We start from the raw sequence: 70,124 nt of genomic DNA, 5'->3' as shown, positions 1-70,124 counted from the left end.
GGGGGCTCGTTTCTCAAATCCGAGGCAGCGTGGGCCTCGTGCTTTTCACGGAGTCCCCCACCCATGACTTCTGATTCAGACCGGGAATCACAGGCATCGACATTATTGAGCAACAGCCATCGGGGCGCTTCATTCCGCCCCCTGGTCCAGGTCTTCCGGGGAGGGGGAGATGGGGGCTCCATGCAGGGGTTTTGGGCCCAGCGTCCCAGGGGCCTCCGTCCCTCGTGGGATCCCTCCCAGCCTCTCCTAGGCCCCAGCGGTCCTTCTAACTTCCGCTCACACATCTCCAGGGACAGGCTGCTTCCTGCTGGCAGGACACTTCCATTTCCGCAGAGCAGGCTCACGTGTTTATTTATAAGTCTCGTCATCCTGGCGTGACGCACAGGTCATCAGCCTGAATCCTTCTCCACTTTCACTATCACAGTTTCCATTGGTTCCTCCTCCTCTCCTGCCCCAGAGGCTGACCTGTAAGGTCGCATCCACTGGACTTGGTGACCTGTGCCTTCCGGTTGGCTTTGGCCAAGAGGGCGCCCCAGTGGAGACTAGGGGGAGGGAGCAGAGCAAGGTCAGGGAACTCGATGCTCGAGGTGGCCTTGAGTCCCAGTGGCCTGCAACTGAAGAAAGTCTATCCCCTCTCCTGCTCGCTCCTCTCCCCTCTCCCCCCACCATCTCTCTTGTGCTGTAACAATGGCTCCCTCTAGGTCCCAACAGGACAGAGGTGTTGACAACCAGTGACCCAGGCACTAAACCCTCCCTCTGGCCCTCTGTACCCACACCTTTGTAACAGCCCCCTTTTGTGAGCCTGTTTTCAGTGTTCCATCTCTCTGATTGTGGTGGTCCCTGGATGACACACATCCCCAGATAATGCCATGTTACAGGGGTAAGCAGAGAGTCCCTGAGTGGCCAGCACTGGAGTCCTGGCTCAGCCGCTACCCAGAGGGAGACCGAGCAGCCTCGTTAGACACAGGCCAGTAAGCCTCGGTTAGGCTCTGCACCCACCCTCTTCTTTTTTGCCCATGTGTCCAGTGAACAAATAAAGGAAGGCATGGATGGGACAATTTCCAAGCTGCTCCAGATTATAGCCCAGCAGATTGCAGTGTAAATACTGAGCAGGTAAGGGAGTGTGTTTGGCGGGGAGCTTTCATGCCCTGGAGCAAACAGGCATGGACCAAGGTGTGAATCCTAGCTCCACCCCCACCTGCTGTGTGGCCTTGGACAGGTGGCTGAACTTCTCTGTGCTTCAGCCTCTTTACCGGCACAACAGAACAGAGAAGTCCCACCCAGCCTTCTTTCTGTGCCAGGATGTTGTGCAGGTCAAATGAGGAAATGATTTGCAGATGGTCACATTCTGCCTGGGAAAGTTACCAGCGCCATTCCTCGTCATTGTCAGTGGTTGACCTGAGATTCCAGCTTTTCCTCACCTCAGATGCCATTGTGAGCTCACAGAAGACACAGCCCTTTTTAGTCTGGGACCATTAACAGCCCCAACCTAAGCTTCCCAGGCATCTAACTCAAAATGAACATAGAGCTAAATGCAAGAGCTAAAAGGATACAACTTCCAAGTACACTTGGGATAGGCAAATTCTTAATAGGACACAAAAGCACAAACAATTAAGAAAAAAGATCACTACTTTGAACTCCATAGAATTTTACTTTTAAAGAAAATGAAAAAGACAAGCGACAGACTGGGAGAAAATATTTGCAAAATATATATCTGATAAAGAACTTGTATCCAGAATATCTATTTTTTTTAAAAAGAAAAAACCCACTCTGACAAATGAATTTAAAAATAGGTGAGCGATTTGAACATACAATTAACTAAAGAAGATATATTAATGGCCAACAGGCACATGAAAAGAAGTCCAACATCATTAATTTTTAGGAGAGTGCAAATTAAAACACAATGAGATGCTGTTACACTCCCACAAGAATGGCTAAAATTAAGACTGATAATACCAAGTGTTGACAAGGGTGTGGAGCAATTGGAGCTCATATTCTGCTGGAAGGATTGTAAGGGCTGTGGCCTCTTTAGAACCAGTTTGACAGTTTCTTATAAAGTTAAACAGATATTTTCCATATGATCCAGCAATTCCACTCCTGTTTATTTACACATGAGACATAAAGTCATTTGTCCACACAAAGACTCATCCTCAAATGTTCATAGCACTGTCCTCTGATGGTGGCCAATTGGGTTATGTGTTGTTGTTTTTTTAAATCACTATGAACTCATGAAGTTAAACATATTTAATGCATCTCAGATTGCTGCAGTTAATATCTGTATTATCCTTTGAGAAGCTCAGATTTTCCATGTTTGGCTAGTGGAGATTTCATCTTGTTGTCTTCTGAGTCTCTCTCTTTTTTTCCTTTTTTTTTTTTTATTGTGGTGAAATATACATAATTTGCCATCTTAACCATTTTAAAGCATTGAGATCAGTGGCATTAAGTGTTTCATTGTTGTACAACCATCAGCACCAGGACTCTTCTATCATCTTTTCCAGACTCTGTCCCCATTAAACAACAATCCCCATCACCCCCTCCCCAGCCCCTGGCAACCACCATCCACTTTCTGTGCCTATGAATTTGACTCCTCTAGGGACCTCCTATAAGTGGGATCACACAGTATTTGTCCTTCTGTGACTGGCTTATTTCACTGAGCAGAATGTCCTCCAGGTTCATCCATGTTGTAGGAGGTATCAGTATTTCTTTCCTTCTTAAGGCTGAATTCTGTTGTGTGGGAAGACCACCTTTTGTTAATCTCCCGGGTTCTATCACCTGAGTGTTTCTAATTTTGATTTATGTTGTCCTTTTTTTTCTTCTACCATTGTTCTAGTTTCTTTCAGCTGGTTTGGAAATATTAGGTCTTCATGTTTTTGTTACTTTCATTGTATATAGGGATATTATTCTGTCTCTATTCTCCCTTTTTATAATAACTGTATAGGATTTTATTATCCTTTCAGATGCTCATTTTTAGGTGGAATTAGTGTACCTGAATTTTTAAGACAGAGGGGTGGGTAGAGATATGCTTTCTTGTTTCATGCCTCTAAAGAGCCCTGTTTGCTATTTTCCTGAGTTGGTCACAATATGCCCAGCACTTTCTGAGATGTCCTGGCTTGGTCTCCTCTCTGACTATCTGCCCCTCTCTCCTCTGCCAACGGGGTTCCTTTCCTGTCAGTTTCTCCCCAGGGGATTCTCTGTCCTGGTGGAGTGTCAGCTGTGTTTGAGCATCATGGGTCCTGGCCTCTCCAACACCTCAGACCTTCCTGAAGAAGGTCAATCAGGTGAGCAGAGCCCCACCGTCTCAGCAGCTGTTCTCAAATGGTTCCACCACACTCACCGAGCACCTGTTGACAGTTTGCCCTATCATTCTCTCTGCGGCCTCTTGTACAGATGCTGACATAATAATGGTCTGATAGCTTGTCCCCCACCCACTCACATGCTGGAGCTTATGGGGGGTGGCATCTTGTCACCTTATTTCATTGTAGATGCTGTCCATGGGTTTGGTGTTACTATCTTGTTTCATGAAGAATTTCAGGAGATTCTAAAACTGTACTACCATTTTTATCTTTTCAGAATCTTTCTTTCAATGTGTTTTTTAATTAAAAACTAAACTAGCATTTGTTGAGCCCCTATTAGGTACAAGGTACCTAATAAAATTACTGCATAACCCCCATACACACCTTTCACATCAGCTATTATTATTAATTCAATGTTTGGAAGAAATTAGGCTCGGAGATGTTCAGTAATTTGCCCAAGATCACACAACAGGTAAATGGCAGAGCCAAGACACGGACGCAGGTCTGTATGGTTAAACAGGGAGGTTTAGTTGCCAGTGAATTAATAACTTGATCCACTGAAGGTATTGTTTAGAAAAGTGACTCTCAGGAGAGATCCAAGACGGTGGAGTAAACACAGTGCCTGCTTCCTTCCGTGAACATGTTAAAATTACAAAAATTATAGAACAAGCAACGTGGAGAACCATCTGAGGTCTAGCTGAGCAGAAGTATTATAACTGAGGATATAAAGAAGAAGCCACGTCGAGACTGGTAGGAGGGAGGAGACGCAAAACCGGCCAGCCCCAAACCTTCGTGTGGTGGCTGAGAAACAGGAGGAATATCTTGGCTGCAGAGGTTCCCCTAGAGAAGCGAGGGACCCCAGGCTCACACAGGCTCCCCAGCCCAAAGTACTGGTGCTGGGAAGAGGAGCTCCCACAACATCTGGCTGTGAAAAACAGTGGGAATTATGATCATCCGGGTGGGACAGAAGGCTTCAGGAAACGCAGGCGTCCTCTTAAAGGGCCCACACACAGACTCAGAGGCACTCACCTGGGGCTCCAGCGGAGGGACAGTGATTCAGGGAGGCATCGGGGGCATAAGGAGAACAAACAGATTTGAGGTTTCAGGCGAGGGCTAGAGGACAGTCAACATTTTCTCTGTGTGGGGTCCTCTTCCTATGCAGCCGGCCAGCAGGTGCCATCTATCCTGTGTTGAGCCCTCCCCCTCTGGCCAAACTTGAATCTGATTGGTCTGGTGAGTTTTGCTGGGACCCTGCCCCACCCATCTCCTCCAACGCTGGAGGCACTTTCTCAGGGAGCAGCCGCCCCACTGGCATTGCACTATTTCTTGGAAAACTATCAGAGTCTGCAGGGAGCAGGTGGGCAGTGAGTGGCCTGGCTGTGCTCTGAGACTTTTGCTGAGTAGCTCCAGGCTCAGCAGTGGCACCAAACCAGAATCTACATTAACCTGGTGACCACAACTCTTCCCACTCTACTGACTCCCTGAGACCCTGACTCACCCAATTTACATACTGCACAGTGGCTGAACCTTAAGGGAGCCAGCAGGTGGCAGCAGGCCTTGGGGTGTCCTGGCTTTTTTTGGAGCTACCGCAGGCCTGGTACTGGTGGCAGATGTTCTTGGTTCGCATTGTGGCCCCTCCCATTCACCTCCAGGTTTAGCACAGGCAGCGAACAACTGTGGATTGCTTTGTAATTCCTGCCATGTAGTCCCCGGCTGGTCACGGGCAGTGGGTGACCTGGGCTTGCACCAGAGCCCCTCCCCAGAGGTCCCAGAACCAATATACTTGGAAGTTGGCTTCAGACCAGCACCACCCAATTAGCCCCATGAGTGGCAAACACAAAGGGTGGTCTCAACAGGCACCAGAGCCCACTGGGGTGAATCCCACTCAGTGGGGTAAGCCCCCTGCACAGCAGCCTGTAAGCTGTGGATGCGGCCAAACCCCACAGCCATCAGCCTGAGGGTCAATCCCACAAACTGATGTGCTAATAGCAATCAAGGCTCAAGTATAACGGGAGGGCACACACAACTCACATGAGGGTCACTCCTGGAGCACCCAGCACTGGGGACCAGGGAGACTGTGCCAGGGCCCCACGGGGCACCTACTACATAAGGCCACCCGGCCAAGCCTGGGAGACATAACAGGTCTACCAAATACATAGAAACAAGTAACTGCATCCCAAATGAAAGCACAGGAGAAAACTTCAGAAAAAGAACTAAGCAAAATGCAGGCAAGCAACCTACCAGAGACAGAGTTCAAAACGCTGATTATAAGGGTGTCCACGGAACTTAGTGAGAACTTCAGCAAAGAGACAGCAAGCATAGAAAAGGACATAGACACCATAAAAAGGAACCAGTCAGAAGTGAAGAATACAATAAGTGAAATGAAGAATGCACTAGAAGGAATTAACAGCAGTTTAATGAAGCAGAGGATTGAATCAGCGATTTGGAAGATAAGATAGCAGAAAATACCAAATTGGAACAGCTAAAAGAAAAAAGAATAAAAAAAAATGAGGATGGTTTAAGAGACCTCTGGAATAACATCAAGTATAACAACATTCACATCATACGGGTACCAGAAGGAGATGAGAGAAAGCAAGGGATTGAGAACTTATTTGAAGAAATAATGGTGGAAAACTATCCTAAACTGGCAAAGGAAATAGACATACAAGTCCAGGAAGTGCAGAGAGTCCCAAACAAAATGAACCCAAACAGGCCCACACCAATACACATCATAATTAAAATGGCAAAATTAAAGACAAAGGGAATCCTAAAAGCAGCAAGAGAAAGGCAGCTAGTAACTTATAAGTAAGCCCCCCACACCAAGATTGTCAGCTGATTTCTCAACAGAAACTTTGCAGGACAGAAGGCACTGGCACAAAATATTCAGCACGATGAAAAGCAAGGACCTACAACCCAGGGTACTCTACCAGCAAGGCTATCATTTAGAATCCAAGGACAGATAAAGATCTTCCCAGACAAGAAAAAGCTAAAGGAGTTCATCACCACCAAATCAGTATTATAAGGAACGCTAGAGGGACTTCTTTAAAACAGAAAAACAAACAGATCAGAATTATGAGTAATAAAATGGCAATATCTACATATCTATCAACAATTACTTTCAATGTAAATGGATTAAGGACCCCAATCAAAAGACATAGGAGAGGTGAACTGATAAGAAAACAAAACCCTTACATATGCTGCCTACAAGAGACTCACTTCAGATTGAAAGACACATACAGACAGAAAGTAAAAGAATGGAAAAAGATATTTCATGAAAATGGAAATGAAAAACAAAAGCTGGGGTAGCAATACTTATACCAGACAAAATAGACTTTAAAACAAAGGCCACAAGAGACAAAGAAGGACCCAGTAATCCCACTTCTGGATTATCTAAAGAAACACTAAATATTACTTTGAGGGCACATGTGCATCCATATGGTCATTGCAACATTGTTTACAATGGCCAAGATGTAGAGGTAGCCTGGGTGTCCATCAATGGATGAATGGATAAAGAAGGGGTGGTACATAGATACAATGGAATATTGCTCAGTCATGGAAGGGAATGGGTTCTTACCACCTGCAGTGGTATGGACAGACCTGGCGGGTGTTGTGCTGAATGGAGTATGTCAGACAGAGAAAGACAGGTGCAATATGATTTCACTTATATGTGAAATCTAAAGAACAAAATAAACAAACAAACAAAACAGAAACACATTCATAGATACAGAAAACATTTTGATGGTTGTTAGAAGGGGGGCTGGGGTGTGGGTGAAAAAAGGAAAGGGATTAAAAAGTACAAATTGGTTGTTATAAAGTAGTTATGGGGATGTAGGGTATAACATAAGGAATATAATCAATAATATTGTAATAATTATGTATGGTGTCAGATGGGTACAGATGTGTTGGGGTGATAGATGGGAGGGGGGTTGGGGGACAGGGTGAAAGAGGTGAAGGGACTAAGAAGTACAAACTGGCAGTTACAAAGTAGTCATGGGAATGCAAAGTAAAGCATAGGGAATATAGTCAATGACATGGCAATAACTATGTATAGTGCCGGAGGGTACTAGCCTAGTCAGGGGGATCACTTCTTAAATTACATAAATGTTTAACCACCACAAAAAGAGAGTGAGGCAGGGTAAGTTTCCATAGCTATAAAATGAATACATCACTACAGATCAGAGAAGGAAAACTCAATTAAAATTTAAAAAATAAAAATAAATAAAGAAAGAAAAGTGACTCTCAGCTACATTGTGCTTTAGGATTTTATGAGCGTGAACAAAAGCACGAGTGAGCCTTTCCCCCAATAGCCTCAGTGAGGTCACACTACACACACCAAAGCATTTCATGTCCAAAGTGCATGGTACACAGAGGGGTCCACTGCTCCCTGAACCTTGTTCTCCTGAGCCCAAGACAACTCACAAGTTGGGTGCTCTGACGCTATTTGGTGCCACAATTTTATTTTTCACCTATATTTCCCCTGCACTGTCAGATATCTATATCTATATCTATATCTATATCTATATCTATATCTATATCTATATCTATATCTATATCTATATCTATATCATCTATATCATCTATATCTATCTATCTATCTATCTATCTATCTATCTATCTATCTATCTATCTATATATATAAAGCCAAAAAGAGATTTTTTTTACTGCAATAATATTTACTGTATCAATAAAATATTTTTGTAACAATTAAGCCATTCCACAAATATTGGCTCAGCACTTACAGTGTCCCAGGCTGCTTTTTGGCATTGTGTGCACAATAGAGCTTGCTTCCCAGAGGGGACGACAGACCATAACCACGTGAGCAAATAGAGCAGCTTCTCCGAAGGAAGTTCAAAGGGGGCCTGGTGGGGATGGGAGACAGCAGGGAAGGTAGGAAGACAGGAAGATCTTGGCAAGGACACGGCATTTGGGTTAAGAACTGATTGATGACCTAGAGAAAAAGGGTCCAGATCAAGTCTAGAGGAAGTGCCCGGAAGAAGGGACAAATGACCCTGTGAGTGTAGTCTCCTCAGCCAAGAGGAGAATGACAGCAGATGCTGCCAGGGAGGAGACACTGCCAGAGCACGGGGGCTTGTCGGTTTGCATCTTGCTCTGGGAGGATGGGAACCACGGACTGTTTAGCATCAGGGGTATGACCTGACTGTTGTTGCTGGAGGACTCCTTGGCCACTCGTGGAGAAAGGGTGGTCAGGGAGCCAGGGGAGCAGCCAGGGGGTGAGTGAGCAGGCTGCGGTAATCACCGAGAGGCAAACCCTAGTGTGGTGGTGTGAGGGCAGGTGTTCTTAGAAAGATGCCATCCTTCCCAGTGTGGATCCCACACGCCTCTGTGAGGGTTCCTGGATGGGGGTCTAGGTTTCTGAAGGATGTGATTAGACAGGGAGGACCAGACCGGAGAGCCTGGGCGAGGGGCTGCAAGAACCGCTATACTACAGTACATCATAGGACACGCTCAATGGTGGGGTTAAAGTTACTGTCTATGTAAGATTTTAGTTCTGACTGAAAACGAATATTAATCCTCACACAGGACTTCACAGTTTCCCAAATGCTTCTGATATATGATCATATTTGATTTCCTGCAATCCTCCAAGACCGCCAAGGCAAGTTCTATTATCCTTGCTCCGCAGATAGGGAAACTGAGGCTCCTGGTCACCCCCACAGCTGGAGGTGGAAACAGGCCTTTGGCCTGAGGGTGGATACTGGAATTCAATTTTTTTAAATATACAAGTGACAAATAGTAAAACATTCTACGGCCCTTTAGTAGCCTAGGGTGGAACTAGCCTGGTGCACAGGAGGTACTTGGCCATATTTTTGAGTGAGAGTGGCCAGGGGTCAGGAAACTTGATATGTCACCTCCTTTGTACCCCTCTTAACGCTCCCTAACCTTCTGTGTTATCCATCGATTTACTTACCTGCTTGTCTCCTCCATGCGACTGTGAGCTAGCTCCTTGAAGGCAGGAACAAGTTCAATCTATTTCCTAATTTTCCACACTGTAAGGAAAATTGTGCCTGGCAACAGTGAGTGTTAGTGAGTGAGTGATGGACAGTGAGGAGACGGTAATAAATGGGAGTTGGATGAGGCAAGAGGCCTGGAAAGGCTGCAAGGGCTGGGTGGGAAGAGGTGGGTAGACCTGTGAGAGTGGGGAGCTCGGCTGGCGGAGGAGCAGCCCAGGCCTGAGGTCAGCACCACGGACAGCTCTCCGCGCCGCGCGGGACTCTACCACCAGCCCCACCTCCGCGCGGTTGCTTCCGGGCCTGAAAGAGCTCAGGTGGGGAAGGCCCTTTCTAGTTTGAGTCACGGTCTACTGGGGTCCCAAGCTGTATAAGATAGTGGCACGCCCTGTCCTCGGAGGATGTGGATTCGCTGGCAAGTGCCGACCGTTCGGGCGGGATGGGGAAATGGAGGCAGTAATGACTCTGAGAAGGGCGGTGCAGAGAGGGGATGCCGAGGGCATTTAACTCACGTGGTAACTGGGGACAGGGACAGCCCCAGCCCCAGACAGGGCTCCTGCACCCTGAGAAGAACACTGGTCGTGGGGCAGGAGGCTTGAGGTCGGACCTGAGCTTATGAAAGTTTCATCATGTCTGCGGAGCCAAAGCTTCCTTGGAGAATCTGGGGGGCGGGCTCTCCTGCACCCTCTCAAGCTGTGCATGGCGGGTGTATCCTCTCTCCTCCTGGCCACCCACCTCCAGAGGGGACCTTGACTCTTGACTCTGAGACGGTCACCTTCTGTCTTGGGGAGAGAAGAGAGGCCACAAACGGGCGTGAGCACGGCCGGGGGTTAGTACCTTCTGTTGTCACAGGCAGTCACAGGTCTGAGGCTTGAGGCACAGCCCCACCTCTCTCGTTAGGGCACAATCACGCCCACGTCAGCTAGTCACCGCAGGGGCTCAGTGCTTCCCCAGCACGGGCGTGGGGCCTCTCACCACCGGAAGAGCCCCCAGAGGAAGCAAGACAGCCCCCGCTCGCCCTCCACGCAGGCGCGGTAGGTGTGTGTGTCGGGGGTGGGCCGATTAAGTGGTGGGTCTGGGGTGTGCTCCCTTCATCGTCCCCTGACTGTCACACTGCGTCCTCTCTTCCCAGAAAAGCTTCTAAATTTAGGCAAACATCTTTTACTTCTGGTGAGACAGGCGATGCCGGTAACCAGAAGAGCTCAGGGCAGGGCGGGAATGGCCCAGGTGGGAGCAGAACCCGGAGCCGCTAAGTCCTCTGCGTCGCCCTCAAGATCAATGGAGGTTGTTCCTGGAACGGTGTCCTTTTAAACAAGCAGGGCCTCCCTCTCCTCTGAGAGTATCAGCCGCAGGACAGACGGCAGGTCTCTGCCCCTCCCCTTACAGGAAGCGCCCCTCCCCCTGGGATTCGGTGGGAAGGCGGAGGACGTGGGAGTCAGAGGACCCCTGGTAGCCTATCTGTCCACCGGGGCGTGGACCGGACAATGTCTGATGTCCCTTTCCTGCTCTGGTTTCCAGGATCCCAAGATTCCCCACCTCCCTGGGGAGTCAATCCAGGAACTTGTGTGATTTAAAGGCCAGGTCATTCAGGGTATGCAGCCCCTTATAGACTGTTCTTGAAACAGCAACCAGAATGATCCCTTTATTTCACCTCACTTCTCTGCTCCAGAGTCCCCAGTGCTTCCTCATCTCACTCAGAGTAAAAGCTGAGTCCTCCCAATGCCTTAAAAGATTATCCCCTCTGCCCCCCACATCACCTCCCTGTTGCTCACTCTGAACCAGCCACTCTGACCTCCTGGTGGTCCTGCAGGGCTCACCCCAGGGCCTTTGCACTGTCTGCCCTCTCCACTTGGAACACTCTTCCCAGTTTCCTGCATGGCTCACTCCCTCAAGTCTGCGTTCAAACATCCTTTCTCAGTGAGGCTTGCCCTGCCCATCATGTTTAAAATCACAACTTCCACCTCCATGCCCCTGAACTTCTTTACTCTGGTGTAACCCCTCCCCCATAACACTTAAAACTTTCTGATATGCTATTTAAGTTGCTCTCCCCACTGAATTGTAGGCTCTATTGAGGGCAGGGATTTTTGTCTGTGTTGTTTTTCACGGAGGTGTCCCCAAATCCTACAAGGTAGTAGATGCCAGGTGCTCCAATGTCAAGAGACTGCTCAGAGGAGGAGCAGCTGGCAAAGATGTGTGAGAAGCAGCAGCAGGGAGGTCGGTGGAAGCAAGGAGAAGAGGCTCCTCCCTCCTCCCCTCAAGCCCATGCCCAGCACACAGTTGCTCTGCACCCACGGCTTCTCAGGACACATGTGTCTCTGGTGAACAGGGGCACAGGCTTCTCGGAGGCAGGTGCTGAATTTGAGCATGCAGCAGAATGACCCAAGGGGTTTGTTAGATTAGTCGCTGGGCCCCACCTCCACAGTTTGTTACACAGTAGGGCCGGGGTAGGGCTGAGAGTTTGTATTTCTAACTGCTTCTGGTTGATTCAGATCAAGTATCTATGTAACAGCAGAATTTCTAGGCCATGTGGTCTGTGTGTCTTCAACTGAACTAGAAATTGCTTCACAAAGTGTTTTATGTCCCACCAGCAGTGTCAAGTGGCCACATATGATAGACCTGTGTCTCTTATTCTATTTAATTATCTATTGTGTACCCATGCACCAATATCACGCTGCCGCTGTTGCCACAGCTTTTCCACAACCCTTGAGATGGAGTAAGGTGAACTCCTGTGCTCACCTTCTTCTTCGTAAGTGTCTAACTAATCGTGGCTTTTTGCCCTTCCATTTACATTTTAGAGTTGGCTTGCCAAATTTTGTTAGAAAGACATTTTTGGGGTATTTTACTGGAATTGCATTGAATCTATAGATTAATTTGGGGAATTATTGATCTCTCTTTAATACTGAGTCTTCTTGTCCATAACATAACCCTCCATTAGGTCTTATGTACTACCTTCCAGTAAATATTTTATAATTTTCTACCTAATGATTCTGCACACCTTTTCTCCGATATATTTCTTAATGCTTCATTTTTTGTCACTATTATAATGATAGTTTAATTGCATTTTCTAACTGCTATTGTCATGCAAGCACAATTGACTTTATTGTTGTCCTACCTAGAAACTTTGCCAAATTAATTATAATAGATTCTAATTAATTCTAATAGATTCTGTGTAGATTATTTTGGGTTTTCTACACAGAAAACCATACTATATGGCAATAATGACAGTTCAATTTTTTCATTTGTGCTTGTTATATTTTTTATTTCTCTTTCTTGTCTTATTTCATTGGCTAGCATTGCCAGTACAAAGTGAATAAAAGTGTGATAAAGGGGTTTTATATTGGATTTTAATGGAATTGTTTGTTTTTTGTTTGTTTGTTTCCTCACTGATTATGATGTTTGCAGTAAGATTGTTTTGTTTTTCTTTTTAGATACTCTTCATCAGGTTAGAGAAGTTCCATTACAACCCTAGTTGCTCATACAGTAAGTTTTTAAAGAACACAAATGGATTTTAATCATCAATTTTGTAAAATGTTTTCAATATCTATTAAGATGATTACATAATTTTCTCCCTTTATCTGTTAATGTGATGAATTACATTAGTAAGGTTTCCAATGTTGTAACAATATTGCATTCTTGGAATGAACCTCAATTAATCATGACTTACTATGTTTTTTATGCACATAGAATTTGGTTGGCTAGTACTTTTTTGTTGGATTTTTACATCTGTGTTCATGATTGAGGTATTCCTAGTTGATCTAATTTTTGTATCAAAAATGACCTGGAAAAGATGCTCAATATCACATGTCATTGAAACAACAGTGAGATACCACTACACACCTATCAAAATGGCCAAAATCCAAAACACTGACAACGCCAAACACTGGTGAGGATGTGGAGCAAGAGAAACTCTCACTCCTTGCTGGTGGGAATGTGAAACGGTGCAGCCACTCTGGAAGCCAGCTTGGCAGCTTCTCACATATGATCAAGTAATCACACTCTTTTTGGTATTTACCTAAATTAACTGAAAATTTATTTTCACAGGAAAACCTGTACGCACATGTTTATACCAGCTTTATTCAGAGTTACCAAAATTGGAAGAAACCAAGATGTCCTTCAGTAGGTGAATGGATAAATGTACTGTGGTCCATCCAGACAGTGGAATGTTATTCAGCAGTAAAAAGAAATGAGCTGTCAAACCATGAAAAGACAATGAGGAAACTTAAATGCATATTAATAAGTGAAAGAGAGCAATCTGCAAAGGCTGCATGCTGTGTAATTCCAACTGTATGACATTCTGGAAAAGACAAACCTATGGAGACAGTAAAAAGATCAGTGGTTGCCAGGTACTGGAGGGATAAATGGGTGAAACACAGGATTTTTAGGTCATTGAAACTACTCTGTATGAGAAAAGATGCGCAGGATCATTAGGTAAAAAATTATAAAACATTTACTGGAAGACAGTACATAGTGGAGAGTTATTATGGATAAGAGGACTCGGCATTGATGCCGTTTCTTCAATGTTTATAAAACCTCTTGAATTTTCCATTTCTTCTTGAGCCAGCTTTGGCACTTTATGTCTTTCTAGCAATCTGGTCAGTTCACCTACCTTGTCTTATTTGGGGCTATAAAGTTGCTCATAATATTTTGTTATTTATATTCATATCTTTGTGATTTATTTTCTTTGGATTTACTTAGCATTCTTTATATTACCTCTCATGTTCAGATAATTAATTTTAAGCTTTAGTCTCATATAAAGATTTAAAATTATAGAATTTGAAAAAATATTGTTTCAGCTGCTCCCTACTGTGCTGCTAAGTAGTATTTCTGTTGTCATTCTTTGTAGTATTTTCTCATTTCCATGATGATATCCTGTTGGACTTAAGAGCTAATTATAAGTGCATTTTAAATGTCCCACATGTATGATGTTTTGTTGATATTTACTTATTTTCACTGTGCTCAGAAAACGTGGTCTCTTGAGACCTCTTCTTTTAAATTGGTTGAGGCTTGCTTTATTTATGGCCTAGTTTGGTTTTTTTAAATCCACGTTCCATGAGCATTTGAAAAAGGTGTGATTTCTCCAGTTGTTGGGTACAGTTTTCTATATATGTTTATTAGATTAGACTTATTAACTGTGTCATTAAAACATGCTGTATCATTATGATTTTTGGCCCACTTTCTCTATTAGTTACTACAAAATATCCCTCTCTGGTGGAATTTGTCCATTTTTCCTGGTGTTCTGACAAAATTTGCTTTATGTATTTTGAAGTTGGAATTAGGTGTAAACAAGTTTAGAATTACAGTCAGATTGAAAATGTTATATAAATTCAATGACTCTCTTTATCTGTAGCACTGTTTTTCCCTTAAGTCGATTTAGTTGATTTTTTTTTATAACTATACCTTTTATAGCTATAGCTTTTCTACTCACTGAGACATGCATCTTAAAAGATTTTATATAAAACATAATATATGGGTATAATACATATTTATTTCATCCAGTATTTTAAGTTATTCTGAACTGGGAGGCTTTCTCCAGACATCTGGATTGTGACATTGCCAGAGGGGGTCCTTTAATTTCAGAGAAAGAAAAATCTACTTATTCCTTGGGCAGAAAGCCTTTACTGAACACATACTGTATGCTGGGCAGTATGGCTGGTGCTGTGCCTGCCCCAGAGGGCTCCCTAGTCCAGGGAAGGGACAGGTAGAGCCAAGACACAATCACAGTGGTGGCCGTGTGTCCCTGGGGCCGCAGCTTTCACTGGAACTCAAGGCTATGGAAGCCATGAGAAGGGAGTCATGGGTAAGGCCCGCTTGGCAAGCTGACCCTGTAGGAGGCCCGTAGCTGAACTGCACAGAGAACTGCCAACCTTTGCCTTAGCTCACTGAAAGGAGACGCTGGGTCATAGCCATGCAGTTTACTGCTATATCCTGGAAATTATGTCTATTTCTCATGCGAGGTCTCCCTGTAGGAAAGCATTGATCGGCCATGGGAGCTGACGGGTGGCAGGGCAGTCTGTGGAAGTCTGCGTCGTTTTCTAATTCCAGCCTTGGTCTCTCTTGCCGTCTGAGTACTTACGGTGATTTACGGGCCCTCGTTAAGTGCGGCAGTAATTGGATGGGCCTCAAGTCATTACCAACAATTAAGAAGCACCATTGATTCCACTAAACAGCAAGTGGGCAGTTTAAGGGCACTTGAGATGGGTCCTCCCGGGAGGTCATCGCCCTGCCTCTCTGGGGACAGTCGGGCCTCTGCGTGCGGACCACCGGTACCAAGTCCCCCCTGGCCTTTGGTTGGGTGTGGTGGCATGGCAGGCGGGCAGAGAACAGGCTGTAGGTGAGAGGAATTCGGGCACAAACCCAGCAGTGACCTTGAGTGAAGCCTCTTCCTCCCCTGCCCCACAAAGGTGATGCCACCTGGTGGGTTGTTGGGAAGATCACAGGAGGTGATGGATGGGCCTGGATTGTGGTGGTCACTCAATACATTGTAGCTGTTGTTATATTTAAACAGGTCGTGGTGGGGGCATGGCGTAGCTACAGAGCACAGCTGTGGTTACAGGGCTGCAGCCCATGTCGGTTATGGTATATCGCATATATAATTATTCATACAATGCAACCTGCAGCCTGGATGAGGCGGAAATGAGCCAGAAACATAAGGGCTCCCTCTCCTTGGACAAGCAGCCCTCTCAGCAGCCTGACAGGGAAGAGAAAGCCCCGATGTCCCCGTGCCGGCCGCCCGCCAGGGGCTGGGCTCCAGGCTTTAGTTAAACTGTTTTTATCTCCCATAAATCCTCGTAAGCTACTTTAAGGCGCATCAGACCCCCTCAATTGCCATTTAAGTGTTTTTTTCTGCACTAACTGCTTCTTGTTAAATAGTTTGACATTTATGCGTCTAGACTTTGGTTGTTTTGATATTGATTTGGTCCAGAATGATAATGGAGAAAGAAGGCAGCATTTGTTTTGCTGTCATTGGCAGTGGCCGTATATCTCTGTGAAGTGGATTGCTTTTTTATTTTCTCGTGTTGGTACCTGAAGGGTTTGGAAGGGTTGCACCCTCCTGAGTGTCTCCCCACTCTTCAGGGTGGGGGGATGGTTAAACCCAGGGCTGCACGTATAGCCCCAAGTGAGGTTTCCTGGCAGTTTTGTTCTCACTGGAAGTCACAGGTGCCAGAGTCACAGGTGGGATGGCGGTGGGTCCTTCGAGGGGAGCTGCAACCTCCTGGGCTTGCCTCTGCACCTTTGTCTATGCTATTCCCTCTGACTAGAGTGCCCTTCTTTCCTCCATCTTGTAAACTCCTACACAGCCCTCAAGACCCCAAGCAGATGCTCCCTCTCAGCAGGTTTTCCTTGGCTTCCCAGTGATGCATGTGGTGATGTGGACACCCAGTGCCTCAGAATTGTCCTTCGAGATCAACCAGACCCTCCTTGTCAGCATGTGGGTGAGAAAGGGTGAGTGTGACCTGACTGAGGCCACCCAGTCACTCTGAGCTGCAGCTGGGCATGAGTGGGGTTTTCAGCTCCTGGCCTAAACCCTCTTCTACCGTGTTCTCTGAATGCGCTGCCCGGCTTCCACCAGGCACGGCAGTTCTCATGATCCAAGCTGCTGCTGCAGATACCACCCGAGGAGCTTGTGGCCAGAGAGTGGCTCTCCAATCAATACCAGGAACCGCACGGAGCCACCTGCCGGGCGGAGAGTGGCCAGGCTGAGCCATGGCTCCTGGAGGGCGAGGGAAACCCCGGCGCCTGCGGCCCAGCTTCTCACCCCGTCCTCCCTTCCCCTCTGCTGCTCTCGGCCCTGGTGTCCTTTGTCCTCCTGTATCTCTTTCAAAACAATTTTTTAAACATAAAACAGCACAGAGGAAAAATTCCACCCATGTTCCCAACTCCCAGAATCCACAAATGTTCCCAGTTTATCATTGTTATTTACCCTTATTGAAATAAAGGAAAGAAAACCACAGATAAGGGTGACGTGTCTCCTGCCCATCCTGCTCCCTCCATGCCCCACGGCCGCGACGATTCTGGCTGTTGTCTCTCCTGCAGCTCACCTTTCGAATTTGCCGATACAGGCGTTTGTGAAAACCTGTAGGATTGCATCATGTTTCAAGATCCATCGTACAAACACACCTCCATTTTATTTATCCATTCCATGTGACCAGCGTGTGGGCTGTGCCCAGGATGAGCGAAGCCGCCACAAGCGTCTCTCTGTGCCCCAGCGTGCGTGCCCCAGCCTCTCAGGGTGAAGTCCTAGACGGAGACTGGGACCGAAGGAAGAGCCAGCCCAGATGGTGCCTGGACATCTGTCTGTTTACATGCTTATTGGGCTTTCAGATCTCCTCTTCTTATATCTTTTGTCCCTTTTTTTTACTGAGTTGTTGGCCTTTTTCCTCATTGAGTCCTAACAGTAACTCGGATACTCTGGATGGTAATCTTCTGCTGACGGATATGCTACAGATGTCTTCTTCTGCCTGTCGCTTAGTTGTTGTCTTCGTTTTGGTGTCTTCTGTCCTACTCAGTTTATATTTTGACATAATCAAATCTATCGCTCTTTCCTTTATGAGTTATTCCCTTTGTATCTTGACTCAGAATTTTCCTACCCTGAGGCTCTTTGCTAACCTCCTGTATTTTCTTCCAACAGTTTTTGTTTTCCATGTGAAGATTTTTGATCCATCTAGAATTTTTACATAAGGCATGGATCGAATTTTTGCTGAAACAAATTTACATTTCTATTTCTAGAATAAATATTGCATTTCTTGTAATGGATTTTGTTTTAATTATCTGCTGGACTGAATTTGCTAATTCTTCATGTGAGATTTTATATATGTATGGATAAATTTGGCCTGCGTTTGTGTGTTCTTGTACAAACTGTGGATGTCAGGATGTACCAGCCCCTCAAATGAAGCAGAAGCTTTTATTTTTTCTTCTCTGAAAGTTTGAATGAGGTAGAGATTGTCTGCTACTTGAAGATGTGTTAAAACTCACCTCTAAATGGCCTGGGAAGACTCAAATTTTCATGGCTGTAGGTTTTCTACGTCCCTTTAAATAAAATTTGGTAACATATTTTTCTGGGGGAAAAATGTATTCCTTCTCATTTTTCAAATATATCCATGTAAAGTTGTTCATAATCATTTAACATTAGGTCAATGTGCGTTTTAAAACTCAGTAAGCCAGCAACAAAGTCAGAACATCAAATTTTTGTGACAGCAACTATAGAATATCTAGCAACAAATTTTTAAAAAGGTAGGAAAGGTGTCTGTGGAGAAAGTTATTAAATATTACTGACGAACATTTCAAAAGACCTGAATAAATAGAGAAATATACAAATATTCATGGAGACAAAGACTTGTGAATTTAAAGATGTCAGTTCTCCCCAAGTCAATCTTTAGCTTCACTGCAATTCCAGCCAAGTTAGCGTGTGTGTGTGTGTATGTGTGTGTGTGTGTGAAACTTAATAAACTGATTCTACAATGTTTATGGAAAAGCAAACATCCAAGAATAGCCAAGGCACTCATGAATAACACCAACGGAGAGAGTTTTTCCCTACCAGATACCAGAAAATTTTATGCCAATGGTAACTCAAAACTTGTTCCCAGCATCTTCACGTCTACATATATTCCCCAGAAAACTGAAAACATGTCATGAACAAAAAATGTTCGTAGCAACGTTATCCATACCAGCCAAGGAGTGGACACAACCCAAGTGTCCATCAACAGATGAAAGACAAACAAAATGTGGTCCAGCCACACAGTGGAGTATTATGCAGCCATGAAAAGGAACGAAGCACCGACACACGTTCCAACCTGGATGAACCTGAAAACATGACGCCAGTGAAGAAGCCGGACACCGAAGGCCACAGGGTGTGTGATTCCACTTGTATGAAAGGTCCAGAACAGGCACATCACAGACAGGAAGTAGGTTAGGGCTGGCAGGGGATGGTGCAGGATGGGGAATGACTGCTGATGGGGACGGGGTTTCTTCCAGGGATGACTAAAGTGTCCTAAGGTTGACTGATTGTGGTTGGATTATTCTGAGTACACTAAAAGCCATTGAATTGCACATGTTAAGTGGGTGAATTTTACGGTATGTGAGTTATATCTGCGTATTTTGGAAAAAGACTCTATTGGTGCAAAATTAGGCAAATGGACCAGAGCCATCAGGACAGGTCTACGGCTTGTTCACCAGGCCCAGGGCCCAGCACGAGGTCTGACACGCACAGATGAGCTGTAAATATTTGTTGAATGAATGAAGGAAGGAGTGAGCAAGGCCAGAGTGCTTTAGCATCTGTCCCTGGTCATCTAGCCGTGGGGAAGTGGAGACGCTGGGGTCTGAGCTCTGGTTGTTCTGCCCTCCCAAGTGTGCCTGCCCCTGAGTCCCTGGAGGAGGAAGGATAGCCTGGGCGCTGAGGAGGTTCCAGAGACACACAGAGGGCTCAGGAGGCTGATTTGGGAGGATGGCATGGCCTAAAGCCGGTGCTCAGGGTGGCGATCCTGGCAGGGTTAGATTTTAGACTGGGGAGCAAGGGGACCCCTGGAGATCAGAAGGGTTAATGCCAACCCCAGCAGCCATGTGGGGTGACCCTTGGGAACTCAGGCTGAGACCACATTTCCCGAGAGAAATGCATGCTATGAGAATCCAGGCCAGAACCTTCCGCTCTGTGTCCCCAAACCATCCCGAAGCACCAGAACATAGGGCTCACTGTAGGTCAGGTGGCGTCAGGAAGCAATAACTGACATGTTACACTCTGCTAAGGTGCTCACACGTGATATGCAGTAAGGTGAGAGCCTCGAGGCCCTTTTGATCGTAATCTTTGTAATGAAACTGTCTCCCCTCGCTCCCCTCCCCACCAGGGACCCTCTGGGCCAGGTGTCCTTATTTAGAAAACCCCACATTAAAGATCTATAATGGTCTCCGGTTTTCTCAGCAGCAGGTGGGAGGGAGTCGGGCTGAGGACGGCCCTAGGATGTGGTTGTGGGATCCAGCAGGGTGAAGTGCTTATACGCCTGATGCAGTGAGAAGCCTAAAACTGACTGCTTTTTGGCAGGTGCAGGAAAAGCAGCGGGCAGGCAGACCGAGCGCTGCCTCTTACCCTCAGGGGAACTTGGCTGCATTTCTGACTCCCCGTGCCTCAGTTTCCCCATCTTGGGTCCATGCCACCTGACTCCTGCCCAGGGCTGCCTCCAGCCGGCCAGGTTGCCAAGCAGTGCGAGCATGGCCCCAATGGGCAGGGTTCCTCTCTGGTGTGGATTCACAGACCTCCTACCTGGCTAGCTTCATTTGCTGCGATCCTGCTGTGGCTTCTGTGTGCATGTGTGTGCGTGCATGTGCGAGCGTGTGTGTGTATGAGTGAATCATGGTGGCACATGCAGAGCCCTGCCCTCCCCCACGGGCACAAGGTCCTTCCTGGTGGAGCAGCTGCCAGGGTGGGTGTTCCCAGCCTCTTCTGGAAGCAACTTTCCACCACATTAGAGTCACAGCGTCCGGAGGACATCAGGGCACCCCTGGACCAAGCCCCTCATGTAGAGAAAGGAACCAGGTCTGACCCTGCATCGCACCAGCAAAGAGGCCGTGGGCCCTGCGGCTGCCCCGGCCTCTGCCCGGCGCTCCTCCGCCTCCCTGCACATGGCAGGCTTCCTCCTCGGCCCCGGTCCCCACCCACCCTCCAGTCAGAACTCCTGTTACCAAAGAACCCCCCAGCGCTGTGTGTCCGTGGCAGGTGCAAGTCTGTGCCGATCACTGAATCATCAGTAAATTTCCTCCAAGTCCCCATAAGTCTCCGCTCTATAAACGATTATTACCCAGAGCAAGCCCACGCGGGGAGTGTCCACGTGGGGGGACAGGTTCCTTTGATCAATCGGTCACTTCAGGCAGGGCTTGCCCAGCACTCAGGGAGCAGTGGGCCTGACCCAGGAAGCAAGCAGACACGAGAACACATTTTTTCCACCCTCTAGTCTTGCGTGTGAACTAGTAGGGGGAGCACACCCCACACGTACAAAACTGGCCACAGCACCATGAAACGTGCTACATACGAGCTGTGCCCAATAAGGACATAGCCATCAATTCAACACAGGAAGCCTGGCCAGAGGTGGTGTTATTTAGGTGGGGGCTTTGAAGGATGCATAGGAGCTCATTAGAAACGTGCCCTAGGAAAAAGGAAGCACATGAGGAATGACAGGAAAGTGCACTGCATCTTGTATTAGTTCCCCACGGAAGGGGGAGAGGGAAGGGAGACATTGGTGCTGGCTAGCCCTTGGCTGGGGGAATGAGCTGGCGCAGCCAACGTCCTCTTGGCTGGGATCATGTCCCCCAACAAGGTGGGGAGTCCCTACCACCTGCCCCAGAAACACGGGCTGCATAGCTCCTCATCATCACAGACCAGAAAGCAGGACCCCAAGGCTAAGTGGCTTGACCAAGGCCCTCAGTGGGGGGCCATGTACCCCCAGCCCAGCCCTGCCCAGTCACAGCAGAGGCCTGAGGCTCTGACCACATGTGGGAAAGGGCTTCCTCAAAGGGACAAGTTGGTAAAATGCCAGGGTTGTCACAGAGGGTCTGAGAACAGAGTCCCAGAGAGCAGTTTCCAGGCTCTCGGCCTCACGTGGAAAGGTGCTGGCTCAAGTAATAGATGGCCATCAGCTGTAACCAGTTAGCCATTAGCCACTAATATAACTGCCGTGGCTGAGCTAGGGTGTTGGTTGTTGGTTGGTTGTCAGAGAAGTGGATGGCGGATTGCAGTTAACAAGGGGTTGGTTGGTTGGCAGGGTTGCGGATTGTGTGGCTCCTGCTTCCTGTGTCTCCAACCCAGCCACCAGCGAGACTATAGTGGTGTGACCTCCCTATCTGTGGCTCTGTGGGTGTTCCTTTTTGGCCTCACCATGTCCTGCGTTCTTGTGCGGGGAGCGGGAGCTGAGACCCCACATGACAGAGGGCCCTGTGAGGTAGTGCGCTCCCGGCTCAGAGGTCGGGGGGCAGCCTGTTGGGGACGTGGTGCCTCAGCTCCTACCCCACCGCCCAGCCCCTCCATCTGGCGGTCGGCCCTCCCTCTCCCTGGAACCACGGTGGGGCTGGAGCCGATGGGGTGAGGAGCAGCAGGGCCCGGGGCCAGGTGGGGGGGCTGAAGCTGATCTGCTTGGGCAGCCCAGACGAGGTCCTCAGCCTTTCCAAGTAATGAGTCCACTCTGACTGCTCCCCTCCCCCCAGGTACCGCCAGGGAGCTGGCCGCCTGGAAGAGGCCAGTAGCCAGCCGTGGCCAGCCTGTCTGGCTGCACACATTTGACCCTGCTGCTCCCTAAACCTTTTCTCACACCTGAAGAGCAGCCCTCTGACCCTGGCCTGGAGAATTTGATCTGTGCCCCCAGGCTCTGTTTATCTTATGTATTAATTACGGCAACATGGGCTGACCCTGGATTCTGGGGCACAACTTCTCTGCCGTCACTCACTGGGGACAGCCTCGCTGGCCAAGCCGGACAGGCCACACCTAGCAGTCTGGTTCCTTCCTGCCCTGGGTCACTCACTACGGATCCAAGGGAGCCTGCCCAGGGCCAGACCTGTGCAAGAGCTGGGCTGGAAGAAGGTCTGCATGTGGGTGCACGTGGACTGCCAGGGAGGGCTGTTGTTAGGGTGAGAATCAAGTACATGAGCTGAACGGCACATGGGTCACGAGCCCCTCCCACCCACCAACCCCGATGGAGGGGCTGGGCGCTGCCTCCCCAACACCTGTGCACAGTAGGTCCTCAGGAAACATTTGCTAGATGCAGTAGTCCCCCATTTTCCCTTTTACCAACTTTCTCAGGCCCCAGTACGAGGTTGCCCTGTCGCTCCTCTGAATAATTGGCATTTTTCTGTCTCGTGGACACTGTGGCCATGTGATGAGTGTATTTCCATCTTTGGTTTGAAGTCCAGGCTTGAATTTCCACTGCACCCTGTTCTCGTGTTCAGGGGCTCCAGTATTTTCCCAGATCCCCTCATTTATTAATTCTATCCTGCTTCATGGTGGTACATCTGTAAGCTCTCGGACATTTTGGGATATGGAATAGAATATTTTTAAAAACACCTCATGAATAAATTCTTAGTGGGCAACTGGATCTCAACTATAAACTTGTATTAAAAGAACAGTAAATGTTACCAAGGGCCGCCCGAGGGTGACCTGTTTCTTCCTTGGCTGCACATGGCTTGAGGCGGAACCTGACACACGTTGGCTGCAAAGCTCCTGAGTGCCCAGCACATTAATAGTTTACCACCATTGCCAGTTTCTGAGGACCTACTATGTGCTGTTTGAGTGGAAATGATGCCGATTTGATGGATGAAGAACCTGAGATTCAGAACACCTTCTCCAGGTGACCCCAGAGGGAAGGGGCGCTGGGGTGTGAACCGAAGTCTCGCTCGAGCCTGAACTCTGTCCCAAGTCATGTTGCTTCCGAGAAAGCCTGAGACCAGCCATGGGTCTCCGGCTTTGCTGGAGACAGACACTGTCCCAATGTTTGGCGGGAAGCCACCTCCCACCCAATCCAATGTCACGTGTTTGACAACTGAGCCAGCGGGAGGGAAAGCCTCCCTCAGCTTCCCCCAGCCGTCCTCAGCGCAGGTCCTCTGGCTCAGAAGCAACCTGACATTCCACACATTCACTCTGAGCAGACTTCCTCAATCATCTGCCTTGATCTGAACTAGAAAAAATGTTCACCAGAGAGACTTGGAAAAACACTGGAAGTCGAGAGACACAAAATAAACATCTGATGCCCATTCAGAGACAAGGGCCAGTGACACTTTGGCATGGACGTGTAAGCACCTACCTGCCTTTTCATGTGGCCCAGTCGTGCTCTGTTATCTTCCCACAGAACTGATGAAAAGGCATTTCCCCTGCATTTAGCGTCTCCACATGTGTGCACCCAGCTGCACCCCAGAGACTGCGTTTGGCCAGAGGACGACGTGCAGCCTGGGCTGGGGCGAGCCCGGCACCCCCGCGAGGAGCTGAGCACCGTGCAGCCGTTCACTGCTGCTCACTGAGTGTGGGGTTTTTTAAGTCATTTTTATTTGCTAAACAATGCCCGGACCCTCTCCTGTCGAAGCAGTCATGGCACCTCCTTTTAACACCTCCCCTAGTGTCTGATTTTCAGGAGGCCGCAGCCCAGGAAGGCCACCGTTTCTGTCTTGTCCCTGCAGGTTGAGTGGAGATGCCCAGCAAACATGGGCCCAGCAAGGGCCTCAACAAGGCACAAACCTGAGGGTTTCCAGGCTCATCCTCACACCCCCCACCACCCGGCTGTGCCAGAAACAGCCCTTCCTTAGCCCCAGCGAGATCTTGCCCTCTAACGAGGCAGCCGCCCCCCCAGTGACAGCCCATTTCCACGTACAAATCAATTTGTCTCCACTGAGGGGAGAGAATTGCAAAGCAAACAAATTATGCATGTCCCACTGCACCTGGGGCACGCGGGCGGGCTCAGGGTCCGGAGGGGTTTTCTTCCTCTGCTTCTCTCACAGGATGACCACCGCCGGGGGGAGAAATGCCATGCTCCTTAGCTCCTAGAAATAAGTCCGAAATCTATTTCCCCTCAAACCGTCCAGGTCAGCAGAAGCGTTTGAGGATGGCCGTTATTTGGCAGGGGTCTGTCTGAGTAGTTCCTGTGGTGTCTGTAACAGATAACCACAAACAGAGGGCCTTAAAACAACAGAAATTCATTCTCTCACAGTCCTGGACACCAAGAGTCCGAAATCCAGGTGTGGGCAGGGCCACAGCCCTCTGGTTGTTCCAGGGAAGCGTCCTCCATACGTCCTCCACTTCCGGCCATGTTGGCAACCCTTGGCTTCCGGTGACTTCCTTGGCGTGTAGACTCTGCACAGCTTCAGTCTCTGCTTCTGTCCTCACGTGGCCTTCTCGCTGTGTGCCTGGGTCTTGTCCTTCTAAGGACACCAGTCGTTGGATCAGGGCCCTACTACTTGAGCGAGACCTCCCCTCAACTTGACTACATCTACAAAGACCCTATAGGTCACAATCACAGGCATGTGGGGCTCGGACGTCACTATAGCTTTTAGAGGGACACAATCCAACCCACAGCAGGACCCTGTACCTGCAAAGCATGAACAGGTTAACTCGCTGCTTGCAATGAGGCAGAACCCAAACACGGGGGGATAAGAAGTGAGAGCAGAGCAAAGAGTAAGAAAGTCTCTTTCCACTGAAGCCACTGCCTCCTGGCCCCTGACTATGGTGGGAACAGAGAAGGGGCAGTGACAGAGCTGGCACCGCCCCCACAAGTCATCAAAGACAATGGGTGTCAGCTCCATCCTTTGGAACCAGTGGGGAGGCGGGATTAATTTTGACCAGGGTGATGGTGAAGGCTGCGTGGAGGACTCAGAATCTCCGCTGGGCCTTGAAGGGCGGGTCAGGGTTTCAAAGCACCCCTAATCTAGCAACTGTTCTTCAGGAGTCTGGACCTGGTAGCAAGCACAGCGGCCCACAGACACCCCCTGAGTCCCGGCTTCTGTGGTCTACCTTCCATCTTTCTCCCAGATTCCCTGCCCCCCACCCCAGGAAGGAAGAGGCCATGGTAAGCACCAGCTGTGTGAGCTCCACCCTCCACACCACCATTCTGTGCATCATGAGCCAACCACGTGGCCGGGGGCACAGTTCCCCGTCACCTACTGGGCTGGTTGGAAAGCAGGGCGGTTGTGGAGAGAGGTGGAGCCCAGGCTGGTGCTTGGAGCCTGGCCTCTCATCACACTGGGGCTGGTCGTGTTCCCAGCCCTGGGGGGGCCGTCTGGAGGCACTGCCATCTTGGTAAAACGTCACGGTTTTGTTTCAACTGAGAGAGATGTAAACCGGCTAAAACCGGCTCCGGTTCCCTTTATTGAATTGGGCGATACTGGATTTATGGAACTCAACTTTCTGATGACAAAAAAATTATCTGTGTGGCCAAATAAAGATGAACGAATACAGAGCCCACTCAGAGGGCAATTTGGGCCACTCACCCACCTCACAAGCTGCTTATCACGCCCTGGGATGGTGTCATCTGTAGAGTTGGGATATAAAGTACCCTTTTGGATTTTTCTTAAGCTAGCATTAGAAAATTGTATATAAATTTAATCTCGGCTAAAAGGTAAAGATAGTCCACAGCCAAGGGGCAAGGCCACCATTGCATGGCACATGCTTTATGGCCAATCAGACACAAACTAAGAGGGGAAAACATGGTTCTCTCAGCTAATCAATTACATTTGAGTAATTGATCGTATATTATTATTGATGAAAGCCCATAATATGTGAGTTAGAAGGGAGTAGGTTCTCAAAAGATTAGATTTGTATACGAAAATGGAAGGGAAAAAAATGACTGTCATAAAATCATTTGAAAGTGGTTTCTGGTTTAATGCCTGGTGGAACATGGAGATGGGTCCCAATTGCTTCTCTCCTCTCCTGGGCGCTGTCCACGTGGGAGGAGGGCAGCTGGACATTGAGCAGACAGGAGAGTCGAGAGTCCACGGTAGCTGCCTGGGAGGGTTGTCATGGGGAAGAGACAGGATTTGGCCTGTGTAGCCTCAGAGAGCAACACCAGGTGGACACTTTAATGAGAAATGAGTCCTTTATGGAAGCACTTTCTCACAATGAGAAACATCCAGACAGTGGTGGCTTCCTTGTAAGAGGGTGACGTTCCCGCCCCTGAAGGCATCAAAGCAAAGACGGTAAGACCAGCTACTAGACACTTTGGAGAGGAGAGTCTGCTTAAACAGAAGGTTCTCGAGGTCATTTCCAACAAAGAGCCTAGGATTCTCGATTGTGCCACAAACCAGGCAGAGATGACCACCCCTGACATGGGTGCCATTCCTTCCGCTGCAGCCTCTGAAATACTGGTCTTGTTTAGCCCCTCACCCATTTCTGGGGGTGACTCTCCCTCCCCTCAGCCTCCACCCCTCAATTCTGACACCCATTTTCACCTTCTTTCCTGAAGTTCCCATGCTCAAGGCCAAATCCCCAGCCTTAGCTGGGTGGGGCCAAGAAGCCCCCAGCCCCACACCTGGTCTCTCTCTCTCCCCCCTGTGCCTAGTGCAATAACCAACAGCAGGGAGAGCTCAGGAGACACTTGGTCCAGAATCATGCTGTCCCCTCCCCCAGGAATGAGATCTGCCCTCTGACCCTGCTCCCAGTTCCTTCCCAGGCGGGACACGAGAGTGTGGCCCGCACCCCGGAGCACCCTCAGCCACAGCCGCCACTCCCCAGGCACTGCCTTGATGAGTCTGTGGGACTTCTACACTATCCAGACCAAAGACCCACTCCCAGCTTTCATGGTATTTCTCGTTCATTCATTCATTCATTGTTGGGTGAGCAACAGCGATTCGCAAGCCTCTCCACTAAGGCCTGAGTTCCAGGCACCGTTCCCTTCCCCATGGAGCTCACAAGTCTACTGGGAGCACACGGGCAGATGGATAAGCCCGGAGAAGAGTGACGAAGAACCCCCTCCCTCCTGCCCACCAAGAACGGAGGAGCAGCTCTGGGCGTGCGCCAGATCCACTCCCATAGTCGGTAATGCTCTCAGCCCTAGATGATCCACCAGTACTCCCACCTGGATGGCACTCACTGGCTCTCGCTTCGTCTCTGGGCGCTCCTTCCAATGAGCCTTCTCTCTGCCTTTTTAAAAAAATTGAAATAAAATTCACAACATAAAACTCACCATATTAACCATTTTAAAATATACAATTCACTGGGTTTTAGTATATTCACAGAGTTGTACAATCATCACCACTATCTAATTCCAGAGCATTTCATCAACCCCGAAGGACCCCCACCCCCAGGAGCGGTCACCCCACACTCCACCCCCAAGCCCTTGACAGTCAGGGCCCCATCTGCTCTATGGCACGTGGTCTGTCTGTTCAAATTACCTACTTCTTCTAGGGTAAGTTTTGTAATTTATATATTATATATATTTATATTTTTCCAGGAAGCCATCTCTTTTCTTTCTAGGTCTTTAATTTTACCACCATAGAGTTATATATGAAGTTTTCTTTAAAAATTATTCTACATTATCTTTCAGTGATTTAGTTATGTCTCTCTTCTCATTTCCAATCATGTCTCTTGTATTCTCTTTATTTCTCCATCAGGTTTCTAAGAGATTTATCTCGTTGACCTTCTGAAAGAACCACTCGAGCTTATTAATACTTTCTACGCTTTGGGTTTGTTTGTCCTTTATCATCTCTTTTCTCTAGTACTTTATTCTTATCTTTTTAAGATACTTTCTTAATGTGATAAATTAATTCCTTTATTTTCAGTCTTCACTCTTCAATAATGAATGTACCTGAGGCTTTACATTTTCCCTGGGTACCAGCTTTCGTTGTGTCCCATCGAGGAGTTTTCCTTTTCACTGCTGTCAGGTTAGTTTCTGATTTGTGTTCATTTGTTTTCTGTGCCAAGGAGGTAGTACAGTCTAACTGTCTTCTTTTTCTTTTTTTTAAATTTATTGGGGTGACAATTGTTAGTAAAATTACATAGATTTCAGGTGTATAATTCTGTATTACATCACTAGCTGTCTTCCAAAAGCCATTCTTCTCTTTTTCTACCGTAACAGAGCCCTCCGTTTTTAGTGGGCACAGTCCCACCCAAGATAAAAACTACAACTCCCAGCATTCCTTGAGCTAGGCATGACCATGTGACTGGGTTCTGGCCAATGGAATGTGAGCAGAAATGATGATGGCAATTGAGGGGGACCTTGTGGATGAGGGCACTCCTGGGACTGTGGAGCAGGAAGACCATGGAGCCTGGGCTCTTGGAGAGCATCCTGCTGCCTGACCACCACCCAGCCCAGACCTTTATGTTCGAAATGAACTTCCATTGTGCTAATCCACAATTCTGTTGGTTCTCTGCCATGCAGCTAAATCTATTCTTAAGGACAAAGAATAATTTAAGAGAATGTTTCTTATTTTCCAAGTGGTAATAGGGTGCTATTTTTGGGGGGGGGGGGGCAGAGTGTTACAATTTTATGTATTTTTCTAGAATATGGCTAGAGAAATTCTCAACCTTTTAAATTTTTCTTAACGTTTTCTTTGAAGCTAAGGACAATGTCAATTTTTATAATGTTCAAAGGGTCTTTGAAGGAATGTATAATCTCTCAAGTATGAAATATTTTGTATACATCTGTTAAATTGAGTTTGCTGATTGTGTGATGCCATTTCTCTAAAACCGGGTTTATTTATTTATCATCTACTAGATTAGTCTGATTCTGAAAATGGTACATTGGAATTCTGCATTTATTACATTCTTGTCTTTTTAAATAACTTGGCTTTATATCGTTAGCTGCTAAGTTGGTTAGCGTTTTACACAGATTTATTGTTTTATCTGACTCATAAATTACTCTTTTAATTCTTCAAAATGTCTTTCTGCCCATTTGATGTTTTTAATCTTCAGTTTCGCCTTCTCTGTGCTAAAAGGAACCCTCCTTTCCCGTTTTGTCTGCATTTCCTGGCCTCTCTTCCACGTCCCTTTACTTTCAAGCATTCTTTATCACTTGCATTTAAGCATGCTTCTTAAAACACATACTGCCTTTATTTTTTTTTTAACCCAAATTGGTGGTCTCTGTCTTTTAACGGAGAACCCAGCGCGTGCACGTTCCCGGCGGTCTGCTTTTACTCCTCCCGTGTTCCTTCATGGCCATCATGTCTTCCTTGCTGGGGGCTCCCTTTTCCTCCATTTGGCTGCTATGCACCCACCCCCATTCTCCCCGTTGTGACATCTGAGAGTGGTCCTGGGATCTCTCTCCCCACCAGGGGTCACCTTCCCTCTTCCACCTCTAGACCAGACTCCTGGTTCTGCATTACAACATGAAATCAAAACACCCAGGGCATGCGTGCTCCCTCTGGGATCCCCTTCTCCCACCATGCCTGGTGCCTGGCCCCTCTGGAGGACAGATGAAACCAGCTCCTGCAGCTGTGGCTCCAGAGTCAATCCTGGGACGACTGTCTCCAGTCTCTTTGTTCCCCGGTCCCCATGGCTTGGACTCCTTTAGTCTCACAGCACAGCAGACAGACGCTTACTCCCCATCTCCTCCATGGGGGGCTCTGTCCTAAGTCAGTGGTCTTTTGCTCAGGTGAGTTTCTGGGGTATGCATTTGCTTGACCCTTGCCAATCTGGAAACCTCTTTCTTCCTCTGTGACCCATGAATTCTATCTGAACAGGCAGAAAGGGAGGGGTGAAGAGCACAGACCCATCCTAAGCCAGACTCCAGGTTCCAGCTGTGTGACTGCGGATAAGTTACTTAACCTTTCTAGAGTGGAAATGGTCCTAATGCCGCTCTCGTCACTGAGAGGTGACAAATGAAACAAACTCATATGGTAAAGACTTTGGGCAGTGCCTGGACACCAGCTGTTATTGCCGTAGGTTGTTACTATTCACTGGGTGAAGGCGGCCAGCCAGAGCCCTTTCCTCTGAGCACTTTGTAGACTTCAGTCCATCATCTCCCAGCTCTCACAGCAGCAAATGAAAAGCCCAGGCCAAGCTGACGCTTTTCCCTCTACACTGTTTCTCTCCTTTAAGGAATGTGATCAGACTCTGCCTGGCCGTGTGTATCTCCACACCAGTCCTGTCTAGGACCTCGCGAGCCCTCTCACTCTGCAGGCTTGGAGACATCATTAGTTCAAAGACTTTTTTTCTATTCTCTGTTCTTTTTTCCCCTGGTATTTGCATGGGGGGCTGCTAAGTCTGTCCTCAAGTGTCCTTTTCCTCTGCTCTCCTCTTGGCGGTGCCTTTGCTCTGCCTTTCAAGTTCCTCCCTCACTTGGTCCTCGCTGACGTTAAGGCAGAACCCAGAAACGTCGGTCTCCTGTAACTCAGCTAATAAGTGGATTTGGATTTACAAATCATGGGTTTTAGTTCCAGACATTTCTCAGGCTTCCTTGAATCTCTTTTCATTGTGCAATTCCCGTGGTGGCCCTACCCCTGCAGGCCTGTCCCCTTAGCAGCCCTCCTCTGTCCTGCCCACTCCTCCTCCCTGGCGGCAGGACCAGCTTCTGGACCTCCCTGGGTGTCCTCAGCCTCCAGGATTAGCACAAACTAATGATTTGACCTTATATCCATAATGGGCTGTATCCCAGGAAAAAGAAACTGCAAAAAAAAGAGAAGAAAAATCTTGAACAGTTTTCGGTCAGGACACCGTGGGTGGTGCTGTGGACCGGTCAGTGGTATTGTCCTTTTGAGACTGATGTGTGCGTGTTATAAGTAAACAAGCAATTATAAGAAATACGAATTCTATCATTCCGGTCCTGAAAACCAGGGTCTCAGAGCAGGAAAGGGGGTTAAGTAATTCTGAATTTGATTAGGAACCGTCACTAGGAACTCATCTACACTGGCCCTTTAAGAGGAAGCCTGTTTCTGGTCTGTCCGCTGGTAAGACCTGGAAGCCATGACTTCACCCCCGCCCACCACCCTCACCTCCATCTCTCCCTCACCCCACACCCCCATCCCACCCCTCTAGGAGCCCCAGTGCAGGTTCTGATTTCTAAATATTATTCCCTACAGTAGGAACCAGGAGACTGAGAAAATGAAACGGAGCGAGAGGACCTGAGCTCATCGTAGCTGCCAGATGGCAACGACGTCGCCAAGGTCTCCTCCTATTCTTTCAAAAGGACATAGGAGCCACCAAAGTGTCTCCCCTGGACAGAAATGGGCGCTGTGAGCCCCAGGGAAGGGCTGGTGTGGGGAAGACAGCCACCTGTCCCCACCCTCCCCTCACTGCCATGGCCTCTCTCACCATCTCTCTCCTTGTCCCAATCTTCCCCCTCCACCACCAGGGCCCAGGCCTCAGCTCCTGGCATGAACCAGGCTCTCGGCTGAGCTGTCTCTGCTCCCACACTAGCTCCTCTCCTCCAGACAGCTGTGAACACTGGGTGAGTGAGTGACAGATGCAGGCAAAGCCGTGAGCCTCACGCCCGTGTCCTGGGCAAGGCACAGTGCCTGGTACGCAGTGGGGCCACATACATGCTGACCGTCAGAGCCACTGGCCACACGGTGAATGTAGGGTACCAGGGCTCTGAAAGCGGAGAGGTGTTTGGTAAACGCTCCAGATCACATGTGCCCGGTCTTCTCACTGTGAATCGCCTACCGACACAAGCCTGTTGGAATGAGGGTGCCCCGGCTTCTCCCATACGTCCCCCCGCACAGGAAGTGCGCCTGGTCCTCTGGGCTCTGCTCTGAGCCCTGAAACCTCCTGAGATGCACCGCTGGCCGAAAGCAATGGAACAATGCTGATGCTGCTGGTGGGGTTCAGGACAGTCTTCAGCTGGGGTCAGGCACTGCTCAAACGGGGTACCCATTCCTGTGAGGGGTAAACCTAGCCCAGGCCAGGATGCTAGAATGCAAGGGGCCAAATGGCACAGAAGGAGCAAGCAGAGAACCCACCGCATCGCACATGGTCCTTCTGCTATGGGTCGCGTTGCATCGCCCTGGGTTTATGTGCCAAAGCTCTAACCTCCAGCAGCCGTGACTGTGGCATCAGGGGGAGATCGCGTCTTACAGAAGTGATCAAATTAAAATGAGGTTATTAGGATGGGCCCTAATGCAATATGCCTGGTGTCCTCATAAGAAGAGATTAGGACGGAGATACACACAAATGGAAGACCATGTGAGGACACAGGGAGAAGGCAGCCACCTGCAGGCCAAGGAAAGAGGTCTCAGAAGGAACCAACCTGCCCTCACCTTGCTGTCAGACCTCCAGCCCCCACAACTGTGAGACGACAGATTTCTGTAGTTTAAGCCTCCCAGTCTGTGGTACTTGTTACGCAGCCCTAGCTGACTAGTACACCTTCTTTGCCAGCATTCTCTGACAGGCTGCGTAACTCCCTGCCTGACAGATCCCAGGACTGACAGACCTGCCTATGAGAGTGGTGAACCAGGAGGGGAGCTTGGGGTCTTGGCGTGTCCCTGAACCTGAGAGGAGAGCTTCATAAGGATGAGGAAGGGGAAGAATCAGCCCCACAGAAGCCCGGGAGCCTCCAAGTGTGACCCTTGGGCGATGCTCCCCCACCTTGAGGCCTTGACTCTGAGGGGGTCCCCTGCTGCCCAACCCCCCTTCTCCCAGCCCGGTGCCGTGACCTTTCTCTTTTGCATCCTTCCTCCCTATATTCCCAGACACACACTCTCCAGCTGCAGGACCCAGAGTCTCAGCCCCTTGCTCAGCCCTGCACCACCCTCTCCAGGGGTGGCCCTGGGCATGTCACGTGCCCCCACCCAGCCTCAGTTTCCCTGCTGTAAAGTAGAGGGCTCCTCTCACTTTAAGGACCATGCACAGATGGGTTTGAATGGCAGCGCCATTAGTGGCCGCTAGTAGGACGGCAGGAGCCTTTGACCCAGGGCCATCAGGTGGGTGAGGCCAGGGTGGCCCTCACTGAACAGGGGTTCGAGTCATCTCCCAGCAGACGCCTCCCACACAGAGCCTCTCATCACGACAGGGGAGAATAAAAACACTTTAATTAAACAGAAAGAGCTTTATGGGATGTCTTTGGAAGACAAAATCAAGAGCCAGGAATGCTGGGCCAGAGGTGGGCTGGGCCTGTGTCACACACGGGCGGTGGCACCTAGTACTTGAGCAGCCAGCGTGGCTTGTGCTGGTTCAGTGACGTGAAGTAGGACCACCACCAGGGCTTGCTCCTGCCGGCCCCTGGTTGCCTCCGTGCCCTGAAGGGCTCCTGGCCGGGTTCCTCTGGCTCCCTGTATGGGCCGGCCCCTCTTGGCGTGTCTCGGAGCCCAGGACTGTTTCTCTGTGGCCCCTGAAGGAACCTCTTGGGTCCAGTCCCCAGAGGCTGGAGAATAAAGTCCACGCGGCCAGCCCTCTTCATCCGGGCAGGGATGGTGACTTTCTTGATGACCTTGGAGTAGCCGGGTGCTTGAGCAATGACGATGTGGGACCCTGGGGGCAGTAGTCTCCAATAGTCCCCATCTGGGGCTGTGGACAAACAGAATAAAATGATTCTCAGATCTCGCTTAGAGTCAACCTTGAGACGATGGGTAAAGGGAGACAGAGTGGGTGTTAGCCTGGAGGGCAGATAGACTCCAAATTTACACTTGCCTCTGCACTGGCCTGGAATGTCCATCCCATCTCCTCCCTCTATCAAACTCCTATTCATGCCTCAAAGCCCTGTGCAGGCACCACCTCCTCTCTGAAGCCTTCACAGACGATCCCCATCCTTCATCCCTCTCTCCTCTGGACCAGGTAACCACATCACAAGGTATTGTCATTTTCAGATCAGTTGTGAAATCCCCAAGGAAGGGCAGCCAGAGTCCACACTGGACACACCAACTCATCAGTGGAATATAAACTCTGGGACATGAACACACATGGACTGGAGGCGACTCCCTCCTGTAATCTTTCAGAAGGAGGCTTCTTCCCAGCACAGTTATTTCTTGATGAACATGGAGTAGGCATTGATCATCACTAGAGCCGAGCACACTGTCCCCTGGGCCAGATGCTGCAGGAGACACAGCTTGAGGAGACGCAGCCCCAGGTTCCCGCCCTCCCAACCAGGCTGAAGAGGATGAATGAAGCCACCTCGAGGAGCGTGGGGACACCGCGAGTGCTTGCGGTACTGGCAGCCAGGACACAGGCCCAGGAAGGAGCTCACCTGTGGTGATGTCATGACGGATCCCCTTGACTGAGATCCGGGCGTTTTTGACCGGCTTGCCAAATTTGTCCATCACCACTCCTTTGATGCCCCGGTGCGCCTGGGGGACGAAGCACGAGGGCGCAGATGTGGCACGTGCCCTCCAGAGAGCCCGACGGCTGCCCCAGCCAGTCCCTACATGTCTCTCCTCGGAGCCACGGGTCTCCAGGTGGCTGAGCCTACCATGTGCCTTGCCATCCTGAGTAAGTGATTCCCCTCTCTTGGTCTCAGTTTCCTCATCTGGGAAATGCAGGTGAGCATCTCTGGGGTCCCCCATCCGGCAATCAACCCCGTTACAGGTTTGTAAATGACCGCCAGTACTGCTTGAGGGTCTGGCTAACATCTCCTGGGCCATGAGCGCTGAGCAGAAAACCCCTTCATGCCTACCTTCTAACACACCTGAGTGTCCCCCACCCCCACCTTCATAACCAGAGCAGGTTGCTTCTGAGTCGGGGTCCCAAAGGCAGTGTGGGCCATGGGGAGGGCACAGGCCAGGGGGTGGAGCCCTGGCCGTGGCACCAATGCCCTCTCTGACCTTGGGCAAGCTACCTCGCATCTCAGCATGGTCGCCCCATCTGTAAAGCGGGGTCACAATGCTTGCCAGGGTGCTGCTAGAGAATAGTAATCCATGCATGGACCGCGCCATGGCTGGGCCACTGGGCCTGCCTCCGGCTTATTAATTATGAACTGGTCCTGAACACACGCCTGCAGCTTCTGCACCCATCCCTGGGCTAGACTCGGACACTGTACTTCCCAAAGGAAAGCTCCTCCCAGGACTGCCTGATCCTACTCACATGTCTTATTAAAAACTCAGCAATAGACAAGCCAAACCACCCAACAGCTTGGGTCCACAGGTCACGGCAAACAATGCCAGGATGATTGGGGGGAAGGGGAAACTCAGCCCAGTGAGGCCGGTCTCTCCCTGGAGGCTGCCACGTCCACCTCCAGTGTCGCCCCAACACCTCCTCATCCCCCTCACCTCTCCCACTATGAGACGCACGTCGCAGTCCTCTTCCTCCAGGAAGCCCTCCCTGATGATCGCCACATCAGGGGCCTCCTCGGGGGTCCCACAGTCCTGGGCTTCCACCCTCCCAGCCCTGACCTAACTGTGATGTCACTGACTGCCCTTCCCCCAACCTGAGAGCAGAGGCCGGACACATAGTGGGACCTCATTTAATGCCAGCTTGCACCGGCCAGATTTTGTTTTGTCCTTGCTCTCAGGCTGAGGACATGGAGCTCCACCACAGGAAGGAGAGATGGCACACATCCCCCTCCCGCTCCCGACTCAGGGAGATGGCGACACCCCCCAAGGCCTGGTCCGGATCACCGTGAAAAAGGCCTCAATGGGCCACGACAGGCCTGATCCTTATCAGAACGCCCGGCCGGCTTTCTGGGGGGTCAGCCCTGGGGGCGGCCGTGCCCGGCCGCGCGCTATTAAATCTTCATATCCCGAGACTTCACATACAATATCCTCGGAGTGATCCCAGCTCCATTTAAAGCTCCTTAAAACTCATTTTCACCAGACAGCCGTAAAACGGAATGAATGCGGGGTCTGGCCTGGAGCCATTATTGAATCAGGACTTGCCTCATGCAGCAAGAGGTCGCTGGCACAGCCATAAAAGAGGAACACAAACGCTCATGACATGCAGTTATTATCTTTGCTGTTCCTGTTGCTGTAGCTGCCGACTCGGGAGGCTCTGCCTGGAGGTTGGTTCCTGATCTTTCTAGAAAGGAGGGGGTTCGTGTACAGGAGTGGGGTTTGGGGCAGGCAGATCTGAGTTCCAGCTCTGGGCAGTCGCTGGGTGACAATGGACAGGCCTCGTCACTCTGTCTCCTCCTATGGAGGTGCCACTGTCATGGAGAGGCGGGAACAGGAGCCAGGGCATGGCCTAGTGACCCGGACCAGCACTGTCCTTTCCAGGCACAACTGTCCTTTGGTCTATAAAATGGAGCAGGCTGTCAACCACCCAGGACTAGTGTCAGGATTTGATGCCATATTTGGGGGGTTCCAACTGTAAAGTGCTGTGCACTTACAACCCCCTCATGATTGCCTCTGGGCAAGTCTGTTTCTCTCTTAGAGCCTGCTTCGTACTGGGACATTCTGACAAAATGCAATTTGTGTGACTTGAAAATGCTTGAAATAAAATATAGCAGAGGCTTCTGTAAATCACTGTTATCTTTCATTTTCACTTCCTGTATTCCTCTCATGCACGTGGCCGTACTGAGGACCCATGACATCCCTCGGCTGTGAGCCATGCTGGGGACACTGAGGTGTAGGGCAGGGCTGGGAGAGGTGGCGGGACAGCTGGCATCTACTCCCTGCTCAGTCACCAAACCCCTGGGAGACTTGGGTCTCTAAGTCCAGTGAGGCGTCATTTCAGACACGTTCTCTGAGGCTCCAGCTCACTGCCCACACAACTATTTCTGGGTGTCCTCAGCCCCATGGCAGCAGTTACCCCTCCGCCCAGCTGCCCCACCCCTCCCCCACCAGCCTGTGCCCTGCTGTGCAAGTCCAAGGGGCAGACGTGCCCAAGGCCCTGGACCGCAGGGATACCCTGCAGCTTAGAGACATCACCACCAGGCCGCATCCTGTCTAGTGCCCACCCAATCCCACGGCCACTGGGACCCTCACACCACTCCCTCTGCCCGAGCTCTCCTTGTCCCATCACCTTTCCCTACTCTTTCAAGACACAGCCCAGGTGCTGCCTCTTCCTGGAAGCCCCGTGGCCTCCGAGGCTGGATCAGGTGCTTCCCCAGGGCGGCCCTGAGACCCTTGATATAACCAGGACCCTGACGTATGCCTCATGGGGACCCCAGCATCCCCGCAGGGCACGGCCTGTGGGGGGAGCGGTGGCCAGAGAGGCTTCAGTCATGAATGGATGAGTGGTCAACTAAGAAACAGTTGAAATATAACTAAATGCACGGGGCCCCAGACGACGAGGTCGAGGGGCCACCTCATGCCCGAGGCCGCCCCTCCCTACCCCAGGCGCCAGGGCTCACCATCTCCATGAAGGTCAAGAGCGGCTCCTTGTTGTGCTGCCAGAGCGTGTAGAGCGCCTCCTCCGGCGGGAACTTGACACAGCCCAGCTCCACCGTGATCTCGAAACAGTTGCTGTGCAGGTAGTTGAAGTCTGACATGCCTGCAGCAAGGGGCGCATGTCACGTCCGCCTCCGCCACTGAAGCTGGTGCCAGCGGCTGGCGTTGTCACTATCCCCACTCCAAAGACGGGGCACGGGGTGTTTACAGCTCTCACTCAAGGTCCCCAGGGGAAGGAGCGGAGGTTACTGTGAACCCAGGTGGTTTGGTGCCTGAGGGTTCACCCACCATCCTCTGCAGCCCCTCAGTGGGTCAGCCCCTTCCAGTAGGGAGGCCGGCAACAGCCCGTGGCCATCACACGCCCCCCTGGGGTCCAGGCGGCCGGCCCTCCCCTGGCCTGGTCCCCAGTGATAATAATGTCCTTTATCTGGACGGTCCTGAAAACAGCCTAGAGAGGAAGGTCCTGTCACCTCCATCTCCAGGGAGGACACTGCTTAGCAGGCTGGACAGCCAGCCAGTGGAATGGTAGAGAGAGGCTTAGAAGCAAGTTGGGCTGATGGCTGTCCCACCGGCCTCTTCCCCATCTGCCTTTGGAGTTTCCTGATCAGCAGGTGGAGCAGCCCTGTGTTGGGAACAGCTGGGAGACCCTGTGCCCTTAGGAAGTCAGGTGGTCCTCTGAGCCCCGGTACTCAGCGGCCACTGTTAGTGACTTAACATTCATAGCCCGCAGTGCGGCCATACTCCATCCCTCTGGCCCTTCTGGCCTGGCCACTGGCCCCATGCCTTCCGTAGCTGTGAGAGACCCTTTCCCCTAGGAGTCAGGGAACCCTCGAGCCTGGGTTCGGGGAGGGAGACAAACTGCTTTGCTCCCATCCCCTGCCCTGAAAAGACCGCACATTCCCGGTGGGGTAGCAGGAGTGAGCTGGCTTTGGAACAGGAGCCCAAGGGGCGCCCTCTCTGCCAACGCAGGAGGAGGGAGGACAGGTTTGCATGAGAGTCCCAGCTCTGCCACCTGTGGTGTGGACCTGCGAAACCCAATTCCCTCATCTGCCAAACAACACAAATAGCAAGTGCCATGCAGGCATGCAGGGGTGGCAGGCGGAACCCAGGGTGTGTGGGCCAAGCCCAGTGGGAGCCCCTTAAGGCACAGGGGGCCCGTGCGCTCAGCTCTGCTCTGTGCCCAGTGTGCACCTAGCACAGCTTTAGCAAACAAAACCGCGGGTCACCCCGTTCAAGTTGAATTTCAGAGGAACAAAAGACAAAGTTTTAGGGTTAATATGTCCCCTGTAATACGTGGGACATACTTATACAGTGCCACAAAATTCTTCATTATTTCTCTAAAATTCAAATTTAACTGGAGGTCCTGTATTCCACCAGCATCCCTACCTCACCCCTAAAGACAAAAATGAACTGGTCACAGGTGGAATCACGAAACGGACGTATCCATTACACAGGCGACAGAAATGGCAGCGGGGTATCCCAGGTCCTGTACTTCCAGCACAGCACAGATGACCCTCAACAGGACAGAAACTAGGACTAACGCCACGGAAGCCCCACAGGCACCAGCCCCAGCAGAAGTTTCCCCACCAGGATGTGTCTTTGCTGCTCTCCAAGGTTCTAGAATCCAGTTACCAGCAAAAGCTGCTAGACGAGGTACCAAGTCCCACCTGCTCCCCTCTCCCACCCCAGCCCTCCCCCTGCCCAGTCCTCCCCTCCCCCTCCCCCCTCAGCCCTCCCCCGACCCAGCACCCAGGGCCGCACCTCCAGTGAAGCTGTACCAGTCGGCCCCATTGATGATGCTGCCCCTCTTCAGGAAGTTACCCCCACACCTGTTCTCCGACCTGTCCATCATCATGGGGTGGACATCGGCATAGGCCCTGGCCAGCAACTGGAACATCTGGAAAGGAGACCAAAAAGAGGTTTCCCCAGGCCAAGACCAGAGGCCCTCAGAGCTCAGGACAATGGAGGGGCCTCCTGCGGGAGGGGCCTCACAACAGACCCTGCAGCACAGATAAGAGACCGGTTCCACACAGAAGGCACAGCACTTGCAAAGGCCCCGACGTGGGACAGCCAAGCTCAGAGCACTTGCAGTGGGTACTTGGTGCATCTCTGAGCTCCTGCACACCTGGCTAGAATGTGGGCTTTCCTACAGATGTTGCAGGGCGTGGCTTATACAGTACTTCCTGCTGCTGGGCAGAAGGCAAGCTGCTGGCAGGAGCCTGGGGGCAGGCCATGTGTGGGTGTGGCCAGCACGCCCCACCCCACTCAGGGCACACAGGTCCCCCTCTCAGGCAGGTCTCAGCCATCTCTATGTCCCAGGCAGGTCTGACCCCAGTGAGGGTCCCCAAGTAGGGGTCAGATGGATGAGAGCACATCTGTATTTGGCTGGTCTGGGCCCCTCCGCCCTGGGAGAAGTGTGCCCTGGGGAGGGGAGCCCCTGTAAGCAAAGAGGAGGGGTCAGTCAGTAACTAGGAGCTGCTCCAAGCTAGAAAGAGGGTCTCTCCTAGTGGAGGAAGAGGAGACTCAGACCCCAGGCCCTGAGGTTTGGGGAAAGATGGGCCCAGTTTCTTAGGGATAAGTCTGCAGTTTCAACTCAGTCCCACAGACGTAAAGCAAGCGCCCAAAATACAACCCCTTCAGGCACCAGAGCAGGAAGATCAGGGACTGCCATCCTGGCAGCAGCCCCTGCCACCTGGGAGCCATGGGCAGTACCAACCACCTTCAGCCAGGGGACAAAGAAAGGGGCTGCCGCCTGAAGGTGCTGACAGGGCTGCTTCTAGAACTCTGCCAGGTTCCCACATCTCTGGCCCTCCACCATCTGTGTGCAAGCAGGACCTGGGTGCGGGGAGCTGGGGGTGGGGGGAAGGAAGTTGGACCAGACCTCTCACCCTCCCCACCCAGCCTCTCTCCACTCTGCCCTGGGACCTCCTTCCTATGGTCCCACTGACCCACTGCCCTCAGGAGAGCAGGGAAAGTCACCGTCAGTCTCCCAAACCCTGGGCACATGAGCAGCAGGCCGGGCTGGGAACAGGCCCAAGCTGGGGGCTGGGCACAGGGCAAGGACGTGGGGAGCAACTCCGGCCCAGAGAACGGCACAGGTGGGTGAGGGAAAGACTCAGAGACCAGAGACGTGTGACCATGGCTGTAAATGAAACAAGGTGGGGCACGGGGGGCTGCTAGGAGGAGGCAGACATACACAGACACGGGGTCCCAGCTCCTGCCACCTGTGACCCTGGGGTGTGGGCTGGCTTTGGCGGTCAGCACTGAGCTGGATCCCAGCTCAGAGCAGGTTTCCTGGGGAGCAGGCAGAAGGGGCAGGTGTGGGGGGACAGGTGAGGAGAAGCAGGGGGCTGGGCCGGCCTGGGGGCCTTGAACGCTGCCCTGAGGTGCTGGCTGTTGCCCACAGTTTGAGGGGGTGACGGGACACCCTGGCCAGCCCCTCATTGCTCTTCCGCCCCCAGCACCTCCCCTGGGACCCTGGTTTCCACAGAGACCACTACTGGCTGTGGGGCTGAGGATTATCGATTGGGGATTGATGGCTGGTGGGGAAGACGCTGTGTTCTGACTCTGTGGGACTCACTGAGGTGGATCCCTCCCTGGGGACATCTTCACATACCTGCCTGTGAGATTCAGAGCTGCTGAGCCTGGTGCCCAGGGATCCTAGGCCTGGCCCAGCACCAGGGACCAGGGCCAGGCCCCCGGGAGACGCCCCAGCTATCCCTGTGGTCACTTACTGAGCTCTGGGCACAGAACGTGGCACCCCTCCAGGCCCTAGGCCTGTGCTGGCTGCAGGAGCCAGTGAGAGCAGGCATGAGCGTGGGGGGCCTCTCTGATCACCCCTCCCTCGCCTGTTTTTCACCCATAAAATGGAAAGGGCTCCACTCCCACCCCCTTCCCAGAAGAGCCTGCGTGAGCTCCAGTATCGGGCATGGAGAGGGACCCAGTCAGGGCTTCAGGGGAGAATAGGGCTACAGAGGGTCCTGTTATCATCACAGGTCTCAGCCCCTGCTGGTAGGAGCAGTGAGGGAAACTGAGGCCTGGAGAGGAGCAGGACCTCCTCCAGACCCAGGCGAGGAGGGGGCCAGAATTCCCACTCGGACCCCACTGCGCTCCAACTCCCAGGGAGCCAGGTCCTTAACAAACCCCAAGGCCCACAGGAAGGATGGACTAGCCCACAGCCAGGCGGGTGCCATGCGCGCTGCAGCACTGCCCTCTGCTGGCATTTCCTAGAACCCACCCTTCACTTGGAAAGAAAACACCAGGTGGCCTGGTGGGAGGACATTCGGCCAGGGTGACCCCCGCCCAGAGGCTCCCAGACAGTGACACTGATGACAGGTGGGTGTAGCTAGAGGAGGGAGGGGCTGCTTCCAGCTGGGCTGGAAGGCTTCCTGGAGGAGGGGGCTTTGGCTGGGTCTGGAAGGCTCTTAATGGTTCAGCGACTCTGTGGGCTCAAAGCAGGACTGACACTGGGCCAGGCCCAAGGGCACCACCCACACCACCGCTTCCCCTGCACCCACCAAAGCCACCCCACCACGGCACCCACCTCTCACCTTCTCATCGGGCGTGGGAGAAAACATCTTCTCCTCGTGGGGGTCCTGGGAGAGGTCAAAGGGATAGGACACCACCAGGTCGCCCCCGTGCAGACTGGCTGAGAGCATGAAGGGGGTGGTCCTCATCCACTTCATTATTGCCTTCGTCTCAGGGGCCACCTGCTCCGGATGGGGGAGGTGGTCCTGAGCCCTGGGCACGCCCCGCTGACCACCCCAGGCCAACACTCAACCACGGGGCTCTCACACGTGCCAGTCCTCCTGCCTGCAGTTCTCTTCTTGCCTGGCAGGGACGTCACTTCCTCCAGGCAGCCTTCCTGGGCATCCATTCCCTGAGCACCTCCCAGGCTCTTGGTGTTTCCAATGCATGCTCCCTGAATTCTACCAACACCCAGTGAGGAGGTATCCCTGTTTCACAGGCAGGAAACTGAGGCTAGAGGGGAAGGCTTTAACTGCCAGGCTTTCCTGTCTTGGGGAGGCACCACACCTGAGGCCGGAATAGCTGAGCCCCCAGATGGATGCCTAGCTGTGGGCGGGGGCCAGCCTGGGGCGGGCGTGGGCAGCAGCGGCTCCTGGCTCCTACCTTACCCCACCAATAGTGCTGCGGGATGGGGATGTGGTCGGTGCGCGCCCCGCGGGACGACGCCAGGCGGTAGAACTCGGAGGTCAGGTCGGGGAAGTTGCGATTCAGGTCCAGGTTCTGGGCGTTCTGCCTTCCACTTGTCCAGCCATTGTAGCCAGCACCCTGAAAACACAGGCCACCCCCAAGCAGGGGTCTGTGGGCACACCTGCTGTGATTGTTTCAGAGGGCAGCGGCAGGGCTGGCTGAGAGCTGGGGGCAGAGGCAGTGGTTTCTCTCTGGCTTTGTGTGATGAACTTGGGAGCACGTCGGCCCTTGGCCTCCTCTGCCATCTCTCTGGCCCCTCCTGCCAGCCTCCTTGCTGACCTGCAACCTCAGGGCCTGGCACTGCCTGCTCCCCCTGCCTGGAGTGCCCCCCACCCCTCACACACTGCTCGTCCCCCACCCCTGCCGGTCAGGGAGCTCCCAACCTCCAGCTAGCACACTCTTTTTGCTCCACGGTGCGTATCACCTTTGTGACACATCAGTGATCAGCGCCTGTCCCCTCCCTGCCCAGTCAGGACATGCCAGTGTTGATGCCTGCTGCATCCGCGTCCCCTAGAATGGGGGGCACCCAGACCCTCCCTGACTGCTAGCGAACGAGTGAGTGAGTGGGGGCGGCAGAGGCAGCAGCGCACATGGCCTCCGGCGCTCACCTCTGCGGCCGCCACCTCATAGCCATCGGGGTTCATGGAGGGCAGCAGGTGGACGCGGGTGGTATTGAGCAGGCGCTGAATGCGGGGGTTGCCCAGCAGGTACTCGGAGCACAGGTACTGGGCCAGGTAGATGAGCATCTCCCGTCCCGCCACCTCGTTGCCATGGATGTTGCCGATGAGCTTCACCTCGGGCTCCACTGGGGGGACATGGTGACCTGGGGGTCATCTAGTGCCCCGGGCTCCCCACAGCCTTCAGCGCCCCCTCAGTGGGGGTGGCCGATGTTCTGGGACCTGTTCGTACTTGTTTTAGCCTCAGCATTTCTGTGCCTAATGAGGTCTCCTGGAGGGCATCACTTTCGTGGCACTCATTTGTCATGTTTAGCCATAATTAGTAGCGTGACAAATCCAGGATATTAATTAATGATAATATATGGTATCAGTGGACTGTGCAAATTTCGTTGTAGCAACTCTTCATGTTTGTGTAATAAGTTAAGGTGTACATTGGTGCTTAGATGGGAAAGCAGCTGGCCCGTGGATGGATGGAAAGAAGGAAGGAAGGCAGGAAGGAAGGAAGGAAGGAAGGAAAGAAAGAAAGTAGGAAGATGGTGGGCAAATAGATGGATGGATAAATGAATGATGGATGGGCAGATGGTGGGTGGATGGATGGATGGATGGATGATGGATGGATGGATGGAGTGTGGGAGAGTAGACCAGGAGCCTGGCAGCCTTACTAGCTGTGTGACTTTGGGCAAGTCAGCTCTCCTCTCTGAGCCTCACCTTGCTCATCTGGAAAATGGTGTCTCCCTCCCTGGCTGTGCTCAGCCCAAAGACTTACATCTGTGGGAGCAAAACCCCGTGTCCCTACAGCATTTGAAGGTGTAAAAGACCCTGAGGGTTTCCACAACAGTCACCTGCCTTGACTCTCCACACAGGGGACACCCCTCAGATGCAGAGGGGACACCTCCAGGCCGATGCTAATAGGGCAGAGCTCCCGTCTTCAGCTGAGAGCCCAGCACAAGGTGGAGGGGAGGAGGTAGGGTGGGCCGTGGAGGCTGAGAGGAGGCTGGGTGACCTCTGACCCCTGGCTGGGGAGAGGGCTTTGGACTCATAATATCCAAGCCACTAAGATAAAAACAGGGCTGCGTGTGGCCGGCCTAGCAAAGGCACCAGAGTCACTTGACCCCGATGAGGTGTGCATTTCAGTTAACTTATAGGGATGAGGGGTGAATGGCCGGGGCCTGCATCTAGGTTGATCCCAGCTGAGTCACATGGGCACAGGGACAGGCGAGCTGAGCGATGAGGCTGAAGAAGGACTGGCCCCTCCCTCCGTGACCCCCTGCGAGGCCTGCACAGGGCACCTGTGCCTGTCGCTCTCAGTGCCCTGGAGGTGGGGGAGTTCAAGGTCACCTTGCCCGGCAAGAAACAGGCTGCCAGCCAGGGGGCTGAGTCCTTGCTAGAACCTTGGATTTGGGGGCCAGAGCCCCCACCCCAGCCCCAGGGCCCACACGGCTTCTGCCTGTCTGACACTCAGGCCCACAATAATATTTTTCAGCAGCTGCACTCCTGGCCTGAGTGGCCCTTTCTCATTCATGGTGGGGAGTGAACTGTGACTGCAGTGAAGTCTGACTTTCCTCTGCAAGAACGCAGCTCTGAAGGGACAAGAAAATCTGGCATTTTCCATGCGGCTCTCCCTCATCTCAAAACAGGGCCACTAAGCCTGATACGAGTTACACTGGACATGAGTTTTACAGTGGAAAAATAATTTTATTCACAACTCTGTGATACCACCTTCACCAAGCAGCTTAAAGGGCCGGGACTGGGCACCGGACAGACCTGGCTGGGGTCCGGCTGCCAGGGCAAGGTTGCAAAACAACAAAATGCACAAGCGACTATGTTTTCCCTATAGATGCACAGGGTCCGACAGCCATCATTCAGCCCTCGCTTCACTCCTCCCTGACTGGTGCAGTCCTCGTTCCCGGGACCGTGTCCCCTCCCTCTCAGTGCTCCCACATGGTCTGTGGTTGTGGCCGTGCACCGCCACGCACCAAGCAGAGCTCCAGGCCTCTGTCCACGCCCTGCCCCCCAAACATCAGGGTCTTTGATGAGGATCGTGGACCCTGGCTTATGCACCCCACGGCCAAGCAGGTGCAGAGCCCTTTCCCAGAGGCCTCTCAGTAGGACAGTGACAGTGGCTTACTCAGCTCATGCTGGCCAGGGCGGCCCGAGAACTCGATGACCAGCAGCTCCTTGCCATCGAAGCTGCGCCCGATGCTGTAGGTCTTGGCAATGTGGGAGCAGCGGGCGGCCGTCCGCCTCAGCACACGCACCATCTGGGCGTAGGAGTGGTGAGTGAAGTGAATGAAGGTGGGAGGCACGCCTGAGGGCAGTGCCTCCTCCACGTCCAGGCCTCCTGGGGGAAGAATGGGGGCGCTGGGGTCGGCCTCTGACCGCCTGCCGCCCACCCACGGGCTGCTCTGTCTGCCCACGCCTGCTTCCCCTGCTGCTGCCTGGGACCCTGACCGCTCATGGGCCCTCACACCCCCATCCCCACTGCACTGAGGCCACTTGGAGGGCGGGACCCACGTGTTTCCCTGGGATGGCTCCCCGGCTATCTGTGTTTATGTTTTAAAGTAAAGTTTCCTCTATAATACTTAATATCAACAGCTAATAAGGGCACCCAACAGAGGTACAAAGCAACATAGTTTCTAATGTTATTCAGGTAAGAGTACTTGGAAATTTTATAAAATGCAGAACAGCAGACTAGGAAGGACGAGAGAGACCTACAGACCCCACAACCCAGAGAACAGCGCTGTTTGTCGTGTGGCCTCCTGACGTTTCCTGTGGCACATGGGTCCCTATCTGCCTTGTGCACTCAGGAAACGGTCCCAAGACCCCAGAGACAGCCACTAGCAGCTCCGAAAGGCTCCCACAGTCTACCGTTCCACTGCCCGGGCACATCAGCTGTTTGGGGCTGTCGCCAACAGGACAGTAAGTGTGTCCGGGGCGGGAGAAAAAGGGAGAGGGAGGGGGGAAGGGAAGTGGGTAGGGAGGGCAGCCTCACCCACTTAAAAAAGGTTCCTTAGGAGAAACTCATGGGCTTCCAGGTGTGGGGAACAGATGTTTTCCAGCACAGCCCACAGCCAGCTGGCTCTCCCACCCCCCTCACTGGAGCATAAGCTCTGGCTGGACGGTCCTGGTCACTCCCCGCCCACCTCACCGCCCCCTGCCCTCTGCATTGACCCATGCAGGTTCCTGCAGGCTGCTCCTGGAGGAACCCTAGCAGTTAATGCTTTTCCCTAAGTGTCTTACTCACCCTGTGGTTTTGCTTCTGCTAAAATTGGTTTTTGAGGAGATAGAAAGCAGACAGAACCGGCAATTTGGTGGCGGAGTTGCCCAAAATAACCTCTTTCAAGCCAAGTCCACAGGCTTTCCCAGGGCAGGCAGAGTCCGGATTCCTCCATCTGCATCCCTGCCCCAGCCCTGCCCGCTTCCTGCCTCTGCCCCTGCAGAGGGCTCCTATCCGCCTGCAGTGTGCTGCCACGGACGCCATGCCCCACACAGCGCTGAGAAGACGGGGCCCACCTGAGTCAGCTCCACGATTCGCCCTGAGGGGCACCCCTCCACCCCCCCACTCACACACACACACACACACACACACACACACACACAGCCAGCGAGTGGCAGAACCGCCAGCACAGACGCAGCTGAGTGTCCTCCCCTGCCACCCTCCACGTCGCAGCCCGAGCCATGTACGCAGCAGGTGCTCACTAGCTGTTTGGGGAGTGGACAGATCAATGTGTCCGTCAGCCTGTTCACACCGGCTCTGCCAGGCTGCAGCTGATGACCCTGCTGCCATTTGCCTTCCGAGTCTCCACTCTGTCATCTGTACAATGGTGACTAATATTCAGGGTAGTTGTGGGGTTGAAATGAGAGCCACATGTGTGGCACTCGGCAGCAGAGCCTGTGAACCTCTCCCTTAGTTTCATGATATGAGTACAAGAAAGGCCGGAAGCAGACGTTGTCCTGCATTGTCCAGTGTCACACGTGCACATTTAAGCTTAAATTCATTAAAATCAAATAAAACAACACTGAGGTCCTTGGTCAGGCTCCAAGCAGCCAGTGCCCACGTGTCACTTGTGGCAGCTGTCTGGGACGACACAGGAAGAACGCTCATTGCAGCAGAAAGCTCCTAGGCAGGCTGCCGCGGGTGGTGCTGCGGCCCTCGCAGAGCCTTTCCTTCTCACCCAGCAGGGAGCACAGCAGCCGCTGTAGGGCTTTCCCTGGCTCCACTCCATCCCCAGCCCACTGCTGAGCAGCCAGCCCTCCAGGACCTCTTGCACACCTCCCGAGACGAGTGGCTCACCACCACCCAGGGCTGCCCACTGCCCCTCCGCTGGTTTGTCCACGAAGAACCAAAGCCCGTACGTCTGTAGCCCCCTTTGCGGCTGCCTTGAGCCCATGAGGCCCACGGACCCTACTTTGAGGGGTCTGGCTACCAGCCAGTAGCCTATGTGTGGTCTTTCAGGGCTGGCCATTGGCAATCGCAGGCTCTGCCTGGCAGCCCTCTTGGGGGCCATGCCCTCCCTATAGCAGACGGAGGCACAGCCCGTGGACAGCAGCCATGCATAGCAGTTTTCTGGAGGGGGCTGCAGCCAAGGCCCCGGCCCCCGGGGCAGTCATGCTCTTACGCTGTCTGCAGTCCCAGCTTGGCGCCTGCATGCGGTCTCCTCGCCGGCGCCCTGGTGGAGGCACTTTCCTACTCCTTTGGGTCACCTGACTGCTCCACACCACTGCACCCCAGAGCCCCCACTTACCTCGCAGCTTCTCCAGGGGATCGTAGCAGCCTTCCTCCTCGCTCCCAAAGTAGCGGCCGCAGTCGAGGAAGTAGGGCCAGGCCATGTCGATGGCGTCGAAGGCCGGCTGGCAGGCCTCCCGCAGGGCCTCGCAAACGTGTTGGCAGGGCCTGTGCACACGGCCGCCCTCGCAGCGCGGGGCTACCACGGCGCAGCCCAGCAGCCGCAGGTCGGGGTTGCACTGGCCTTCCAGGAGGTGGTGCAGGACACTCAGCAGGATGTACTCGGAGCTGGACTCCACCGCCTCCCGGGACCGGTGCTCCAAGGCCGTGGGGAACGCCGTCCGGTTGTAGGCGGCGTCACTGCATGTCCTGAGCTGCAGGTCCTCGCATGTGGCTGGGGGAGGCGGGGGCAGCCGGTCACTCCCTCCCACGAGGACCCACACGGTCATCTGTCTGATGCATACTGAGGGCCTGGTCCTCGCAGGCAGACCCACCGGGGTCAGGGCCTGGAGAGAGGGGCCCCCACTGTCTGGGTAGGGAGAGGCCCAGGACAAGGGCGACTTTGGAGGAAGCAGGAGCTGGGGGGAGGACCAGAGAGGGCTTCTGACCGGGACTGGCCTTCAATGCTCGCCAGTGGGTGAGCCGGCCCGGCCACTGGGTCTCAGCTCCCACATCTGTGAAATGGGAACAGGAGAGCCAGCCTGACTGAGGGTTTTCACCGTAGGGCACGTCACTGACTTGTGTATTGGGAAAGTATTTCCTCCTTTCTTTAAAGAAAAGCAAATCTAGTCTCTCCATTTAGAATATACCAGATGCCCAAGTCTGGCAGGAAGAGACTTGCAGAAATGTCTGTTTCTGAGCCCTTCAGATAGATCAGCTCCCACATAATGTTCAAAACCATGCATGAGACCAGCACTGCCTTCCTGGGTTTACAAAGGAGGACACCAGGGCCCAGAGGGGGAGGGGCTTGTCCCAGCCCGAGACTCAGCAAGTGCTGGACACAGGGCTGAGACTAGGGGTGCAGAGGGTGAGGAGTGAATGCGGCCTGTGTGTTCTTCAAGTTCAGACCGCTGTGCCTAGAGCCCATCTCCGGGCCGCGATGGGGCAGCCGAGCAGCCGGGAGGATGGGAAGGGACGCCCCTGCAGGGGCTGGAGCCAGCCGGGCTGGAGGCCCATGCTGCTGAGGGAAGGTCCTTCCTTTTTCGTTCTGTCTCATTTCCAGCTGCTTAACAAGCAGCGTGGGTTTGGGTAATGGGCCACGTTACTAAGTGCACTTCAGGGGCTCAGCTCGAATGTGCTGATGGCGTGGAAGGTGTGCATAACTCCTATAAACAAAAAACGAGGGCATCCACGTACGTACCACTGTCTGAGGCTGACGGCCTGTGGCAGCCACCTGGAAAGAGAAAGCCAGCACTGTCAGGGTGCACGAAACGTGGCCGCTCCATCTGACGGTGCCTCCCACTCCCCGATGCCCGCCGGGCACCAGCCCCCTGCTGGCCCTGCACTTCATGGCAACCCTCTGATGTCCATGTGGCCATTCTCCCTCACTGCACAGGTAAGGGGACTGGGTCTCACCAAGGTCACAGGACTTGCCGAAGACAAGACAGCCAGAGAGTGGTGTGGGCTCTCCGAAGCCCGGGGCTGACTGCCTTGCTGCACACGCTCCCACCACGGCCAAGTTCCAGCCTCCAGCGTTGAGCGACTAGTTCTCAGAGCGTGCCCAAACATTTAACAAGCAGCCCTCGGAGCCTGTACTGGGGCTGCACCCCACCACTGCCTCTGACCCCACATTATTTGAAGTCCCCCCTGAGTCACGGGGCACCAGCTCCCTGCCCTCCAGAACACTCTGCAAGTGTGGTATTCCTCTGTTTCCCGAGTTGGGGACCCTCTTCGCAGAGAACACACAAAACTTCCCTTGAAACTGTGGGGATCAAGGGCCCTCCTGGAGGCCCAGACACGTGAACCCAAGAGCGAGACCCCTGGGTGTCCACAGTGACACCAACTCGGACCAATGCCACCTGCAAGGCCCTATCAGAAGCCAGTCTGCAAGCACCAAGAGGGAAGAACAGACTCCAAGAGACAGAGGTCGGCGCCAGATGTAAGCTCAGCTGGAACGGCCACCGGTGCAGGACTCCTGGGAGGGGAAGGGCAGGTTGGAGGTGGGAACAGCAGACACAGGAAATGAGAAGTGGGTGTATGTGTGTGGGCGGGGGGAGGGCAGAGATAAGGAGGCGTGGGAGGGAGGATCGTGTTCTAATCTGTAACCTCACCCAGGCCCGAATCCCAAGTCCGGGAAGGGTGGGAGCTGCTTTAGGATTTCAACGTAAGATCTGGGGGTCACGGAAACCTGCCTGAGCACACATGAGTCCCTCATGGGGGAGACGCAGGGGGCGGGACAACTCCCAAAGCTCTCGCGGGGGGGGGGGGGGGGGAAGGCTTTCCAGGCACCCTCTCGCCACAAGGCACTGGTACAATAACTCCGGTGTCTGCCCTCATCACTGGTGACCAGGTGACAAAACGATCCACACAAATACGTGGATGGAACAGTGCAGACTGTCTGTGGGAGCACGCGTGCCGCCCTGGGACCCCCTCCCTCCTTGTCCAAATAATGTGATGAGAGAACACTGTGTGAGCCCTGGGGTCAGCAGAGGGCAGACAAGATGCGCAGAGCAGATCCCACAGCCCTCTGTCCAGCCGTGCCCGTCACAGCAGGGAGACCCTGGAATCATTCTCTGTGCCTCCATTTCCCCATTTCATCTGGGGTTCATTATAATCACTTTGTGGGAATAATGTAAAGGTTCTCCGAGACGACTCACATTTAGTGCCCGGCTCGGGGTGGATGTCCCATAAGGAACAGCGCGTGTCATTACTGCTACTGTTTTATAAACCCCAAAGGCAATGCGCCAAGGACTGCGGGCTGTCCCAACTGCTGGCACCAGTCGGGCAAAACAACAGACAAGAGGATAATTTCCCTAAAGTGCCTGGGCATCAGGGCAGCGGCCCTAACGCAACAGACGGTGGCAGTGGGCAGATCCCTCCTGGTGTCACATGGCTCCAAGTCTCCACATTCACAGGTGGGAAAATGAGGCCTCCCTGCGCCTGGTTTCCTCACCTGCAGAACAGGGATGACAGCAGCGCCCCCTGTTGATGGAGGATCTGATGAGGTTGGTGAGCGGGACCTGGGCCATTGGGCTATAAAGGGTGACCCATGTGACCCTCAGGGCTCAGTGGGGTGGAAAGGGGGCAGCATCTGCTGGCTTGGTCACCAGCGCTTCACAGATGCCACCAGGGGCAAGACAGAGAGACAGGCGGATTCGTTTCCTGGGGCTCCCGTAAGAAAGCCCCCACACATTGGTACACAGACATTGATTCTGTCCCAGCTCTGGAGCCAGGACCTGAAATCAGGGTGCTGGCAGGGACGCACCCCTCTGAAGGCTCTGGGGCGGGGGTCCCTCCTGCTTCTCCAGCTCCTAGGCTCCCAGCAATCCTTGGCTTGTGGCCACATCCCCCCCAGTTGCTGTTTCCCAATAAAGTCACAGTCACAGGTACTGGGGATCATGACTTCAACATATTTTGGGGGACACAATTCAACCCATGACAATAGGCAAGGCCCAGCGTGTGCCCAGGGGCTGGAGGTGGGGACAGGAGAGCAATCGGCTGTTCTGGCCACACCATCCAGTATGATGATTACCAGCCCTATTGAGCACGTGAAATGCTCCAAACCAACACACGCTGTAGGTGTAAACAACCACATTTCAGACTTAGCACTAAACAAAGAGTTAATAATTTTTATATTGAGGGGAAAATCCTGCACCAATATTTTGGACATATTGGGTTAAATAAATTTTGTTACTAAAGTTAACTTCACTTGTTTCTTATTACCTCTTCAGTGTGGCTATGAGAAAATGTAAAATTATATACATGGCCCCGGCATCTTTCTATTGGAAGTCCCGAGTCCAAAGGCTGTTTGAGCAGCCCACACGTGACCGTTACACCTCTCCACCACAAGGTGGCAGCATGTCTTCAACAGACATGGAGACTGTCCTATGACTGGCTGTCTCAAAGACCAGACTTGGTTGTTCATTCTGGCCAGGGTCACTTATGATAGATGAGAAAACTGAATGAGGTCAGAGAAGTCACGCCATCTGCCCACGGCCACACAGCATAGGAGTCTGAATTTGAACCCAGACCCACCTGGCCCCTAGGGACACGAAAGTCACCTCAGACCCCAGGCTCCCCATAAAAACCCAGAGACCTCCACCAGGCCAGACAGAGGGGACAGAAGGGTCCAGTCTGGCTCTGAGCCCCTGGCATGTGAGATGGGGACAGGCTACAGTCCTTGGATTTAGCAGCCTGGACTCCAACTGCCCAGCCCGTCAGGGGTCAGGAAAAGGGTTTCCATGCAGCTCACTCATAAGGAAGGAAGATGGGTCTGGAGGAAGGAGTCATTCTAGAAGCAGAGACTAAAGCCAGTGAGGGAGGTGAGGATGGGTGGCCTGTGCTGCCCATGTCCAGAGGAGGGGGCTGCACTTCTCCCTGGGAAGGTGGGTCAGAGAAAACTTCCTGGAGGAAAGGCCTATGATTCCAGACGGTTCCTAGGGTCTCAGAACTTGTCCAAGGGAGGGTCTCTCCGTGACTCTGTGCAAGTTCCATCCACGTCCTGCATGCACACCGGTGTGCACACACACACCCTGCCTGGCCCGGGCTTTTCTGCAGAAAGGAGGGGAGGGGGAGAGCCAGAGGGAAGGGAAAGTCCAGGCTGAGAGAAGAAAAGGAAAGGCCCACATCGCACTTCAGAGGGGACCTGCTGCTCGCGGCACATCCACTTGGCCTGCGTGGCAAGTTCTCAGGTATCCACCAGCCCAGGCACTGGAGAGGTTCTGAATCTGACACCCCCAGACTCTTTGCCCAAAGGGACCCCCGCCCTCCAGGGGCACAGATGTCTGTTGCTGATAAGGACCCTGAAGACTAGGTCCAAGCCCACCTTTAAATATGAAGGGAAACAAGCCCACTCCAGGAGGGGAGGTGGGCCAGGACCCCAACCCCTGGCAACTGCCACACACCTGACACTCTCAGGTGAGATCACACAGGCAGGGCACACCCCTGGAAGCTCCTTGGGTCCCACCCATCTCCCTGTCCCAGAGCCATCCAGGAGCTCCTCTCTGGGGACCGCACCCCCTCCCAAGCCCTCTGCGCCCACTTCCGGAGACGTTGTTCACATCACAGCTGAGTTGGGAGGGAGGGGTCAAGAGTTTGCTACAGCCCAGAGGCCACCCACTTCCTGGAAGGACCAGGGACCTCGGATGGCCTCTCCCCATGCAAAGCCCTGGCACCTGCTCCCTCGGACCCCACCTGTAGGATGGCCACACACTGTGCCCTGACCAGAGAAGAACTGCCGCGTCTGGGCACAGGGTCCCTCCACTGTCCTCAGCTGCCTGTGCGCTCTGCCCTAAGGTCCCAGCCTCGACGTGCTCAGAGAGCCTGTTGCCCTCTCCTGGGCAGACCACCAATCCAAGGTCACAGGGCGCCCACTCGGGGACGTTCTCTCGGACCTTGGGTCACACGGGGGTAAACATCCCGGAACCCTGGCGCTCCCCAACTCCCTCAGGGCACGGGCGACCCGGCCTTACCCGCAGGGCCCCAGGCGGGCTGGCACCCGGGCCAGGCGGCAGCAGCAGCGGCGGCCAGCGCGGCGAGGAGCGGCAGCAGCATAGTGGGCGGCGGGCTGCGGCCGGCGCAGTGATGTGGCACTCGGGCCGCGGGGCTGGGGCGCAGCGCACTCCTCGGGCGCCCGCCCCCCACAAGCGGAGTCGGGTTACAGCGCGGCGGCGCCAGAACCGCGCAGGGAGCAGGGGAGGAGGACAGACCGGCTGCCCTTCCGCGGATTGTCCCGCCCCCAGGGGTGGGCCCCGAGGTCTCAGTTTACCGCCTTCTACCTGAGGGGACTGGGAGCTGACCTCCAAACCCCCGCGGCTGATCCTGCCTAAAAATCCCGATTCCTGGACAGCACTGGGGCCAGCTGCGACCCCAGCTGGCCGTGAGCCAGGCCAAGTCAGCGGGCTCTGCGCCTCGGTCCCCATGAGGGGAGTGAAGGAGCGCCCCACCCCCCACCTCCCACCCTGTGCAGGGGTGTGGGTGCACCCGTGGCCTTGGGCGAGGTACACCTCTGAGCCCCCGTGTGCACCATGGCGAGAAGTGCCCGCTTGGTTTGCTCCCCACAGGGAGCCTTGCACCAGCCAGCAGTCAGGGAAATGTGGCAGGTCATCAGCTCAGTGCATTAGAGCAATAGCAAGTCCAGATGGTGGCCCAAGGCTCACCGGGGTGAGTCTCTGCTTCTCCCTCCCTCCTCACCCTCAGATGAGTAAGGAAAGGCAATGTGGAGGGGCCTGGGCGGCCCCACGCGGACACCCCTGCCTCCACAGTGACCTGTCCACACCCCAGGGAGTGAGAGGGCCCCCTCCCACATACCTCCCCTCCCCTGCGCCCATGCCTGGGGCACCGGGAGCCATCTGGGCAGGAGGTGGGGGTGGGGGGCAGGGGCTGGGAGGAGGGAGGCCCAGGATGCCTGGCCCCAAGGTGAGGGAAAAGTAGACCCCAGCTCACGTCTGCCCAGAGCCCCTCTCTCCTCCCCCCAGAGCCAGGACTGCTTTGGGGTTCAGCCAAAACCTTTGAAACCTTTTCCTCCATGGAGCTGGGCAGGTGCTGACCTACCATCCAGATGTGCACACATCTGCCTGCCAGCCGCTTCTCACCGCCCCACAGCTGCAGTCCAGCCAGTGTGCACCTCTATGCTCAGGCCCTGAGCCCTGGGGACAATGTTAGCCAGCGACCAGGGTCCACAGGCCAGCAGTGTCACGTCGGCCCGACCATCTTTAGGAGCCATGTGCCTTTATGGGCCTTCGCTTACCAACTGAGCTGGGCGGCGGGGAGCCAGACGTCCAGCCCTAGCACTCTGGACCAGCAGCTTAGCCCAGAGGCTGGGGTGACCGTGACAGTACCTGCTATGGAGTAAATGCAGCAAAAGGGCTTGGGTCCCTCCCTGGCTCCACCTCGTGGGATCCCGTTGCCCATTTCAGTGCCCTGGAGTCTGGGGCGTCTGGCGCTCCATCCACACTGCCTCTGTACACCTGGACTGCAGCCTCATCCTTCCAGAAGCCCCTGTGCTGGCTGCAGCCAGTGTCTCGGGGCACTGCCCTTTGACTGGCTTGAGGTCTCTGGCCTACGCGTGGGAAGGCGAATTCAGACCCGAGAGCCAGCTGGTGGCCCACGTTCCCTTCCCCATGTGCCCAGTGGGGACCGGTCCCCTCCTGTGGGCAGGTTTACTTCTGAGCCCTCAGGTGGCCAGCTTTATGCCGCCAATTACAGCCCTCTTTTCAGGTTTGTTTTTCTTTCTGTGTGCATAAAATGATACAGCTTTAAATCAACCAGTGATATTTTAGATTTGATGAAAAAGGGTTAGTGTTAGCTACTGTTATTTTTAAAGACCCAGAGAGAAGGGCCCTGGTAACCCCCTCCAGGACTAACCCTTTTCCTCCCCAATAAAGTTGGAAGGAATAGCCTCTCTTGTAAGGCTGCTTAGCCAAGACAGCCCACCCCCCAAATGGTTTGTCAGAGACAAGTCACAGGTGGGCTAACCTACTTCCCAAGGGTCGAGAGGTGTGTAAATCCTCCCTGTCCCTCTGAATCCCCAGGCCCCTCCAGCCAGCCCACTGGATACTAGGCCAAGAGCAGGGGTGTCCAAACTGCTGCCTGAGGGCCAACTGCGGCCCACAATCCATTTTTAATTGGCCCGCAGCAAATTCCAAAAATATATTTAGTTTACTTAAATAAACCAGGTGAGGCAATACGTACTTCACCTCGAGGGTGGCCCGGCTGTTTGTGTATTTCACCGCATATGGCCCTTGGTAAAAAACGTTGGAAAAAGTTTGGACACCGCTGGCCAAGAGGGTCGGGGCAGCACACAGCTAGACCTGCGTGGTCGGGATGGGGTAGGTGAACCAGCAGATGCCACTGGAGCCTGAGTCTGCAAGAGTTCAGATGCCTGCGGCCAGAGCGGGCTGGGGGGTGAGCCCACAGTGGCTGCTTGGGGAATAGCCGCACATGTCATGGAAAGAACACAGACTCTACCCTCCGCTAGTGACTAACCACAGTGAGGGTGGAACCACAGCCAGGGGCCCACAGGTGGTCGGAATCCACTCCCCAGCCTGGAGATCATTTCCGGTGTCACCGTGGACTCAAAGGCTCAGCTTGCCTGCCAGCTCTCTAGCCCAATAAGACACAGCAGGAGGTTGCAGCAAAGAAAGTAAAGGTTTAAGGAGTTGGCGCCAAGCACGAGACACAGGTGAGCTACTGCTCTCAGAACACCTGGCTCCCCATGGCCTCTAGTGGCTGGGCTATATAAGGGAGAAGTTAGTAATCACGGTTACTAACTGGGGGCGCGGGCTCCACTGATTGGTTGGGACCGAGGTGGGGGCAGTTGATGGTGGACGGCTTCAGGTGTCAGTCACGGCATTGCTCGGTCCGGTTTCCAGGGCATGTGGCCCGTGGGTCCATTCTGCGTTCATGAATCTGGAGCTGAAATGTAACTGGGGCCAAGGTGTTAGCTTTGTTTGACTCAAACCTTATTCTAGTTTGAAGTGTGGTTATTGTGTCTTGGTCATGGCTGACAGACCTGAGACTTTATTAAGTGAGTTTGACGCTGACCAGAACCTAATGTCCTAAAGTCTTCGTGGTTAGCAGGAGCGGACATCGGTGTATGTACAGGCAGGGGGGTCTGGGGGAAGAATGCCAGGGAGTCATAGATCTATCAGGTAAACAGAGTCGTGCGGGTTAAAGCAGAAAGAATGGAAGTTCATGTGGGCTACATCTGCGTGCTCGTCCTTTGGTGCATCAAGGGAGCAGCCCCAACCCCGCGGCCCCACCCCGCCAGGAGCCCCCTCCCCACGCTTCCTCCGGCACAGCGCTGACCTCACTGAATACTGTGTTTAATTCATCCGTGGGGGCTCTCCAACCACAGCTCAGCACTGCCCCTGCTGGGCACTGAAGAGACACTGTCGTCACACGCAGCCCAGAACTGGAGTTGGCAGCAAGGAAGGTGGCAGCCAGTGGTTCCTGCCCTGGGGGGGGGTCTCGGGCCCTCTGAGAATCAGAAGGGAACTAAGGACCCTCTCCAGGACCGCAGGTGCCATGCTGGGTGCCCCTGGCTCGTGCACGGGAAACATGAGGTTTGCAGGAGAGCTGAGCACCACCTCCCCGCTCTCCTCCCCCCCGCCCCCTCCCATCCCCGCCCCAAACGTGCTGCCTAGGCTGAGTCACCTGGGAAGCCCAACTGGGGCTCGCTTTTCTGGTAATTACACTGTTGGCTTTGGGCTAATGCACAGGCAGCATTTTTCTCCTTTGCCGAGAAATGAGAGACCCTTTGAATAAAATGTTTATTGATTCACAAAGTCCTTGGGACACGACACTGTTTTGCAATACATTTAAGTGCACAGGAAAAGTATCTTTCAAATGAAAGACCACAAACACAAGGGAAAGACAGCACGGTGAGTAAGCCACATCAGCTGGTGGAAAGAATGTTCTAGAATGCCCCAACGACACTCCCCTGGGAGGCACCTGTGTTTCAGTGATCTAGAAAATTCTGTGGGGCTTCATGGAGGCAGAAGGGGAGAGGAGCAGTCGCCACCTCTAATGAGCGTTGTCTCTTTCCCACCATGGCATTTCCGCAGGACTGAGTACACATATGTCCTCCAATGCATGTAAGGCTGTGAGCATGGATTTTAACCCAGCAAGGCTATGGCAGCCCAGCCTCCAGCACAGCTGACTAGTATGCTTCCACCACCCCAGGGAACGGAGGGTTCCACCTATGGGCACACAGCCTGACTCAGAGTTACCAACGAGGGAGACCAAGGTCTCCTTTGCAAGCACTGGGGGCTCTAGGTCCACATGGCCCCTACAAGCCGGGGAAATGAAGCCACCTCCTGTCTCACACCTGCCATCCAGCCCAGGTCTGTAACGATGCTTTCATTGGACGGCCTGGGTGTTTGTGTTTTTCTGGTTTTCGTTTGTTTGTTTGTTTGTTTGTTTGTTTTTTGACAGCTTCCTACCACATATCTATAGTTATTATTATTCCTAAGAATATTTTATTTGCATTGCACCTTATAACTTATAAGCACTTACAGATGTCCTGCTGGGGGTAGGCCCTGGAGAATCAGCCCAAAGCAGCCCACCAACACCCAGCTAGTTGGGAAAGAATTTGTCAGGCTGGCTCCCCCAGGCTAGAAACTGTCACTAAAGAAAACCTTGACAAAGGAACTGACCGCTGTCTGTGTGTCTGAAAGGAAAGAACTCGGGACCCATCTCGCCCTGGACCTTGGGTGGGGACCAGCGTGGCGGGCTCTGCACCACCCCATGGGAGGGGCTCTATCAGAGCTCGTCCCCCCATGTGCTGGACCCCAATCACAAAGCCCACCCTCGTTCTGCAGGGAACAGCCTGGGGCCTGAAGGGGAGAGGAAATAGTGATGAACAGGACTGAGGAAGGAATTGTGTCCATTCATGTACTTACTCTCCACTCCACACCACACACCTCCATCGAGAGTCTGCTGACACCACCTGGGCTCCCTTCTCTCTTTGAACTGTGAAATATGAGAAATGCAAGGCACTTCCCGGACCCTGTCCCCTAGGTCCCTTTGGCAACAATGATAGTAGGTGCTCCACCCAGTAGTGGCCCCCTCGACCACTAGACTGAGAACAACGCTGTGACTAAGGGAGCCACAGCCTCTCTGGGTTCTCCCAGGGCTGAGCGGGGTGGCTGAGTTGGGGAGGGAGGCCCCCACCCTCCTGGCCGCCTGGACACCTGGGCTCTGCCTGCAGCAGTAACTCTCTCAACCATCTCTGACCGTGATCACAAGGCCCAATGTGGCCTTGGGGGCTGGGAACAGGCGCCACGTGCTCTTACGCCTTCACCAGAAAAGGCTCTGAGCACAGATATGCTTCACGTCCTTCCCCAGTTAAGACTCTGATCTTTCCTAGCAAACCAAAAACCATCAAGATGCAGGAGGTACACCCAGTCTGCCCCGCCCACGTGCTAGGAGGAACCAACATGGAGCAGAGGGAGCCAACTGCAAAGTTTCTCAGAGATGGGTGCTTCCGGGGGACCCCTGCACCTGCCTGCCAGGCAGCCTGCCCTGCCCACCAGCTGTCAGATGAGAAGCCTGGGAGCCCTAAACCACTCTCCACCGAATTTACCTTCCAAACCTGGATGGTGCTGGAAGCGAAGGGGACACTATCAACAACGAGGCTGGAACAACAAGTGTCCACGTCACCTTCCCCATAATGACAGCTGTCACTTCCAGGAGACCCACTGTGTACCGGGCACTGGACAGGGAGCCTTCGGACCCACCACCTTGAAGCATCACTACAACCTCAGAAAGGAGGTGGGGAAACTGAGGCTCAGGGGAACACACTGTCCGAGTGCCACACAGCAGCCACATGGCTGAGCCCAGAGCTGAAATGATCCACAGCTTGTGCCATCTCCTCCACTCCACAACTGCTGCCCCCCACAACCAAGCTGCAATTTGGGGGACCCAAGTGGCAAATCTGTCACAGACCAGTGCCCCTTCCACTGGGCTCCAGAGAGGCTGGGCCAGGCCCTCAGTGCATCTGCTGCAGGCAGAAGTTGTTGTCCGCGTGCAGAGAGCTGTTGTGGGCGGACGCCTGGTGCCTGTGGTCCTCAGCAGCCCACTGGCCAGGCTGGCCAGGACCTGGCGGAACTGCTGGCGGAGCAGGGAGTAGAGACAGGGTCAGCCACTGCCTTGCCCTGGCTCGGGCATGTGCTCTGCTGCCCGGTGAGTGCTGACGGTGACAAAGCCGTGTGCTCCACCAGCCTGCTGGGGTGTTGAGCAGGTGGTTCAGCAGCGGTGACCACACGTGCACACGCCCATGCTCTGGAGCTTTGGAAGTTTCCAGAACCACAGCTGAGTACAGATGGTAGCACTGACGCTCCGGCTGAGCTGCTCTGTGCAGCTGCTCTGAGCCTCAGGCGCAAGTGTCCGGTGAGGAGCACACAAGGGCTGAGTCTAGGAGCAGCCCACTGAGCCAGGTTCAGAAGGAGCTGCCAGGCAGACGCCTCCTGTGTCGTCAGCCTGAGGCAAATGGGAGCCTCACAGCCACGTGTATGGACAAGGTTCTGAGCAGCCGCCAGATTAACCCACAGACGTCGGACATGCGGCTCCTTTCAAGGTCTCGCCCCTCGAAGGGTGTGCATTTGTTCTACTTACTCTGTATTTGCTAAAGAAATTTCAAAGACCTTCTCCCAGAAAATTCTTTTCAGACCTGGGGTGAGGTGCCAGGTTCTCCTGTGGACACCTCGAAGATGAATTTGCCCTGGTTACAAATATCACAAAGTCCCCGGTAGCCTGGTGGTGTGCCTGAAGCTGGTAAAGGGGCTAGGGACCGGTGACTTCTCCCCGTTTGTAGGTGGCCGCCCTTGGGTTTTCTTTATTCAGTCAGTGTGTGGATTCAGGCCCTAGGTGTGCGGCACGCAGACTGTGTGTGTGTGTGTGTGGGGGGGGTGCTCAGCCTCAGGCGGGCAGTCTGGGGGAGGGAGGGCTGTGCAGAGTGACCAGAGCCAGGGTGCTGCCCCAGCTTCGTCCTTCCATAGAGATACCTGCCATCAGAGCTAAGCGCCCATTAAGGCGGGGTCACCTGGGACCAGGCACAAAGCCCAACAAATGCTGAGCCACGCATGAAAGCTGCATCTCCTCGTTAGCACTCATGATAATCCCAAGAGGTTCTATTTTATCCAGATTTTCCATAAAGGTCTAGCACTAGTGAGTCACAGAGCTGCCAGGTTCTCAGGGCTGGCACGGTTGGAACCAGGCTGAAAATTCAGACACCACGGCTTTGTTCCGGTTTTTCCTCCTGCACACATGTGTGCTCTCATACAGACACAAATACACACATGCACGGGCCCTTGTACACATACTGAAAATAAGAATAAGGCCCAGCAATCAACACAATACGCTCCCTCATTATTCATTTATAATTTCAAAAGCAAATGCTCGGGCTGAGTCCACGTGCAGGAGCTCGTGAAACTCCAGCACGAAACTCCAGCACTCGCTCCTCACACGCATGCACACCCTCACAGCCCTGCTCACATGCAGACACACGCGTGCACACACAGACACAATACCCAGACGCGATCTCAGATAGATGGCCGGTCCTGAGAGAACGCCCTGGCTCCGTGCGCCCGTGATTGGCCCACACGGTTTCCTGAAAACGGGGGGCCTCTGCCAGGTCCCATGAGAAGACACAGTGTCCACCTGTGACCCATAGAAACCCACCCTGTGTCCCCAAGTCAGACAGCAATGGTGGCTAAGAGCCACATGACGCACGTCCTGAGCACTGACTCTGAAGGGCTCTGAGGGGAGCCTTATGGGGTAGAGAGCCCACTCCACTCCCACGGAGCCTCCCCAGCTGTGGGAAACGCAGGCCCCTCCCTACGACACTTACCAGACCAAACCAGCCCAGGACACAGCCAGCCTGAACAGACGAGCTGACCTCGGAGGGCATCCCAGAACCCAGGAGAATGTTCTTTGAGCAAACCCAGGAGCCTGGCACCGTCCCCATGCCTACTCTCTCCACCTGGGTGGGTGGCTTGGGCCATAGTTGACTATTATCTCCTCCCAGGAGCCCCTTCCCTCAGGGTAGACTTTTGCCACAGCACAAGACAGGGAAGAGTGGGTACCACCCACGGAGCTTGGCCACACGTGGCAGGGACCTGGCCACACAATGAAGATCCCAGAAACCTATAGGCAGAACACAGACCCCTGTTGCCCTCATCACAGCACTGTGACAGTGGTACCCATCAGGCCTTTTACACGAGACCTTCCCCAATCTTCTGCAAGCTCCAGGCCAGGGTCTCCAGGGATAGTGATGGGTGGAGGAACAAAGAGATCACTCACCCCGCTGTGAGAGTCCTGAGCCCCCAGCCCAGCCCTCCAACCAGAAATCAGGAATCCACACAGGGGATGCTGAGTCAGGCCTGGGTCTGACCCAGGTCGCGTAACTCGTTTTGAAAGCTTGCTAGGATTGGAAAGGGCCAGATGCTAACTCAGACCCCACACCTGCTTGTGCCCGGCCACAGTCTCCTCATTTATAGCATGGGACATGGGGCAGTGACATCTCCATCCTGGGCCTTCGACAAGAGCTGATGGGTGGTCCCAGGTGCCTCAGGTGTGAACTAGGGGCCCTGCGGATGTCAGCTTCCCTTCAGGTCCCTGGCCGAGGAGCCTTACAGGGGAGGCTTGTAAGAGGCTGGACTGACTGAGGTCCAGTGGCCCCCAGGACAGGGGCCCAAGTGCCAGGACCCAGCTGGTCACAATATATGGGGCAAAGCAGAAGAAGAAGGACCAAATGAAGATGCTGATCTTCCTGGCGGCTTGCTGGGGGCAGTGCCCCTGCTCACAGAGGCACCACTGGCACGTGCTGCAGAGAGGGCCTCAACCAGGGGCAGGGAGGGCAGGGGGCAGAGCCCAGAGCTGGACCAGGCACGTTCAGGTGAATGTCCAAGCTGGAGAGCCCCAGCAGGACAGAGGGACAGGGCCGAGAGAAAGAACGGAGTAAGAGGCAGGTTTCTTTTGTAAGGGTGAAACAGTGAGGCACGGGAGGGGGGTGTCAGGAAGAAGGGGGCATAGAGGGCGTCTCCCTTCCCTTTCCCTCTCTAAGCCCCTCACCTCCAACTAGCAATGACGTCAGCTGGAGATTCAGTGGGCAAACGCACACCAAGGAGTGTGAAGACAGAATCGGGCAGACCCTCCCCAAGACTTGAGACACCATGCCAGGCAAGGGCCCTGTCAGCAGGGCAGAAATAGGAGGAGGTTCAGGTCCACACCCACCTTCCCCAGCAGGGTAGTGTGTGACCGCCCCACAGCAGGGCGTTGGGGCAGACTCCAGCCCAGGGCTAAAGCTCCCTGTGGTTTGTGGACACATGCAGACGCTCCGAAGGTCTGGCCTCCGGGTGTGCAGACGCACGGAGCATGCAAATAAGCCAATGTGGAAACTCCAGAGCAGTGGCAGGGGAAGCCCCACAAGGCTGTGAACACCTGGGGCTCAGGTGCAGCCCCAGGGGCTGGGCCCCAACGCGCTGGCCGGCTCCCTGGGTGCAGGTCCAGGAGCAGCGCGAGCGCCTGCGTGGTGCCCACGTCTGTGCGCCGGCAGTGGCCGCGCGTCACCCGAGGCACCTATAGCGAGGGAGGCTGAGCACAGCGAGCGGCAGCGCCAAGCCCACGGCGGGCAGGCGGTGAAGCGCCGGCTCTCGGGTTCCCGGGGCAGGCGCAGAGAGCGGGGCGCGAAGGAGCTGCTGTAGCCGAGCGGCGAGCTGGCGAGCACGGCGAACGCGAAGGCCAACGACTGTGTCCACGCGTAGGCCAGCCGCAGACGCGCGTCCGGTGGCCGCAGGCGCCGGGCGTAGAGCAACGGGAATCCCACCGCCAGCCACTGCTCCGCACTCGGTGCCACCGCGATCAGCGCCGCGCTGGACGCCAAGAAGGTGTCCAGGAAGCCGACAGTACGCCTGAGCAGCACGAAGGGTAGGTCGAGCGCCGCCAGGAGCAGGTGGCCCAGCGACAGGTTCGTCAGGAAGACGCCAGAGGCGTGCGCGCGCAGCTCAGCGCTGTTGGCACAGCGGAGCAGCACCAGCGCGGTGGACAGCAGCGACAGGGCCAGCACTCGCGCCAGCAGCCCCGCCAGCTTCTCCTCTCCCGAGCCCAAGGCACTAGCGGCTCGCCGGGAGCCCCGCGGGGGCCCATGCGCTTGGCTCCGCTCCGGGAGGGGAAAGTGCCCGCGGAGGCCCGGAGATCCAGAGCCGGCGGGCAGGACCCGGAGAGACACACGGAGCGGCGACTAGCACGGGGTTCCGGGAGCCCTGGCCAAGCGCGCTGCGCTGCGGAGCTGGGAGTGACCGCGCGCCGCGGAGCGCGAAGCCGCCGCACTTGTGACCGCCCGCGGCGCTGTCCGGGGTGCTGAACGCTCTTACCGTCCTCGACCTGCCCTGCGGTTCAATCCAGGCGGGAGGGCGCGGGGTGCAGGGGCACGGAGGTCTCTTTGCAGTTACCTTGTCTTTTCTTCCCTCCTTATGGAGTGGCGGGAGGGGGCTCCGTGCCCCTCTGCTCCGGACCAGGTCGGTACCTGTAATGGCCACACCTCCGCTGGAGCGTCCGGTAGCGACTTGTGATCAGCTGAGACGCTGGCGAGCCTGTCCACTCCTCCAGGGATGCGACGGCCCTCACTGAGCTCCTCGTCCTCCTCTGCGCTAGTTTCAAACTGGAGTGACCCGGAGGTTTGTGGGGGGCGGGGAGCAGGGAGACTGAGGGCCTGTGCAGAGGAAGCAACAAGGAGGGAGGAGAGAGAAAGCACCCTGGGGGCGTTGCGTTCCCCTTCCCCACCCCCCAGCTCAGGGACAGAGACTGGATCCAAGCAGGGTGACAAGAGTGGCAACCGAGTTGGGGGGGAACGAGGGAAGGAAGGAGATGAGGAAGGAAAGATAGAGGAGGGGAGGGAGGGGGGAGGAAGAGAAAAGCAAAGAGGGGGGAGCGAAAGGCACAGGTTTGGGAGATGCATGCAAACACCTTTGGAGCTGGAGCTCTGCCCTTCCCTGTGCGTCTTGGAGGCCCTGGAAGGGGGTGTCTGTCTGTCTCCCATCCTTCGCGGACCCTCTGGGCTTCTGAGCTTAGTCGCCCTGTGAGAACCTCCCAATCTCTTCACTGGCCAGTTGGCAGAACAAGGACGAGGGGAGGCCCTTGGAGGATGTGGTTCCAGGAAGCTTCTTGGCATTTTCTCTGCAGTAGCAGCCCAGACGTGAAAGGAGACAGAAGGCAGACCCTCACCCCGCCTTTGCCCACCCCCATCCACCCTCACCAGAGGCTCTGCTAGCCTCGCCCGTTATGAAGAACAGTGTGGCTAGTGGGGAGGGGGCTCACCCTCGTGGGGGTCTCCTGGTGTGATAAGGACTGGAGAGAAGGCAGGTGGCTGGGGGAAGCAACGACCGTCACTGGTCCCATCACCCCAGCCACATGGCCTGGGACAAGTCACTTAACCTCCCGGGCCTCCTTTGTTCTGTATAGCAGAGCTATTAATAGATAGTAAGGGCAGTGCACACCTAGGCCGTGCGGTACCGCCTGTGGCTCCTGGCTACCTGCTGGTACCGCCTGCTCCGGGCTGAATACTGTGGGCACTTGTAAGTGTTTCTGTATCTAAACACAGAAAAGCTACAGTAAAAGTACAGCATCCAAGATCAAATGGCACCTGCAGAGGGCACCCACCGTGAGCGGAGCCTGCGGGACTGGCAGTGGCTCTGGCTGAGTGAATGGGTGAGCAGGGAGTGGACGTGACAGCCTAGGCCGTGCACGACTGGAGACTCTACAAACACTGAACACTTTTTCTGGCTGTGGAGTCATTTCAGCCTGGACTCAGATCCTGGCCGCTCCCTCTGAGCAGTATGGCCTTAGCCTTTCTGAGCCTCAGTTTCTTCCTCTATAAAATGGGAACATGACTGATACAGTCTGAATGTTTACCCCCCCCCCCCAGCGCCAATTCATATGTTGAATTCCTAACACTCAATGTGATGGTGTTAGGAGGTAAGGCCTCTGGGAGGTGCTTAGGTCATGAGGGTGACACCTCTAGAATGTTCAAGAAAAAACCCCCTTCTTATCCCTCCAAAATACTTTTTAGTTCAATAATTATTTATTGAGCTTCCACTCTGTGCCAGGGGTGGGCTCATGGTGAGTAAAGCCAGACCCAGTGCTTGCCCTCAGGGGCTTACAGTTCTGCCTGGCCTGACAGTAGGAAGGCAGCGGGACGGGTGCAGGGAAAACAATGACTTCTCTGCAGGTCTGTGGTACAAAGAGCAAGGGATGCGGAGTCTGACAGACCCGACTTGTAGGCCCAGTTCTGCCCATGATGAGCTGGGCAACCTTGGGTAACTTCCTCAGCCTCTCTGAGTCTTGTTTTCCTCAGGGCTCCTCCCTTGAAGACTGCAGATTCTAATGGGACTGGGCACAAAGAAACAGCAGGCTGTGTGTGTGAGGTCAAGTGTGACTGAGTGCCATGTGGACATGAGGAAGGGCTGGCAAGGTAAAGGGGGATGGGAGGTGAGGAAGGAGGGAGAGAAGGCTAGTGGGGGGTGGGGGTAGCATCTCTCCTTCTGGAAAGAGTCAGCCGGTGAAGGCTCTGTAGTGGCACCAATGCTCAATCTGTCTCAGAAGCATCAGCTGCTGCCAGGTGTGCGAGGCGGAGCCCAGGGACAAGGGGAGCTTTCAGCAGGGCAGGGGCAGCTCCTGCGGTGGCTCAGGACAGCTAAGGGAGAAGGTAAGCTCTGTAGCTAAGGACAGAGCACCGGGCACCCAGCCTCCATCCGTGCTGGTAGGTGAGCTGCATCCAGAGTTCTCTCAGACCCCAGCGGCAGTGAGCCCACAGGTGCCCAAGCCTTCCTCACCATCTGAGGAGCTAAAGTCCCAAGAGCAAGGCACAAACCCTCTTACTTTGCTTCCTGTCCTCCCACTGCTTGGCCCTAGACTGAGGCGTGGTCCCAGGAAACATGCTGCAGATCAGGCTAACTAAAGTTCTAGTCTTTTGGCCAAAAGACTCAACAGGCAACCCCCACTCTGAGAACCAGAAAGTCCCAGAGACATCAGAAAGAGGAAGAAGCTGGAACCTGACCCATAATATTGTTTCTGAACCCCTGGGCTTCACATGTGTGGATCTGATGGTAAGCAGAGTACCAACACATTGAGAGTTCAACTTAAGTGTAGACCACCTCTCAGGTCCCGGACTGGTCACTGGTTGGTGCTCTCACAGGACAAACTGCTGCAGAGACTTTGAAAATGGAACTGATGTTAAAACCACAACCCGCAGAGGTTGCTTGAAGCCTGTGAGCTAGACCCAGCTGGATCAATTTCCTGCTAAAACAAAAACATTAACACTGCATGGGATCTAATCAAGATCCACAGTCTCAAACATAGTATTCTACACGTCCAGGATACAATCCAGAATTGCTTGGCATACGAAGAACCAGGAAAACTTCAACTTGCATAAGAAAAGACCACCAACAGATGCCAATACCAGGATGACTCAGACGTCAGGATAATCTGATGAAAACTTTAAAGCAAGTATAATAAAAACAATCCAAGAAGAAAGGGTGAGCACTGTTGACATGAATGGAAAGACAGGAAGTCTAGGCAAAGAAATAGAGGATATAAAGAAGAACCAAATGCAAAACTTAGAACTGAAAAATACAGTAATCAAATGTAAACTCATTGTGTGGGCTCAGAAGCGGAAATGGCAGAAGAATGGGTAAGTGAACTTGAAGACAGAGCGATAGAAATGATCCAATATGAACAAGAGAGAACAAAGAGATTTTTAAAATGATCACAAAATCCCAACACCTTATCATTATAAAAACACTCAAACTAACAATAGGAGGAAACTTTCTCAACCTGGTAAAGGATGTTTATAAACAACCCATTGCACCCAAAATACTCAGTGGTGAAAGACTGGACGTTCTCCCCTAGAAGTGGGAACAAGACATCAGCTCTCATCACTGCTAGTTCACATCGTCTGCCAGGTTCCAGCCAGAGCAATCAGGGAAGAAAAAGAAAGAAAAGGCATCCAGATTGGAAAGGAAGAAGTAAAATGATCTCCGTGTTCCTATGACATGATCTCGTATATAGAAAACCCTAAAGAATCTCCCCAAATCCCACCAGACCTAATTAACAAGCTGAGCAAAGTTGTAGGGTCTGAGATCAACAGACAAAAATGAGTTGTGTTCCTATACAGTAGCCAGGGACGATCCCACAGCAGAATTAAGAACACCATTCCACGAGAGCATCAAAATGAATAAAGTACTTAAGAATAAATGCAACCAAAGATATGCAAGACTTGGACACTGAAAACTACAAAATACTGTTGAAAGAAAGTAAAGAAGACCTCAATAAATGGAAAGACATCTTGTGTTCATGGATTGGAAGACACAATATTTGTTAGGGTGGCAAAGTTCCCTAAACTGACCCACAGCTTCAAAGCAATCCCTATCAAAATTCCGACAACCTGTTTTGCAGAAAGGGATACACTGATCCTAAAATTCATGTAAAATTGAAAGGGAGCCCAAATGGCCAAAACAAGCTTGAAAAAGAACAAAGTTGGAGGATGGATGCCTCCTGATTTCAAAACTTACTACCAAGCTGGAGTGTCCTGGCATAAAGATCCATGGAGTAGAATTGAGAGTCCAGAAATAAACCCATACAGTTACAGCCAATTGATTTTCTACAAAGACCAAGACCATCTATGGGGAAAGAATCATCTTTTTAACAAATACTAGAGGAACAATTGGCTAGCCACATGCAAAAAGCAAATAATTTTGGACCCCCGCCACTTCACACCATATACAAAATTAACTCACAATTAACTGGAAGACCTCAATGTAAGAGCTAAAGCTATAAAACTCTTAGAAGGAAACATAGGTATAAGATTTCATGAACTTAGATTTGGCAACAGTTTCTGAGATATGAAATCAAAAGCATAAGCAATAAAAGAAAAAATAAATAGGATATCCTCAAAATTAAATACTTTTGCTGCAAAGAACACTCAAGAAGGTGAAAAGATAACATATAGAATGAAATGAAATATTTGCAAATCATATATCGCATAAGGGTATAGTATCTAAAATATAACATTAAAAGACAAATAATCCAATTAAAAATGGACAAAGGATCTGTGGACATTTCTCCAAAGAAGATGTACAAACAGCCAACAGATACATGAAAAAATGCGCAACGTCACTAACCATCAGGGAAATGCAAATCAAAACCACAATAGAGGGGCCAGCCCGGTGGCTCAGGCGGTCAGAGCTCCATGCTCCTGACTCCGAAGGCTGCCGGTTCGATTCCCACATGGGCCAGTGGGCTCTCAACCACAAGGTTGCCAGTTCAATTCCTCAACTCCCGCAAGGGGTGGTGGGCAGCGCCCCCTGCAACTAATATTGAACATGGCACCTTGAGCTGAGCTGCCACTGAGCTCCCCGATGGCTCAGTTGGTTGGAGCCTGTCCTCTCAACCACAAGGTTGCCAGTTCGACTCCCGCAAGGGATGGTGGGCTGCGCCCCCTGCAACTAGCAACGGCAACTGGACCTGGAGCTGAGCTGCGCCCTCCACAACTAAGACTGGAAGGACAACAACTTGAAGCTGAACAGAACCCTCCACAACTAAGATTGAAAGGACAACTTGACTTGGAAAAAAGTCCTGGAAGCACACACTGTTCCCCAATAAAGTCCTGTTCCCCTTCCCCAATAAAATCTTTAAAAAAAAAAAAAAAAAACCACAATAGATACCACTTTTCACTCGCTAGGACGGCTGTGGTAAAAAAACAGAAAATCACCTGTGTTGGTGAGGATGTGGAGAAATTGGAACTCTTGTGCAGTGCGGGTGGGGATGTCAGGTGGTACAGTCACTATAGAAAACACTACGGCAATTTCTCAAAAAATTAAAAATAAAGTTACTATATGGTCCAGAAATTTCACTCCTAGGTATATCATTTAGTTCAAGAGATTTGAAA

General features: G+C 53.0%; 3 protein-coding genes across 3 annotated transcripts; all 3 read right to left on the bottom strand.

Annotated features, from left to right (window-relative positions):
• Positions 1-33,659: 33,659 nt before the first annotated feature.
• On the bottom strand, positions 33,660-54,383 carry CPZ (carboxypeptidase Z). Its single transcript, XM_019711472.3, has 11 exons — positions 54,151-54,383; positions 49,881-49,913; positions 48,540-48,914; positions 45,923-46,135; positions 43,726-43,922; positions 43,034-43,195; positions 42,454-42,612; positions 39,665-39,800; positions 37,867-38,006; positions 34,828-34,927; positions 33,660-34,151 (listed from the first exon to the last, which is right to left on the bottom strand). Exons 1-11 carry the CDS (start codon positions 54,230-54,232, stop codon positions 33,784-33,786), a joined length of 1,965 nt encoding a protein of 654 aa, XP_019567031.3. The 5' UTR covers positions 54,233-54,383; the 3' UTR covers positions 33,660-33,783.
• Positions 54,384-57,984: 3,601 nt separating this feature from the next.
• Positions 57,985-60,753, bottom strand: LOC148759337 (uncharacterized; the record flags this gene model as incomplete). Its single annotated transcript, XM_088795454.1, is given in 2 exon segments — positions 57,985-60,315; positions 60,318-60,753. Coding segments are annotated over 2 exon segments (990 nt in total), but the record flags the coding sequence as incomplete, so codon positions are not given.
• A 2,409-nt stretch (positions 60,754-63,162) lies between these two features.
• On the bottom strand, positions 63,163-65,578 carry LOC141568861 (uncharacterized). Its single transcript, XM_088795452.1, has 3 exons — positions 65,498-65,578; positions 64,707-64,841; positions 63,163-64,421 (listed from the first exon to the last, which is right to left on the bottom strand). The coding sequence occupies exons 1-3, from the start codon at positions 65,576-65,578 to the stop codon at positions 63,630-63,632; spliced, it is 1,008 nt and encodes a 335-aa protein (XP_088651578.1). The 3' UTR covers positions 63,163-63,629.
• Between the last annotated feature and the right edge of the window lie 4,546 nt (positions 65,579-70,124).

This window comes from Rhinolophus sinicus, chromosome 1, assembly GCF_057876585.1.
Source record: "Rhinolophus sinicus isolate RSI-liver-muscle chromosome 1, RSI-T2T, whole genome shotgun sequence".
Taxonomy (NCBI): Eukaryota; Metazoa; Chordata; class Mammalia; order Chiroptera; family Rhinolophidae; genus Rhinolophus; species Rhinolophus sinicus.
The sequence above is the reverse complement of the archived record's forward strand: the minus strand, read 5'-3'. Positions and strand labels throughout refer to the sequence as shown.

Coding starts and splice junctions, on each gene's coding strand:
- CPZ (XM_019711472.3), bottom strand. CDS start 54,232: ATGCTGCTGCCGCTCCTCGCCGCGCTGGCCGCCGCTGCTGCTGCCGCC. Junction 42,613..43,033: donor AGCACTATTGGTGGGGTAAG/GTAGGAGCCAGG, acceptor CATCCGGAGCAG/GTGGCCCCTGAGACGAAGGC. Junction 34,152..34,827: donor CCGTCATGACATCACCACAG/GTGAGCTCCTTC, acceptor GTTTGTCCACAG/CCCCAGATGGGGACTATTGG.
- LOC141568861 (XM_088795452.1), bottom strand. CDS start 65,578: ATGGGACCAGTGACGGTCGTTGCTTCCCCCAGCCACCTGCCTTCTCTC. Junction 64,842..65,497: donor ACCAGGAGACCCCCACGAGG/GTGAGCCCCCTC, acceptor GGGTCACTCCAG/TTTGAAACTAGCGCAGAGGA. Junction 64,422..64,706: donor CGGAGGTGTGGCCATTACAG/GTACCGACCTGG, acceptor ACCCCGTGCTAG/TCGCCGCTCCGTGTGTCTCT.